This window comes from Camellia sinensis, chromosome 7 (assembly GCF_055761805.1).
Source record: "Camellia sinensis isolate YWXY chromosome 7, ASM5576180v1, whole genome shotgun sequence".
NCBI classification, from domain to species: Eukaryota; Viridiplantae; Streptophyta; class Magnoliopsida; order Ericales; family Theaceae; genus Camellia; species Camellia sinensis.
The window spans coordinates 49,957,152-50,029,240 of NC_138967.1; the positions used below are offsets into that span (position 1 = coordinate 49,957,152).

The 72,089-nt window shown below is 35.4% G+C and overlaps 1 protein-coding gene and 3 long non-coding RNA genes across 7 annotated transcripts; 1 reads left to right on the forward strand and 3 right to left on the reverse strand.

Moving 5' to 3' along the window:
• Positions 1-14,662: 14,662 nt before the first annotated feature.
• Positions 14,663-28,494, forward strand: LOC114283367 (uncharacterized). Of its 2 annotated transcripts, XR_014335310.1 has the most exons (4): positions 14,663-15,544; positions 16,813-17,792; positions 22,311-22,528; positions 28,205-28,494. It is a non-coding gene; the product is annotated as an uncharacterized LOC114283367 (long non-coding RNA). The 2 variants fall into 2 exon arrangements; XR_014335311.1 differs by lacking the exon at positions 22,311-22,528.
• Positions 28,495-30,955: 2,461 nt separating this feature from the next.
• Positions 30,956-36,704, reverse strand: LOC114283365 (uncharacterized). Of its 3 annotated transcripts, none has more exons than XM_082877896.1 (11): positions 36,449-36,704; positions 36,213-36,337; positions 35,230-35,443; positions 34,264-34,507; positions 33,854-34,007; positions 33,477-33,723; positions 32,844-33,011; positions 32,608-32,775; positions 32,371-32,538; positions 32,135-32,302; positions 30,956-32,023 (listed from the first exon to the last, which is right to left on the reverse strand). In XM_082877896.1, the coding sequence occupies exons 1-11, from the start codon at positions 36,501-36,503 to the stop codon at positions 31,779-31,781; spliced, it is 1,956 nt and encodes a 651-aa protein (XP_082734022.1). In that variant the 5' UTR covers positions 36,504-36,704; the 3' UTR covers positions 30,956-31,778. The 3 variants fall into 3 exon arrangements, with proteins under 3 accessions (XP_082734022.1, XP_082734021.1, XP_082734023.1); XM_082877895.1 differs by having other exon boundaries at positions 30,956-32,065; XM_082877897.1 differs by having other exon boundaries at positions 30,956-32,065; positions 35,529-36,337; positions 36,449-36,653.
• A 20,712-nt stretch (positions 36,705-57,416) lies between these two features.
• On the reverse strand, positions 57,417-58,521 carry LOC145795090 (uncharacterized). The gene is made up of 2 exons (XR_014335313.1): positions 57,897-58,521; positions 57,417-57,840 (listed from the first exon to the last, which is right to left on the reverse strand). It is a non-coding gene; the product is annotated as an uncharacterized LOC145795090 (long non-coding RNA).
• Positions 58,522-58,985: 464 nt separating this feature from the next.
• LOC145795089 (uncharacterized) lies at positions 58,986-59,774 on the reverse strand. Its single transcript, XR_014335312.1, has 2 exons — positions 59,223-59,774; positions 58,986-59,129 (listed from the first exon to the last, which is right to left on the reverse strand). It is a non-coding gene; the product is annotated as an uncharacterized LOC145795089 (long non-coding RNA).
• Positions 59,775-72,089: the final 12,315 nt, after the last annotated feature.

The following is a 72,089-nucleotide window of genomic DNA, read 5'->3' on the forward strand; positions in this document are numbered from 1 at the left end:
ATCAAACACCTTATGAATTATGGAAAGGTCGATGACCTACCTACAATTAGCTCAAAGTGTAGGGGTGTTTGGCCAAGGTGGCAGTCCCTAGTCCCGAAGCGACTAAGATAGGACCAAAAACTGTTGATTGTGTGCTCATTGGTTATGTAAATAATAGTAGTGCATATAGATTTTTAGTTCATAGATCTGAAAATCCTGATATGCATGTAAACACTATTATTGAGTCAAGGAATGCATCGTTTTTTTAACACATTTTTCCTTGCAAGGAAACTGAAGAGATAAGTTCAAATAAAAGAACTTTTGATACTACTATAAGTAGCAGTGAAAACCACAATGATAATGAATCAGATGAACCTAGACGTAGCAAGAGGGCTAGGATCTCTAAATCATTTGGTCCAGATTTTCTGACATGCCTGTTCGAAAATGAACCTCAAAACTTCAAAGAAGCAATGTCAAGTCCTGAAGCTTCATTGTGGAGAGAGGCTGTGAATAGTTAAATTGAATCAATACTGTAAAATTATACTTGGAAACTGGTGGATCTTCTACCACGGTGTCAACCTCTTGGATATAAGTGGATATTCAAAAGAAAAATGAAAGCAGATGGTTCAATAGATAAATACAAGGCTAGGCTTGTTATTAAGGGATACAGGCAGAAGGAAGGCCTTAATTATTTTGACACCTATTCACCAGTGACAAGAATAACATCCATTCGCATGTTGATTGCGATTGCAGCTTTGTATAATCTGGAAATACATCAAATGGATGTGAAAACAGTTTTTTTGAATGGCAAGTTAGATGAGGAAATCTATATGGAACAACTAGTAGGGTTTCAAGTTCCCAGCTAAGAGAAAAAGGTTTGTAAACTTGTCAAATCTCTTTATGGATTAAAACAAGCTTCAAAACAATAGCATGAAAAATTTGATCATGCTATGCTTTTGGATGGTTTTAAGATAAACGAATGTGACAAATGCGTCTATGTTAAAAGTACAAACAAAGGCTATATCATAATTCATCTTTATGTAGATGACATGCTCATTATTGGAAGTAATAATGACATGATTAAATCCACAAAGAAAATGTTAAACAAAAAGTTTGACATGAAAGATCTGGGAGTAGCATATATAATTCTAAGAATAAAAATTACTAGAACATCTGAAAGATATGCTTTATCTCAGTTTCACTATGTTGACAAGATTCTGGAGAAATTTGGAAAGCATGACGACCGTCCTGCTAAAACACCTGTTGACATTAGTCTTCATTTGTCAAAAAATACAGGTGCAAGCATATCACAATTAGAGTACTCTCGAATAATCAGAAGCTTGATGTACTTAATGAATTGCACTAGGCCAGATTTAGCCTATGTTGTAAGCAAATTGAGTAGGTACACAAGTAATCCAGGATCCGATCATTAGAAAGCAATAATTATGGTACTTAAGTATCTAAGACATACCCAGAATTATGCCTTGCATTATACCAAATATCCAGCAGTACTCGAGGGGTACAGCGATGCAAATTGGATATCGGATACTAAAGACTCAAAATCCACTAGTGGATATGTCTTTACCTTAGAAGGTGCTGCAATCTCTTAGAAATCTTCCAAGTAGACATGCATAGCAAGGTCAACAATGGAATCTGAGTTTATCGCATTAGATAAAACAGGAGAAAAAGTAGAATGGCTTCGTAATTTCTTAGAAACCATTCCAATGTGGCCTAAACCTGTGCCAATTATATGCATACACTGTGATAGTGAAACAGCAATAGGACGGGCACAAAATCATATGTATAACGGTAAGTCTCGACACATTCGTCGAAGACATAATACCATTAGGCATTTGCTCTCACATTAAATAATTTCCATAGAATATGTAAAGTCAAAGGCGAATATTGTGGATCCATTGACTAAAGGGCTAGCTAGAGAGCAAGTGTACTATTTATCGAAGGGAATGAGATTAAAGCCTATTACTTAAAAGTCGCCATAATGGCAACCCAACCTAGTTGACTGGAGATCCCAAGATCTAGGTTCAAAGAGACAACCGAATTGTGGATGACTTCACGTATCACTAAGAAGGTTTACTCCTACCCATTTTCTGTGATAAGAAGAGTGATACCTGCAATATTAGTAGGATAAGATTTTCTTTTAATGATTTTTATAGCTTAGACATCCAAGTGGGGTATAGTAGGATACTCTTAATAAGAAATCACCTATATGAGTGTGAACTGGGCCAGTTCTGTGAGAATTGAGAAGGCTAAATTCTCTAAAGCACTCATGAATTACCAGGCATTGTTCAAGGCCAAAATGAACACAACCGTAAGAACCAAATTGTGTCTGCGGATACACTATGTGTAGTCTATTGTCTTGGCTTACATAAACAACTGAACAGTTCAAGGCATCGCGTCCACTGGTTAGCCAGTAAGTCCAATAGGCTTTCACTAGAGAAGGTTCAAAGCCAAAAACTACCTATCTCGATGTAGTATATCATCTTAATGTACTCTTTCTTTATCTGCATCTTGTTGCATGTTCGTTATCATGTATTTCATTCATGTGGGGGATTGTTGGAATATGGCTTTTGTATAACCTTATTTTTTGCAAACTTTGAGGATTAATTAAGGTGGGATCCAAGCGTTATTTTTAATGTGTCTAATTGGGTTCATGTTTAATGCTGCGTAGTGAATAAATTCATGTATTTGGTTACTCAAAACTATTTCTGAATGAATGAGAATTCCACGCGCGTTTTCGGATTCGTGGAACTAGTTTTTTGGTGGGTTTCCTACATATTTATGAAATATGCTTGTCCCATATTGGAAAAGCTTGAGGTTTTGAATGGGTTTATATATCTTAGTTTGGGATTCTTGAGATGGGCCCCAAGGGATACCCAAGTTTGTGGAAATGTGAGATTATTGGTGAAGTGGGCTAGACCCATTAGACCCAAAATTAAAACCACACGCGCACCGCCGTTTTTCCGTCCGTCCGGTTAGTCAAATGGGCTGGACTTGGGCGAGGGTACGTGGTATGAGGTTGGGTTGGACTTGTCCGGCCCAATACTTATCTTTTTGGGAAAAAAACTTTTGTAATTTATTTTTTATTTTTAATTTTGGTTTCAAAATTCAAAATAAATTAGTCCAGAATTTTTTCTTCACCCAAACAAGTTCATACCACCGGAACAGGTTCAGAAGGGTCAAAAATAGGTTCACACCTGTTGAATTCAATTGTTTATCTGTTTAAACAAATTGGTACCTGTTCAATCTGTCCAAATAGGTTTTCCACCTGTTCGAACAACCACCTTTCCCTTATAAAAAGCCATCCTCCCAGCAATTCAGAACACACATTTTTCCCTCAAATTTTCGTCTCTCTTCTCCCTTTTCCGCCTTTCAATTTTCTGCATTTATTCTCTATTTAATTTTAGGTAAAGAAAGAGAGTTTCAACAAAGTTTTGGTTTGCCAGACTTGATTTTATAGTGCTGTAAAATCAAGTATTAGTTGTTGCATCCTGGGAAGTAGACGTCGGTAAAACTCAAACCACCGAAGCGAGGGCAAAATCTACTTTAAGGAGATTGTGTCCAACACAAGCCTCAACATTAATTTCTGTAAGTATTTAATTTGAAAAATAATTTATATAATTATTTTTTGAATTATTTTATTTTATTATTTATTTAATTCATACATTTAATTTACACACACCTTTGCAGGTATAACAGATCGGAGCTTGGTTATTTTGTGATTGGCCATGTAATGCTACCCACCTCAAAGATACTACAGTGAGCTCCAAGAATACTAAAATATCACCTTACTCACGTCAATGTCTCTAAATATATGATTAAACTATTCAAATTTTGGAAATTTTTCTTATTAAATTAGGTTTTTACAGTTATTAATCGGTACAATGGTCTACAATTAGATTACATGAACTAAAATTAGAAATTTATAAAAACTAAATAGATAAGATTAATAGTTTAGGAATGAAATATAAAAAATTAGGAGGTGGATAGCCTCTAGTTTAGGGTACTGTTTGAGCCGGTGGGACTCGTTACATGTTTCGTTTTGATGATACAAATCATTTGTTTTGTGGAGAACTTCATGTATATTATTCACACAAAAATTAAGTCAATCCGATAATTGTAACATATTCAATTTATCATATTTGTCACCAAAAAAATGAATGGACTATTTTTGAAAACACAATTATTGTTCATTTTTGTGGTGACAGCTGCGAATAATTGTATATATTACAATTATCGGATTGACTTAATTTTTGTGTGGATAATATACATGAAGTGCTCGACATAATGAACAGTTCAAATTATCAAAACGGAACACACGATAGACCCCACAAGCTTAAACAATGCTCTCTAATTATAGACTAGAGACAATCCAATTTCAAAAAATTATGATAATCATCTATACTATTATAAAGTGAACACCTCTTATGGTGTCCTGAAGCTTTACTCTCCTCATGCCATGTGGCAGTATTTTTTATTTTTTAAAAAAAAATTAAACAAAGAGATGGGCAAGGGTTGAACCCATGACCATGGGTTTAAGTACGAGGACTCATACCACTTAAGCGAAGTACACATTATAATATTAATTTCATTATTATTTTTTTTTATTCCTACTTATTTAAATTGCACACACATCGTGTGTGCCACCCACTAGTATATATATATATATAGTATTAAAAGTAATTTTGAACGCTTTCTCCCTCTCCCTCCAATGTGGTGTCTACTTGATGTTGCGTATCATGTTGTACTTTGATCCTTACCATTCAATACTAGTATGGCACGGGTTAAAATAAATAATTAAAAATTATTTTTAAAATTAAATTATAACAACAACTTAATTTATAATATAGAGTAAAATTTATTTAACATTAATTAGTTCCTATATAATAATTATATTTACGATAAAATATAAATATATTTCGTCTTGATGAATTTCATAATTTTAGTTTTTCAATTTATCAATTATCTCATATCTATTATGTAAAATCAATTATTACCTTATCAATAAATCAGAGTTACCAACAGGGGATTGGTTCAGTGGATAAGACCTTCGAATCCCTCGCTCAAGGCTTGGGTTCGAGTCTCCATAGCCCCTTGTTGGGGTTAAACATACTCTTTAGCGCTTGGAGCACACGGGGGCCTAAACTTCAGCCCCAACATAGGTGCGGTGGGATTCCCTGCAGATATGCTATAGGTGCTAAGGGGCAATATTCCCTGGCGGATATGTTGGAATAGCCTATCTGCATATCCATTTTGATGTACCAAAAAAAAAAAAAAAAAATTCAAAGTTGAAAAATAAATATAAAAAAAAATAAAAATAGAGTATCAGCGACCCTAATCTTCAACCCACTTCTCAAATAAGATTTAGATAATTTCAATCTTACTAAGTTGCTAAGTATAACCTCTAAAACAATCTCATTAAATATTAGTTAATTATATTTACTAGTATTTTAGAGGTTAGACCAATTGAACATTTTGCAAACCTTATAGCCATTTTTCTTAATTTGAACTCCATATAGATCATTTTTGATTTTTGATTTTTTTATATTTTTTAATTGTTTCATATTAAAAAAATTTAGAACTAATATACTAAACAAATAAATTAAACTGAATACGTATATAAAACAATTTAACTCTAGCCTATAGGTGTAAGTTTTTTTATTGTGTATTTGATTGAAAATATGTTAGACCATTTTAATGGTTAGTACCTAAATCTCAATAGTTATTCAGTAGGTAACTTCAGCCAGAATGATTAATTGGCTTATAGTTAGCATAGTTCAAATAAAAGGTAATGCATGTACTATATGTGAATTTATAAATAAATAAATAAATAATTCTCATTTGTTAATAAATTTATGCATAATCCACATTTCAAATAAGAATTTTATAAATTTTTAAGAGTTAATCACAAACATTAAAAATAAAAATAAAAATAGAAATGATACGTTATAAATATGTATGAAATAACTTTATTAATAAACCATTTTTATTAGGGATATTTACCAATAAATCACATCTTACAAATAATTACTCCAATTAATCCCAAATCTTTTCTATTGATCTGTTAAGCCCTATTAGTGGAGAATTTATTTCCGTATGGTCTTATTTTTTATTATGGTAATGTTTTGGTGGACAACTATACATTTTTATTAATGTGACAGATATGATGTGATACTCCAATGTGGTAGGTATTAACGTAACACTCCAAAAAAAATTAAAAACTCCTTACTATACTTTTTCTAAATGTGATAACGTCAAGAGTATGATGTGACACTCCAAAACTTTTACTCAAAAAAAAATTAAAATAAAAATAAAAATTCTTAGTGTACTTTTTCCAAATGTGACAACGTGGCGGGTATGATGTGACACTCTACAAAAAATTAAAAACTCCTTAGTATACTTTTTTCAAACGTGACAATGTGGCGGGTATAATGTGGCACTCTAAAAAAAATTAAAAACTCCTTAGTGTACTTTTCTCAAACATGACATATAGCAGGTATGATGTGACACTCTAAAAAAAATTAAAAACTCCTTAATGTACTTTTTTCAAACGTGACATATGACATTCCAACGTGGCGAGTATGATGTGACACTCTAAAAAAATTAAAAACTCTTTAATGGACTTTTTTCAAATGGGCACTCTAACGTAACGGATATAATGTAACACTAAAAAATTCTTTAGTGTACTTTTTTCATATGTGACACTCTAATGTAGTGGACAAATGAGTCATTACACATTCAAAACGACTAAATGAATCACAAAAAAAAAATATGAGATTATATAGATTACAAGTCCAAAATATGGAGCTTATTGGTCAATCTCCCTGTGTTAAAGGCTTGTTCATTTTAATTATTTATTATTTATTGATTCACTTATTTTTAATACATTGGAATTGTGGTTTCAACCCGAACTACATTGGGTTGGGTTGGGTTGGGTTGGGTTGGATTGAGTTGAGTTGAATTGGGTTGGATATAGTGTGTGATTGGTTTAGTTTTAGATCTAAAAATTTAGAATCAATTATGATTAGGTTGGTTCTAAATTTAATGTCAAACCAAATTAAACCGAACCATGAATACTCCTAATTCATAAATTGGGATTCATTAGTTTAGTTTCAATTTTTTTAATATAGTCTTAAGTTTTAATCTTTTCGAATCAAAAGGATAAAACAATTTGAAAAATTATATTATTTCTACCTATTTTTTCACCTGTGCACTATTCACGTATTTGTTCATATGTTATTTATCTATCAATCTATTTGTCCACCTAATTTTGCTGCAACCCCCGATAACTTTTGCTGCTATTTTTTTGACAATTGACTGGCGGTCGTCTAACAGCAATGGCATAAAAATAAAATAAAATAAATTATTTAAAATAATAATTTATCATTTTTATGCAATAATTTCATTAATCATGTTTTTATTATTCGAAAAAATTAATCCTCCGACTTAATGCCATATTCCCAATAGAAAAGGACTTATTGCCAATAAAACCCTAGTATATAAAAATTGCCAATGAATCATAAATTTAAGATAAATTTATTGAGGGGGGGAAAAAATGATGACCAATGCGTGTGGAAAACATGGATTTTTTTTTATATATTCTATAAAAAAAAAAAAACAATTTAGAGAATTGGCCCACTTTTTAAACTATTTGGAAAATTAACATTCTTTTTAAAATTGCATTTTAAAAATGTAATTTTAAATTAAAATTATATTTTCAACATGCGATTCCATGCAATTTCATCTTAAAATCGCATGTTGAAAATGTAATTTATAATGACATGGATTTCACTTTTTGAAATTACATTTTCAATATGCGATTTCAAGGTGAAATTACATGTTGAAAATGCAATTTCAATTTCAAAATCGCATTTTCAAAATGCGATTTCAAAAAGCATGTTAGTTTCCCAAATAGTTTAAAAAGTGAATCAATTTTCTAATTTTTTTTTTTAGAATATTAAAAAAAAAAACTTGAGAAAACATGACGACCCATGATGTGGATGTTTGGGTTTTGTGCTTTTTTTTTTTAATTATAGATGTTTTGTTGATTTATTTTGGATAAATTACAAATGCACTCTTTGAGGTTTGCTTAAAATATGAATTGCCTCCTTCGGTTTGAAAAATTACAAATACTTCCTTGTAAGAATTTTTTATTTAATAAAATTAATTGAAAAGTTGAAATTTCTAACTATTTACCTATACAATAAAAAAATTATTTAAATTATTAACTGAAATAAAATTTTAACATTATTAAAAATTGTTAATTAACTTGATGATTTACTAATAAAATGACCTATTTGTTATGAAATTAGAAACCTTAAGGATATAATGTAATTTCTAGAATCACAGGGGTAATTTGTAATTTAAATAAACCTCGGGGGTGTGTTAGTAATTTACCCATTTATTTTTGTTTTTGTTGATTTATTTTTTTCCTTTGTTTTATATAAGGGTAAATTACAATTACACCCCTGAGATTTGTTTAAAGTACATATTACCTTTTGTGGTTTGAAATATTACAAATACCCGCTTGTTAGAAATTTTTATTTAATAGAATTAACTAAAAAAATAAAATTCATAATTGCTCTCCTATACAATAATAAAATTACCTAAATTATTAATTGAAACATATTTTCTAAAATCATTAAAAATTGTTAATTGACTTAATGATTTATTAATAAAATGGACAATTTGTTATGAAATTAGAAACCTTAGGGGGTAGAATGTAATTTTCAGAACCACAAGGGATAATTCGTATTTTAAATTAAATCTCAGAAGTGTATTTATAATTTATCCTTTATATAATAGTATAGATAACACGATACATGTGAGATTGACAAAATTCATTTTGGAGGTTGAATTTACAGTAAAAACAGGTTGTTTAGTTTGGTTTTTCAGAATTTATTTTTTAAAAAAATGAATTTTTTTTGCATTGAATTTTTTTTAATATTCTAAACAATTTTTTTAAATTTTTAGATATATCTAACCTAAATACACTTAAAAAGTATAATTTTTGTGAAAAAAATCTTTAGAAAATTCATTAAATACCAAAAATAAAAAATACGAAAATTCAGTAAAATTTTCGTATTTTTGTATATTTATTGATTTTAAATTTTTTTTTACAAATATTTTACTTTGTAGATACATCTAAGTAAGTTGCATTTAAAGAATAATGCTTGGGACCCCCTTTTGGGGGTCACCCCCTCACCCCCCTTTGCCACGTGACAGGTGGTGATTGGAGGAGCAGGAAAAAAAAGAAAAAGAAAAAGAAAATGTAACCAATGAGAGAGAGAGGGGGTCAAAGGGGATGGGGAAAAAGGGGGGATGAATCATTGTTAGCATTTAAAAGGTAAACAAACTATTTAAAATTTTAAAAATATTCACTAACAAAAAATAAAAAATTGAACTTTTAAATAATTGAATATAAAAAATAAAAACCAAACACAATAAAAAATATTATAAATTATCAAATCATTCTTTTTATTTTCTATACCTCTATTTATAAAAAAATTAAAATTAAAAAACTACTAAAATAGCTGATTATCAGAGACAAATCTTTGGGCGTTAGGGACAGGTAGGGAGTTGAACGACGTGACGTGGTATCTACGTGGAAAATACAAAGAAAAATGTTAGAGATTTTAAAAATTTTATAACATTTTTACTAAATATCTCACATAAATGTAGAATTTACATAGAACTATATGAGACATTTAGGGTTCGCTTGGCATTGGCTTTTTTAACTAACTTTTTTGTGTTGAGACTTTTTTAGTATAGCTTTTTTAGCCTCGTTTGGTTTTGTTTTGGGATTTTTTTGACTTTTGTGAGAGAAAAAATGTAATAATTATAGATAAAAAGTAATATTTTATCTTATTGACTTATAACTTATTTTGTCTTTTTATAATTATTTAATTCCAAAATATTAGCCAAACCATGGCTTAATAAAACTTTTGAAAAAAAGACTGAAAAAAATTTCGTACTTTTAAAACCCCCTTATAATTATAAAATTCTATATGAAGGACAAAATTTGTTATTTGAATATTTTATTTGACCATTATACCCTCTCTTTCTTTCATCTCTTTTACAGCGCACACACACACACACACACGCTCTCTCTCTCTCTCTCTCTCTCTCTCTCTCTCTTCACCAACTCGATGGTTATTCATCGTTACCACCATCTTCATCGTCTATCAACATCGCTCATCCTCATCGTCAGCCGACAACCACCATTTTTTATGGTTAAATCCGACCATCTCAGATTTGATACCTACGAATTCATATTTGAGATCAATAACTTCAAATTAGAGATTAAAAAAAAACTTAAATTTGACAGAAAATGAGAAATCGAGATATTGCAATAAAAAATTAAGAGTTTTTTGTTTGTTTGTTTATAGATCTAAAAGTAAAATTTGACTCTGGTTCGTTTATTTAATATGTACTCTATTTTCGTAATAGTAAAATTTTACTCTGGTTAACAACATACTGATCTACTTAATGACAGCAAAAATTTACTTTAAATCATAATAAATTTTACTCTGATTCAGAGTAAAATTTTACTCTCTTTTTTTTTTTAAATTATAGAGTAAAATTTTACTCAGAAACAAGCTGCAATGATGACTTTACAAGAGAGTTTTGTATCATGAACCAGAGTAAAAAAAAAATTTGAAATAATAAAGCATCATGAGAAGAAGAAAGAGAGATAGAGTTCGAAAACAGAGGATCAAGAGAAGAAAAAGAAGAAGAAGAAGAATGAAAGAGAGAAAGAGAGAGAGAGAGCATAAATAGTGAGTCTCACGCGCGCTCGCGCGCACACACAGATATATATAGAGAGAGAGAGAGAGAATGAAGGATCTGAGATTTAAGTTTTGTGAATCGTTGCAAATCGTCATTTTTCGGTGACGACAATTGTGAATGATCTCAAATCTAAAGTTGTTGATGCAACAAATGATGGTGGTAATGAAGACGGTAGAGAAAGAGTTCCATGGTGAGCAGCGGTGGTGCCGATGAAGAGAAGTGATAGCACCGATGAAGAGAATAGTAATTGTATGAATCGATTTCTGACCACACTGCCAAACTAGTATTCAACTGGAGAGCACTGGCAGAATAGATGGTGCCTGAATGTCCTGTAACAGAAAGATAAGACTTTTGCGGTGGTTCGTCCATCCGGGGGCACTCCGACGATCAAGTCAGTTATCTCTCAAAGATAACAAAAGTACTTAACTCACTATTCATAATATAAAAAACGTACCTTAGACCCATGTGGGTGCCTCCTTTTTATAGCTAACACTATCATAGTCCCAATAGAAACCTAGCTTCAATAGACTTTGGATTACTGCTAATCTTGAACTCCTAGTAGGATTGGGATACTCTCTAAGAGTCTTATCTTTATCCAAACTGAAGTCTTCTCTCATTCTAGGACTCTTGTCTCTTATCTGCTTGTCCCGGATTCCGGTATCTTCGCAGATAATTTTGGCCTAGCCGAGATCATCTCGGCATCATGAGCAAGACACGTGGCACCACGGCTAGCACTTCAGTGACACCTCGGCCACGTGTCGTCATTCAAAATTTATGTCCCCACAACTAAGTGCATGACAAAGAGAATAGAGATTGAGACGAGCGAGAGTGATTACAAGTTGATATACACACATACACACACACACACATATATATATATATATATATATATATATATTAGGGTATTATAGTAGAAGAAATAAGTTTTAAAATATTAGAGTCTTTTGAAAGAATTTATATAATTCTTATTTTTTTTGAAGGACAAGTTAGACATTGATGGGTCTATCACCAAATTCTTCTAAAAAGTAATATTTTATTTTATTAATTTATATAATTTATTTTATCTTTTTATAATTATTTAACTTCAAAAATATTAGCCCAACCATGACTTAGGCCTCGTTTGGCAAGAGGCTATTTTAGCTAATTAGCCAAAAAGTTACTAAATTAGCCAAAAAGCCAACAACGCATACCAAAAAGTCAAAGATTCTCTTTTCTCTCTACTTTTTGCACATCTTTTCGTAATTAGCCAAAAATTTATCTCAAACATACAAGTTTTTTTTACCTATATTTTTAGTCAAATAACTAAAAAATTACTAAATTAGCATGTTCCCAAACGAGGCCTTAATAAAACTTTTGAATCTCTGCCATTCCTCAAATACAAAACAAAAGCGCAGGTACTTTCATATGAGCAAACCCACATCAATACCAAAAAAAAAAAAAAAAAAAACATTTTATCAAGTATTTTATTAGATATTTTATGGGAATATGTTATGGGGGGTTTTTAGCAAGAAGAATTTCAACTTATTTTTTAAGTTAAAATTTATAAAAAGATAAAATAAAATAGTTAATAAGGTAAAATGTTATATCAAATTTATAATCATTTTATTTATTTATTTTTATAAATATCACATCTAATTATAAAAAAAAATCTAATTATCTTTCTAAATATAAAAATTTTAACCTACTAAAATAATCAAAAATTAAAATAATCTACTAAAATAATAACTTTTCAAATGCTCGCTATGTAAATCCCACATCATATGAAATATTTAATAAAAAATTTAATAAAATTCTAACTCTCTAGCATTACTCTCTCTCTTATAATGTTCTTGGGCCTATTTTCATACTCCCTACCATTTTAACGTTAGTGTTTTGAAAAATCACCGCAAGCAAACAAATAAACAAACAATCAATAACAAGAAAAGGAAGCTTCTCATGAGGGGCTTCCTTTGACATTGCTTATGGTAATTAATTTTTTTATATTTAGATTTTTTTAGCTTAATTTTTTTAATCTTTTTTGATTTTTATAAAAAAAAATTATATAACTATGATTTGAATGTAATACTTAATCTTATTAACTTATATTACCTATTTTGTTTTGTTTTTTGTTTTTATTTTTTTAACGCCAAAATATTTATCAAACAAGGACTAAGAGGTTGTTTAGAGTGTCCTAAATAAGTGTACTTTTTGTCTTTTTAGACTAAAAAGTTGAGGGGAAAAATATAAGTATTTGGGTTAACTTTTTGACTTTTTATGAAAAAATGTGTATTAAAAAATTGTATAAATAAGTGTATAGAAGAAGTTATAGATGGAATAGCCCGTACGGTCAGAAGCATGAGGGACAGCGCGACAGGGGGTATAGTGTAAGAGATTGAGGGGTTGTTTGGGATGATCTAAATAAGTGTACTTTTTATCTTTTTACGAAAAGATGTGCAGAAAAGTAGAGAGGTGATGTGATGGAAAAAAGATAAAAAGATAGATTATTTAGGGGATGTCAAACCACCCCTGATTCTCTCCTTTTTGGGCATAAATTGAACAGTGGTATTCGGCCCATGGGGGCCACCACGGGTCTCGTTTTACTAATCGGAACCGTTCAATGTGTAGAACTCGTCGAGTACTATATGTTTGTAAAAAATCACGTTGATTGAATATCAATAGCTATCTAATCGTGTTAGTTTTTCATGTCAACTGTTAACTATAACACCATCTATTTTTTATACAAAACTGATTTGATATCTCATGTGTTGTTCTTTTCTTTCTTTTTGGTATCTCTCTCATACCCTTTTTTTTTTTTTTTCTCTCTACTTTTTGAGAGATTGTTTGACATTAGCTAATATAGTCAATTTTTTTTGTTAAAACTTTTTTAATCTGATTTTTTTAGTCTCGTTTGATTTTTGTTTTGAGACTTCTTTAATTTTTATGAAAAAAATATATATAATGATCCCCTAAACCCCCCCTCCACACACACGGGTTGGTGATTGGGGAGAAGAAAAAACCTTCTAGACACGTGGGGGCTAGTGATTGAGAGAAAAAAAAAAATTTTGACCAATCAAAAGCAAAGGGGTCCGAATTTTTTCTTATTAAGGACTGGTTTGGGGTGTCCTAAAAAAGTGCACTTTTTGTCTTTTTGGACTAAAAAAGTTGAAAAAAAAATATGGAGGTTTGGGTTAACTTTTTGACTTTTTATGAAAAAATGTGTATTAAAAAATTGTATAAAAAAAGTGTGTAAGAGAAGATTAGAGAGAAGTGGGCCCAGCCGTACATCCTGCGTGTGTGAATTGGAGTAGGAAATTATTGGCTAATTTTTGGGCATTGTACTAGACGGTTTTGTTTGGCTCGTGGGGGTCATAACGGGTCCCATTTTAATAATCTGAACCGTTCAATGTGTGTAATGCGTCGAACAATATGTACCTATAAAAAATCACGTTAATCGGATATCGATAGCTATCTGTTCAGATTTATTTATTTTTCAATCATAAATTATAACACCATCCATTAGTTGTACATAACTGACTTGATCATATAGTTATCGATATCTGATCAATGTGATTTTTTGCAAATATATAGTACCTGACGATTTCTATACATTGAACGGTTCAGATTGTCAAAATGGGACCCGTGATAGCCTCCATGAAACGAACAACGGTGTGTATAAAAAGCACACCCAATCATTTCTTGTTTTCCCCACTGCCACACAGCAGCTGCACGGGTCATCAATTCCGTGTGTACTTTTGTTGAAAAAAATTGATTTTTTAATTTTTTTTTTTTATAAATAATGATATCTTCTTGAATTTTAGAGTAACTTTTTAACTTTTTGACTTATACAGTATATGCCAAACAAGCCCTAATTTTATGGTCAATTTGTTCTAAAATGAATGGGTTGAATCTCGTCTTTATTATCTTACTGGAGAAGAAAGAAGAGTCAAGTTGTGTATTGATTTTTTATTTTTTCCCCCTCAGTTTTCTCTGGAAACAAACAAGGGTATATGATTGTAGTGTGCTCGTTTTGAATCTCAATTAAGAAATAACAAGGGATTATGCAGATCCCAAATGGCATTGCCAGGCCATTCATTCATGGACATAGTGGGTGTTTTCCTTGATCTAGCTATTGCTCATCTCTTACTCTATGCATCCACTCTTGCATTTTTCACCTCCAAATTTCTGGGTTTGTTGGGGCTTTCCTTACCATGTCCTTCTAATGGCCTATTTGGCAACGCCAATAGCAATTACTGCTTGAAGAGGCTGTTAATTGATTGCCCAATCGAGACGGTCTCTTCTGTTCAACTGCCTGTGAACACAAAGTTCCCCTTTCATTCAATTGGCGCGAAAAACCCAGATTGCCAATTGAATTTGAAGTTGATTAAAGATCAAACCAATTGTGTTAATGGGTTTGTTGAAATGGAAGGCAAAGCGTCGTGTAGCTCAATATCGGGTGCTAGGAAGTTGGAAAATGTGGATGAGAAGGACTTGATTTTGAGGAATGAGTTGGTTAGGGGGCTTGATGTAGTGAATTCATCAGTTCATGTCAAGAAGGGAGGGTTTGATCTCAAGGGTAAGGGGATTGTAAATCAGGAGGCCAAGGAATGGTTTTAGGCGACGTCGAAAAGGTCTTGCTGATTATGCAAAAGTTTCACCTGTTTCTTATGACCCTTCATATGCAAATGATCGTCACATTTTAGCATTGATTGTAAAGGGAATAATGAGATTGAATGCAGTTCACTGCCTGTCGGCTCTGGAGCTGATGCTCATCACTTTAATTGTGAGTGTTGATTTTGATCTATTCTATCCATTTTTTTAATTTTTTTTTCATTTCATCCGAAATTTTGCACCTTAACTGAAGAAGAAGAAGAAGAAGAAGAAGAAGAAGAAGAAGAAGAGAGGCATTAGTGTTTCATTTTGTGAACTCATGTATCTGTGTATTTTGTGTATGCACTTTCACATTTTTAAAATCAACGTAAGTTGTGCTATAATCTTACACAGCTGAAATAAAGAATTGAAGAAGCTTGGTGTTGTAAGTGCACAAACTTATCAGAACGGTTTCTTGTATATGCTATACATGAAAAGTCACAATTTCAACTGACAATGCATATACAATACCCCAGTGAAGATCCTTTCTGGTGAAATTACGTCTTGTATTTTTTTTAACAATCTTGGCCATTCTTGGCAAAGGGATGGGAAGGGATTTTAAACCATAAAGGGATGTCAGATTCCTTGGTTTTGAAATCCTTTAGTTAGTTTTAAAAACAAGGATTCTTAAATTCTCCTGGGGTTTTCGAGGACAGACTTGGAGGTCCCATATGCACATACTAAAAGCTTTTAAAAGAGTTATATTTTAAAATCCTTAAAGCAAAGAACAAAAAGTGGAAAAGTTCAGGAGCCCTTCAGATGATCGAAATTATATATCTATGTGTGTATGTGTAAGACGACTTGTAAGGGAATTTTTTTTTAAAAATTTATTGGTTAAACTCACCCCCTAGGTTAGTGCTTCGTGTTTCTTTGACGATACCTACATTTTTATTCTTAATTGATCAAATCCCAAACAACTAGATTTGTAGAATTTGTAGTTTTTCTTTCTCTCTGAGTCGTAGATACGTAATAGAGTTTTGGCCTCTTTTTTACTTAACATGGATATAATGCAGATAAACATTAACAATAAAGAAGAAAGAACAAATAAAATGCATTTAAAAAAAGAAAAAGAAATGAAGAGGTTGTTCTGGTTTTAAACAAATAATACATATATGGCAAGGGTTAAAGTATAGTTTTTATGTCTCTTTTTCAATTAGCACTATAAGTTGTTAGTGTGAATGTTTAAACCTCAAGGATTATTCCTTGTGCTCTCCTCAGGGCATAAGCTTTGCACCCATTTCAGAACAATGTTTTGGACATGAGTTGTCATGAATTCTTGGTTGATGCATCAAATTTTACATGGAATCTTACACAACATAAATGGAAGCATTCATAGATCCATGCTTAGGTTATTGTTAATACAATGCATGACAATGCTATTGTGTGTGGTATGTGATTTAGATGACGAGGACACTCCAGTTGTTAAGAATTTTGGGGATAGAGCTTCACATGGCTTTCAGTTGGGTGAAACTCTTCGTGAAAAGAAACTAGCTGAGAAAAGTGAATCATCCTATGAAGAGATAAAGAGTAATGTGCAGAAGGAACTGGGTTATGAAGGTAATGAGAAAAATGCAATCAGAATTTTGGAACAGCCACTTGAAGAAGAGCATGTTGCTCGTGCTGTTCTTTACCTTGAGCTTGAGAAGGAGAGAAGTGCTGCTGCTACAGCTGCAGATGAGGCCATGGCTATGATACTGCGTCTACAAGACAAGAAGGCATCCATAGAAATGGAGGCTTGGCAATACCAGAGGATAAGAAAAATTTGCTTATGATGCTGAAGAAATGAACATCCTTAAAGAAATTCTTGGGAGGAGACGGAAAGAGAAGCATTTCTTGGAAAGGGAAGTTGAAGCTTATAGGCAGATGATTCATATTGGAAATTAACAGTTACAAGATGTCATTCAGTAAATGGTGAACACACAGAGAGAACAGGCTGATGCTCCAACAGCTAGTGAATCCATTGACAAGAAGGAAATTGTAAAAGATAAAAGTTCAGTTAATGAGGTATTGTCTATTGATAAGCAAAACTGTACACCCTTGCTCTTGGAGAGGAATTATGAATTTCCGGATGGGATGAAGAAGCTGATTTTCAAGCAAGGATATGTATAGAAATCTGTAGTTTCTGGTCTACAGTAAAATTTGATGTCAGCAGTTGACAATGAAAGATTGAAAATTGACATGGAAGTTGAGTGACTCGGATACAGGTTAAGCATTGTGCAGGTACAAAGACAAAAGCTCAATTCTCTGTGGACTATAGGGAAAGGGAAAATTTTCAACTGCAACATGTAGAAGATATAGCGTAACAACTTCGAGAGATTTGACAGCTGGCAGAACCTAGAAAGGCTTTGCACGAAGCTTCTTTGCCCCTGCCATTCTCTAAGGTTTTTTGTTAGATTTCTCTTTCATCATTATCTTCATCTATACCAAACACAGTAAGGCTGTGTTTGGATTATGCATTTAGGTAGGGATTTGGAAAGGTAAGGAGAAGGTGAGGAAATGAAGAAAAAAATTATCTTGTATTTCATGCAAATTTCCTTCACCTTTTCCTTTCCAAAGACCTATCCAAATCCATTGTCCAAACACAACCTAAGTGCACAAAGTTACAATGCTTACTCTCTTGAAGACCAAAACTTCACCCTCCTCACCATACTAATATTCACTACAAACTTATTCCCACTCCTTTCTAATACCTTTCCAAATATGTCAAAAGAAACAGATACTTCTAGAAGGTCCAATCCCCTAAATCACACCCATACTTCAAAGCTACTATCATTCTTCATCATATATCCCTCTCACCCACAAAACTTTTCCTCTGCTTCCCCAATAAAGCTTGATTAGGCATTTCTAACTTCTTAATACCAAGTCCCTATCCTATAATAGGAGTACAAATTAAGCCCTAGTCTACCAAATGGTTACTTGAATTCCTCCTCCATTCTACCCTACAAAAAATTGCTCCATTGCTTTTCTAATCTCTCGCTCTATTTGGTTCATTGGAAAGAGATGGAATGAAATGGAATGGCCATTCTTTAAGCTCCCCTATGGAATGATCATTTTCTTACAATGGTGATTGACTATTTCAGTTGCAATGCATATTTCATTATGTTTTTCAGTCAACCAAATATGTGAATGGATATATATATTTTTTTTTTTGGTTACATCGGAAAGAAAAAACACAAAGAAAGGGCTAAGCCCATTCAGTGGATAAACCAATCATGTCCCTCACTAGCAAACTTCTAATTTCAGCTGGTGGTACATTCACCGCCAGCATATCTTCAGGTTGTTCTGCTCTGAGTTTGGCTAGCGCATCCGCATAGAGATTGCCTTCTTTCCAAATGTGTTGGATTGTGCATTCGCAGCCTCTTAACAGAATTTTTGCATCATCCACTAAATTTCTGAAAGGGCAATTGGCCACGGTTTCTTCCTCTGGCAGCTTCACGATTTGTGTTGTGTCTGTTTCTATCAGTACATTGGATAATCCTATTTGTAAAATAACTGTGAGGCCTTTATACAATGCCCACAATTCCACTTCAAGGCTGGTTCCCATTTGCAGTTTGCCATAATAACCGCAGATCCAACCTCCTCGTTCATCCCGCAGTAGACCTCCAAAGCCTTCTTCTCCTCCAGCTTTCCTGCATCCATCTGTATTTAATTTGATCCGACCTGCAGGAGGTAAGCACCAATGAATAAGTCTGTAAGAGGGTCTAGGATTAAGGATTGAGTTGATGAAAGCTTGGTGGATCTCTATAGAGTAATCTAAAATGAACTTGACACTCTTTTGGTAATACGTAGATTTGCCATCAAACACAAAAGAATTTCTATTTTTCCAAATTTTCCATAAAGCCACAATAAAAACAGTGTACCAAGAGATGTCTTTACTAAAATGAGTTTTGTTTCCAGCATTACTCATTAGCCAATCCCTCCAAAGTTTCCCAACCATACTCAAATACCACTTTTTGCCGAAAGTAGCAATCCACATTTCCTTAGCTTTATAATAGTCCTTGAACAGGTGGCCAATGTCCTCAGACCCATTGCAATAGGGGCATGTAGGATCATTGGTAAGGCCTCTCTTCATTCTCATATGGTTAGTAAGCAACTTTCCATGGAGTAAAGTCCATAAGAAAGCTTTAGGTAGCGTTTGATAGAATTTTTTAAATATGATTTGAAAGTAGGAGTTGTATTTTGAGTTTGTGAGTTTTGGAATTATGATTTGAATGTAAAAAATTTGTTTGGTGAATGAGTTTTAAAAAAAAATTTAAAAACGGTTTTGAATTGAGTGCAAAATTTTTTATGTGACATATGATATCTGATACAAAAATTTACAACTCATAACCAAACACATAACTCAGAAATCTATTAAAAACTCATAAAAAATTTTAAAATTTTTCAAAAATATTGTTTTATTAAAAATATATATATTAAAAAAAAAAAGTGCCAATTGCAAAAAAAATCACACTGTTCAGGTTGACCGGCCGGACGACCGGTAGGCCAAATTTTAAAATTTAAAAGCCTGCCTGAAATGAGTTTTCAAAAGGAGAAGTAAAATTAATTTTCCAAAACTCAAACTAAACATCATATTAGAATATAGAGGTAGAACTATAATTCCAAAACCCTTCCAAACACAGCCTTAAGTTTTTGGGGGAGCCTAAGCTTCCACACCCATGTCCAATCTTCATCCATGTGAGGATGCCCTTGAATAAGATTGTAGGCAAAGGAAACTGTAAACTCCCCATCAAGGGCCCCTTTCCACATAGGAGAATCCAAAATGGAGCTATCAGGAGGGACAGTGTTCAGAATTAGAGAAGCAATGGGAGATGGGAGTATGCTGTCAACATATTGATCATCCCAATTTCCATCATCTCCCATTAGTTTTCTAATCTTAACACACCTGGGATCATCACTGGATTTGGCAAGATTAGGGCTGGAAACAGATTCTTCAAAGGATCTGTCACCATACCACCAATCTTTCCACACATCAACAGTCTAGCCATCACCCACAGACCATTTAATACCTTTTCTGAGAGTGTTTTTAGTACACGTGATGCCTCTCCAAAGATAAGATGCTTGCCTCCCTTTAGGCCAATCCTGCAAAGAAGTATTTTTAAGATATTTGTTTCTAAGAACCTCACACCACAAGCCTTCCTGTCTTCTGACCATATTCCAGCCCAAATTAGAAAGTAGGGCCAGATTTTGGTCTCTAGCTTTTTTTTATACCAAGACCCCCATTCCTTTTCATTCTGCACACCACATCCCATTTAACAAGGTGAATTTTTTCCCTTCCAGGGTATCACCCCAAAGGAAATTCCGGTTCAACTTTTCAATTTCATTACTCACCTTTTTAGGAGCAAGCATTGTTTGTATAGTGTAAGAAGGAATAGCAAAAGTCACTGACTGAATCAATGTGGCTCTGCCAGCCAAAGATAACACATTAGCCTTCCACCCAGCCAATCTTCTTTGCATTTTGCCAAGTATATCATTAAAGTGTCTAGTGGTAACCCTCCCATGAATTAGGGTAACACCCAAGTATTTCCGTAATTCAGTAGTGAGAGGAATGCCACATTTATTGCTCAAATCTTTGGTTGTCCTGCTCTCAATGTTAGGAGAGACATACAGCTTGGACTTGTGGGAATTAATTTTCAACCCAGAGATTTCACAAAACTCATCCATAACCTGCATTATAGTGTTGCAATTTGACATAGTGGCCTTCCTAAATAGCATGAGGTCATCAACAAAGAATAGGTGTGTGATTGAAGGACCACCTCTAGTGACCTCAATCCCTTTCCAAAGCTTGTTCTCAACTTGGAGGCTAATCATATTGGATAGCCTCTCTATACACAACACAAAGAGGTAAGGAGAGAGAGGATCTCCTTGCCGCAGACTTCTTTGAGGTTTAAATTCTTGAAGAGGTTCACCATCCCAAATAATAGCAATGCCAACATTAGTAACACAACACATGATGAGGTCAATAAGGTTAACATCAAAATCAAATTCAAAAAGGGTTTGTTTGAGGAAATCCCAGGAGATGCTATCATAAGCTTTTTCCAAATCTATTTTAAAAATCATACCCCCCTTCTTACCCTTTTTGTGATTCAAAGTGTGGATGATCTCATGGGAAATTATTATGTTGTCACTAGTACTTCTGCCAGGGATAAAGTTACATTGGTTAGGTCTAACAATGTTATTCAAAAAGAGTCTGATCCTACTCACAATGATTTTGAAAATAATTTGTAAGACACATTGCAAAGGCTAATGGATCTAAATTGTTGAATTCTCTCAGGGTTGTCAATTTTGGGAATCAAAGCAACAAGAGTTTTGTTAATATCAGAGGGAATATGGTTCTTAACAAAACAGTCTTGCACAAAGTCACAAACAGAGGGCACTATGATGGACCAAGAATGATAAAAAGATGATTGAAACCCATCCCTCCCAGGGGCCTTAAAAGCATGAATGCTCTTCACAGCCTACCAAACCTCCTCATTAGTAATTCTTTTAGTAAGTTTGGAGTTGATCTCCTGAGCCACCTTGCAAACCACCAAATTATTCCAGTGATCAAGAGAGGTGGTAGGGGAGTAGCTAAAAAGATTAACAAAATAACTGGTAATCCGATTCTTGAGTTGGTCAGGCTGATCACAACAACCCCCACTATCATTTCTCAACATCTCAATCTTTCTCTTTTTCCTTTTGGTGATAGTGGTAAGTTGGAAAAATTTTGTATTCCTCTCACGTTGGGTAATCTAGTTAGATCTAGATTTTTGAAACCACAGAAGCTCTTCCTATTAAAGCACTTTATTATATTGATCTATGAAGCACCGACACGTTCCCATGGCTTGCATACGAGCGGTGGACACATGTCTGACACTCCCTCTAACGTATCCTCTTTTTTTTTTTTTGAATTTTTGCAGTCGGAGACGCCATGGACACGTTGTGACACTTTCCAGACACGCCTGAGGTGCATTAAAGCCCTAACTGTTGGAGAGAAAGAGAGAGAGATCGAGGGAGGAGAGGAGATAGAGAAAGAGAAATAGAGACAATGAAAGAGATCAAGAGAGGAGAGAAGACAGAGATCGAGGGAGGAGAGAAGAGGAGCCCTAACCTGTTCAGATCAATTGAAGAAGCTGAGGTATTCTTCATCTGCTCTCTTCTTCTTCGTCTCGTCCTCTTCGTCTTCTTCTCCTTTTTCTCCTCCCTTTTCTTCGACTTCTCCTGTTCTCTCTCTCTCTCTCTCTGATTTCACTTTCCTCCCTTCTGCTGATTCACTGTCCCCTCTTTTTTATTTCACCTCTCTCTTTCTCTCTCTCTCCTCTTTTATTTTCTTCCCTCTCTTTTTTTTTACTTTTTTCTTTTTTTATCCTTATTTTTGTTAAACCTAAAATTCATAAAATAAATTATTTTTATTTAAAAACTCATTTTTTATTAATTTTTTTAAAAAAAATATGTTTATTAATTTTATTATTATTGTAATTGTATAAAAATTAATGATTTTCTTTTTATTTTAGACATATAATAAATAAATAAAATTATATATATTAAACGTGTCCCCAGCTTGTCGTATCTCCCATTTTTTTAAAATTTGCGTGTCCCCGTGTCCGTGTCATGTCCCGTGTCCGTGTCCGTGCTTCATAGATATTGATCGATAAAATCTAACTCAAGAATATGAAGATTATGAGAATAGATGTTGGCCTAAGATTTTTGAATGCCTTCTATCCTTCCAAGTAACCATCTGCCAAAGACCTCTTTGTTCCAGACACTAGCTGCTTGAGCTAGTTTTTGAAGGTTATTACTCAGGAAGGCAAGGTTCTTGGTCCAACTATTATAATAACATTTATGAAATCCTCATGAGTTATCCAAGCCGCCATGAATTTAAGGGTTTACAAGTGGGATTAAAGGGAGACTTACCTTGAGTAAACACCATCATAGGGGAGTGGTCTGAGTAGGTGCGAGGGAGATTCCGAACTGCTCCATCTGGGAAACTGGTTCTCCACTTTGTATTGCACAACGCTCTATCCAACCTTATCATAGTATTTGCCCAGCCTTTTCTGTTGCTATACCAAGTCAGCCTAGGACCTGAACACCCTAGATCCATAAGATTGCAATTATCAACCCTTGCATTGAATTTCCTTCTCCTCCTCTGATCTTGACTCAGGGACTGGTTCAGGTTACCTTGTAGACTTTGTTTTTCATTAGGTATGGTGAAGTCATTAAAGTCACCAGCAACTAATAGGGTTTGGTCATATGACGAGCAACTTCCTCCAAATGATCCCATAACTCTTCTCTCAGGCTGCTGTTTGGACTTGCATATACAGCTGAGAGCAGCCAGTTTGGGTAGTCCTGCCTAGAGATTGTAGCAGTGATTTGCTGGGAGCTAGCTTCCACCACTCTAACATTTACTATGTTTGGGTTCCAAATCATCCAAATACCTCCACTACGGCCAATTGGGTCTACATGAGCTGAAGCTGTAAAGCCCATACCATTGAAGAACAAAACCATAGCCTTAAACTCAACTTTAGTTTCCATAAGGACAACCAGGTCTGGTTTATGGATCTACACTAAGTCCTTCATATTCCTTTTAAACTTTTTATTCCCTACTCTTCTGCAATTCCAGATTAGCAAATCCATAGATGGTATAGCTTGTTGTAGTAGAGGTGCTTGGCTATCTAATGCCAAGTAGCCTCTGATGGCTTTGAAATTATCTTCCATCGACTTCAGTGGTGTCATTGATAGGTAATGCATATCCTGGTTTGCAGCCACCTGTCTCCATGGTTGAAGCCTCAACTTTACTGCCTTGTTCCACCATTCTGAGGTGATGAGGCGAAACACTTCTTTCCCTGGGGATAGACACACCAATACTCTGTTCTGATGCAGCATGTGCTTCTCCGTAGGGTAGTTTTCTCCTTCCTCCTCCATTTTTATCTGGGGGAACTCGGAATTTGGTTCTAGAGTTTATTCGAGTAGAAGAATTTGTGAAATGTGAGCTAGGGTTGGTTGGGTGAGTGGGTGGGTGGGTTGTGGTGGTAGAGAAATGGTGTTTACTACTCTGTGGATTTGATGTCTCACACTCCCCCATTGCTGCTACTTGATCTCGTATCTTCATGTCAATGCCTCCTATATTTCCCATTCGAGCTTCCTCACCTTTCTTTTCAGTAACCATACCAAGGCTAATTATCTCAGTTGTTTTTGCTGATGTTCTGGCCTTGTACCGAAAGTCCACATCTACGTGGACTTTTCCTTTTCCTTTTTCCTTGCTTACTTGGGCTTTGGGGCCTAGGTTCCTTCCTTACATAGGATCTCAAATCTATTATTCGGTTGGGTATTAGCACCTCTATGCACAGTTGGGCCTTTTGATTTTCTTCGTTGGCTTGGAACAATCATCCATGGCCCATAATTCCCTGGGCCTACCTCATCTTTATGCTCTTTCCCACTTGGGTTTGGTCTAGAGCTGACTGGGCTTCCATTGCTTTGGCTTCCAACTCCATTCAGTGCCTGGCCTTCTTGCACCGTCGCCAGAATAGGTTTATCACTGCATGCCTGTCTCCGGTGACCAATCTTGCCACAAGAAAAACATACTGAGTGTAAATGTTCATATTCAACTCCATAAGTGTGTTTACCTATAGAAAAGTGAGAGATTAGGGGCTTTCTGAGGTCCATTTCAATGCAAACTCGTGCATATTTGCCTCTCGCTGCCATGGCTGTATTGATGTCGATCTTGAGTGGAACTCCAATAACTTTTGCAATGTGGTAGAGGATTTTCTCATTGTAGTACTCAATGGGGAGATTAGGAAATCTCACCCATATCGCGGTAGTATCCTCTTCCGCTTTGTCCGATTTGAAGTCTTGTTGCCATTTCCGCACTGTGACATAGTGATCCATTACAATCCATGGTCCTCCAGTATATACCTTGGTGTAGTCATCAGTCATGTCAAACTTAACAATGAAGAATCCGTCACCAATGTCTAGGGCTTCAAAGTCTGCTTGGAGCCCCCAAATCTTTGTCATCTTGATCATGAACAGTTTATACCCTATGGTTTTCCCCAATAGCCTCACAATCAAACACTTTTTCCATGGCTCACGCACTTTCTTCAGGAGGCCTGGTGGTATCTTTACTTTGGGTATCCCATCTCTGGCTTCCTCCATAACCTCATCATCTAGCTCCAACCTCTGATCAGTAGTTGCATCCTCCTCGTCTGAGGAGAGCTCCTCCACATCGCAATCAAAAAAAATTTCATTTCGGTTTTCGTTGAATCTCGAACGGGGGAGTGCTTGCTTGAAGGATCTAGTTGATTTGTTGTTTACCTCCTTGATTTCCATTTGGATTGTGGGTGGATCTTCATCTGGTGGGTTAGATGGGTCTTCCTTCGACTGTTGCTCACAGTGAATGGGATTTTGAACATCCTCTGAACCCTTCACCAATTGACTTTCAGCCATGGTATTATCAACTGGTTGCTCTGTTGCACTTTTAATCTTCTTCTTGCTGCGGTTAAGGAGATCAGTCTCCTTCGTTGAGCAGCCATCATTGTGTTCTTCGTCAGGTCAAATGGAATGATTATTCTATTCAACTTCATTCTATTGGACCAAACACTATCTTAGCAGCAGTGATAGTAACAGCATATGAGGACATAAAATGTGTAGGAAAACTCGATAAAGTGATGTTGATTGGATTATGTAGTAAAACTCTACAACGAAGTTTAACGGCTAGCAAGTCAATGTTAGATACCTCCTCTTTGCGCATGAAGGCTCTATTTATATCTCCACCAACTAGTTCTTCCTTTAGTTTTTATTCCTAAAGGTTCTTCTGACACTCTTTATGTTCCCTGATTAATTGTTGTTGACTACTAGAATTTCTGTTATTAGCATAGTTTAAAAAGCCTCCGCAATCGTTGCTGCCACCTATTACGGCCGCTATCGTAATGGCCGCCACGTTGCGTAAAGGTCGTAATGGCTGTTACGGTGCCATTACAATTTCGTTGCCGCCGTTACAATCATTACGCTTTTATTTTTTTTTTATTTATAGATTTTGTATATAAAGCCATTTTTCTCTTTTCTCTTTTTTCTAGTTGTTAAAAATGCACAAAAAGAATATAGAACTTATGTGAAAATCTTGGATCTATGAGTTTTGAATGTCCAATCTTTAAGTTCTACAAGACTTGAGTTGATATTAAAGTTAAATGAGCTTACTTCTCTCTCTCCCCCTCTCTCTCTCTCCAAACTTCTTTACCTTTTTATTGAAAAGCTTTCATTAATCTCATTTGATTCTTTGAAATATTAACTTATCTATTGTATCTATATTTGCTCTTTGGTCAAATTTATTCATTTGACCTTTGCCGCCATTACGATCATATGCTTCTATTTTTATTTTATTTTTTTATAGATTTTGTATATAAGGCCATTTTTTTCTAGTTGTTAAAATCGCACAAAAATGATATAGTACTTATGCGAATATCTTAGAGCTACACATTTTGAATGTCCAATAGTCAAGTTTTACAAGACTTGAGTTGCTATCAAAGTTAAATGAGCTTACTTCTCTCTCTCTCTAAACTTTCATTACTTTTTATTAATGAACTTTCATTAATTTCTCATTTGATTCTTTGAATATTATAATATTATATCTTTTTTTTTTTTTAGGTAATAAATATTATAATATTATATCTATATTTGCTCTTAGGTCAAATTTATTGAACAAAATTTGTATATCATGTCAAGTATTTTTACATTAGTATGTTGATATTTTGTATTATGTATGTACTTACGTTTATGAGATTATCATTTTTAGTATTAAACATGGTTCGTTTTTTTTTTTTTCTTCTTAACAAGTGGGAAGTTATCTACAAGTATAATTAGTAAAGTAAAGAAAATTAAATACATCCAACAATAGGAAAAATCCCTATAGTGACTTAAAGCTAACATTAAAATTAGTACACATATTGGATCATATTTAACAACTAAACAAAACATACAAAAATCATTATAAACCTCACTAAATTTGATTTTGAAATAAAAACATGTTTGTTAGTATGTTTTCCTAAAGTTGTGCGAAGAATCAAAAAATTTATAGCTCCGGTCGATTGCCACCACTGTTATGTTATGGCCGTTATTTTCTGCAGCTGCATCAACGCTACCGTTACCGTTATGGTAGCAGCCACCTTTACTTAAAACCTTGGTTATTAGGTAATGTCAAAGAAAAGGTGCTGTCAAAGTGTGGTGCTGTCAAAGTGTGCCTTTAGGAGTTCACAAACACTCATAAAGTATGAATTTTGTTGCTTCATAAATACATGTAGGCTCTTTTTGGTTCCCTGGAACAGTCAGGTAAAACAAAAAAGAAAGGGAAAGGAAATGAAGAGGGAAAAAGAGGAAGAAAAAGCAAAAACATAAAGAATCCATTTATTAGAAATGTGATTTTGATTTGATTGCGGGTTTCCTGCGTCCCCCTCCTTTGGTGGTTAGTCATGTTTCTCCATTTTCCTCACTGTTTTATAATGAAAACTGGGTTACTTCAAAGCAAGAAAATTCCCTCAAAATACTGTCCTTCACAATTTTCCAATACAGCCAAACAAAGAGAAAGTAAAATTCCATTTGATTTCTTTTTCCTCCTAATTTGTACATCTCAAAAAGTATTTGAATGCTTGAATATTTTCATCTGCTTGGAAATTCTTATTTTAGATAATAATAATAAAAAATAAAAAAAAAATTGGGGTTAATTACCTTGGATTTGTTACTCCTTTAGGGTTAGTCATCTGGGCTCAACGTATTAGTTGTCTTGAGACATTCGCTTCAACCATAGATCTGCTGTATTCATTAACAGGATTGTGGGATCCTCTCTAACAAAGGACATCATCATCGAATGCAGTTTGCTGGATCATTTTCTTGGGGTCCTAGAATTGTTGCAACAAGTGGATAAGAGGTATGTAGTTTCTAGTTTTCTCTCATCAGTGTTGTAAATCCCTTCTAGCCACAGAGTACCAATGTAGGGGTATCACTTGACAAATAGGTCTTCATGGATGGCACTGGTTCAATTTATTGTATGAAGTTCGTAAAAAGGCAGTGTGTTATGACCAGATAGTATTTATTATTTTTTCATTATAATTTCTTAAATTTCATTACACGCACATTGATTAAAATCATATCAATATTATCAAAAGTGTTATACAACAGTAGTTTATGTTTCAATCATTTGGTACTTTCCCTGTCAGTTCTAGTTCTGCCTGTAATCACATATGTGGCATGATTTTTAGAATCATCAAAGTAAAAGATTACTTTGATTTTTGCATTTGGGTGTTGGTTGTATGTTCACGAGTATGTAAAAAACATTATGCATTTTTGGTGTAGCAATGCAAATAAAATCCAACATTTGATGGTTGATATACACGGTTAAAATTAGAAAAACCAAACCAAATCAAACTTTAAGTCCTATTAAATGGGGTCGACTATATGAATCATTCTTCTCCTATTGACTTTATTCAAGGTCATATCATTAGTCAAATTAAAGAGATTAATATTTCTATTTACTACACTAGCTCACATCAATATAGATTTGCCCCTTCCCCTAACACTTCCATCTTCTGCCAGTATATCGCATCCCTTCACTACTGCCTCTATTGGTCTCCATTGTATATGACCAAATTATCTCAATCTATTAGCCCTCAGCTTATCTTCTATCAATACTACTCCTACCCATTCTCAAATATACTCATTCATAACTCTGTCTTTTCTAGTCTTGCCACACATCCACCTAAGTATCCTCATCTCAGCAACACTTATTTTATCTAAATGTTGTTTTTTAGTTGCCCAACATTTCGTCTCATACAATGTCATTGGTCTAATAGCTATTCTATAGAATTTCTCTTTTAGTCTAGTAGGTATTCCTTTATCGCATAGTACTCTAGACGCACTCTTCTACTTAAGTCACCCCGCCTTAATTCTATAGACTACATCCACTTCAACCTCCCCAGAAAATAACAAAAATGTTCACTCTTAGGTAGTGTCGATAATTAAAAGAAAGAAAGACTCCAATATTAGCAATTACTCTTTTTCTTTTCCTCTCAACACCAAATGCATTTGCAATTATGCTTGATAATTTTAGATAAACAGATGCATTTGTCTACAGAGTTAGGTAAACATAGTGGTGTAAAAATGGCTTGGCCTAGCCTAGGTCCGCTTGGCTCTCGCCAAAAATTGGACCGGACTGTGGCAGCCTAATTCCAAAAAATATAGGCCTAGACCCATGGGTAATCGGGTTTCGGGCCTTAGGACTAACTTTATTTTTAAATTTTTTTTTTCACCAAAATAGCTTGCAAGTGATGTTGGGCGTCAAGGTGGGTCTAGACTAGGCTCGTCAGGCTGCGCCTCCAGCAGGCTTTATGTTGGCAGGCCATTTTTACACTCCTAGGTAAACCTAGGTGAATAGTTATAAGTCCTCTTGTTTGAGTCTTGTATTATTGAGTTTTCTTAGTGAATTTTTGTTGGGTGTTGAGACCGTGATTTTTGCCCTTTCGAGTTTTCCACATAAAATCTTGGTGTTTTTATGTGATTCCTTATCTGTGTGTATAATCGTTTAGAGGCTAAAAATTGAGTAATTAATAAGAATTTTTATTAATTGGCTTTTTCACCCTCTCTAGGTAAGTTAATATTTCAAGGAACATGTTGGGAATAGATGTCTGGCTTTTTAGATGAGTCCAACATTTATACTAAGCTCAAAAATAAAAATATTGTTGTTAAGACTTGATAAAAAAAAAAAAAAAAGGGTCCAATCCAGTTTATCCAAGGCCTCGTTTGGAAACAGGCTAATTTAGTAATTTTTTGGCTATTTGACTAAGATAAGAGCTAAAAAAAACTAGTATGTTTGGAATGACTTTTAGACTTTTTACGAAAAAATGTGCAAAAAGTAGAGAGAAAAAAAAATCTTTGACTTTTTAGTATGGATTGTTAACTTTTTGGCTAATTTAATAACTTTTTAACTTTTTGACTAAAAAAGAGAATTTCCAAACGAGGCCAAAAAGCCAATTGTAAATATTTGAAGGTAATAGACTGCTGTTTTACAAATGTATGAACTGTTAATAGAATATTGTTGATTATATTAATTATAATTGTTTTCTGAAAACTTTTATTTTCAACATCAAGTTGATCAAATCTTACTTTCCGCCTATGCCACAAGAAAGATTGAATAAATTAATTATGTTAATGATATGTTAGATAATCTAGATTATACAAATTTAATTAGTAATTTCCTTATTAAAATATTATGAACTAATTTGGTGAGAAAAGTTATAATATGAAACTGTAGCAGGATTTTTCTTAATGTTAAATTAAAACCTCCATTTGGAGAATCCTAGCATCCAAACTAACCCAGATTGCTTGTAGGGCGTTTTTGGATGGATGTGAATTTTTGAATTGCATATATTTGACATTAATTTCTCGTTTGGGAATTTAGCATTTAGTTTTTTTTTTTTTGGGGGGGGGGGGGGGGGCATATATTTGACATTAAAAATAAAAAAAAAGAAAAAAAAAAAAGAAAAAGGTCAAAAAACCAAAAGTTAGACCTTACATGGAACTTAGCTTTTAAGTATTAAACTAGTTATTGTTAAAACCACTAACAAGATTCAGTACACAAGAAATGTGAGACTTACAATTTAGAATTCACAATTTATCCACAATGACAGGATAATTATTGAGTTTGTGATAAATCAAAAAATTGACATGGAACATGCCATATCATTGTGGATAAATTGTGAGAGTATTATTCAAAAAGAAAAATGTGTCGTAGTCTCAGAACATGCATCATTATTAGTGAAGTATTATTCTTATTATATGTGGGATCTAACTAACAGCCTCTTGCTATCCATTGGAGTCAGCGACACTTCCTCCGCCATAGACACTGTCGTCAACAACTTCTTCAGCAGTGGGGGGCTGCTGCTCAACAAGGCCAGGGAGTGGGACTTTGGAGAAGAGAAGAGAGTCCTCTGCCACCCCAACCTTCCTCAAAATACCTTCCCAATTGTTCGTGAAGATGCCATCTTGTGGGTTGGTCAGTTGATCCTTGAATTTCCCCTCCTCACCTTCCTCAAAGAAGCCTTCCTCACACCAGGAGGATTTGTTTCCTTCGTCATTCAAGCTCTTCTCGAAACTGGTTTCTAAGCTTTTCAGCTTGGTAATAGCCTGCCAGAAGTCCTCTTTAGCATATCATCAGCAGCTAGCCTTTCTTTGTCCACCTGAATTTCCAGCATAATCTGTTTCATAGAGAAGATACACAAATATTCACACTAATAGTATGATGAAAAGAAAGGACAAGGTGCAAAGGCCTATCCACAACCACCCTCTCTTCGGGAGTTGAATTTACTTGCCGCTCCTCGGTATCATTTAAGGTGGTGGGGTGTTTTTTATCAACCTCCTCCACCGTCTGTTGCTGTTTGGCTACCTTCTTCGTTGCTTCCTTTGTTTGCTTGGTCATATGAGCAGGTGGGAGAGGAGTCTTCTTCTTCTTCTTTTTCTTCTTCTTCTTCTGGTGTTGCTACTACAGGTTCAATCTGAATGGAGGATATGTAAGATTGCACTTCCTCTGACTGGATTCGTCGAGAATGCGTTAGTCGTCTATATTTGGGTAGGCCCTCATTCTCCAAGTGAATGTCTGCCCCAAATGACGATCCATTGTTAGCGAGCTCAGTTGGGCCTACAAAAAAATAATACATATCATGTTCGTAGTTGATGATGCAAATGGGACATCAGGAGTCATCTATACCATCTATACTACTAGACGAGGAGCTTGGAATGGAGGGTATGTAAGATTGCACATCCTCTGGCTGGATTCGTCGAGCGCGGGTTAGTCGTCTGTGCTTGGGTAGGCCCTCGTTCTCCAAGTGAATGTCTGCCCCAGATGATGATCCATTGTTAGCGAGCTCAGTTGGACCTGCAAAAAAAAATACAGATCATGTTTGTAGTTGTTGATGCAAACGGGATTTTAGGAATTATCTATACCATCTGTACTACTGCATGAGGAGCTTGGAATGGAGGGTATGTAAGATTGCACATCCTCTGGCTGGATTCGTCGAGCACGGGTTAGTCGTCTGTGCTTGGGTAGGCCCTCGTTCTCCAAGTGAATGTCTGCCCCAGATGATGATCCATTGTTAGCGAGCTCAGTTGGACCTGCAAAAAAAAAATTCAGATCATGTTTGTAGTTGATGATGAAAACGGGATTTTAGGAATTATCTATACCATCTGTACTACTGCATGAGGAGCTTGGAATGGAGGGTATGTAAGATTGCACATCCTCTGGCTGGATTCGTCGAGCACGGGTTAGTCGTCTGTGCTTGGGTAGGCCCTCGTTCTCCAAGTGAATGTCTGCCCCAGATGATGATCCATTGTTAGCGAGCTCAGTTGGACCTGCAAAAAAAAATACAAATCATGTTTGTAGTTGATGATGCAAACAGGATTTTAGGAATTATCTATACCATCTGTACTACTGCATGAGGAGCTTGGAATGGAGGGTATGTAAGATTGCACATCCTCTGGCTGGATTCGTCGAGCACGGGTTAGTTGTCTCTGTTTGGGTAGGCCCTCGTTCTCCAAGTAAATGTTTGCCCCAGATGATGATCCATTGTTAGCAACCTCAGTTGGGCCTACAAAAAAATAATACAGCTCATATTTGTAGTTGATGATACAAACGGGACTTTAGGAATTATCTATACTAATTTATAACATCAATTCTAAAAATGCTAAGCTCGTCACAAATTGACGTATCAAAAAATGTTGTAACTAAACTATAAACTATATTTTGTGTAGGGTACATTATAGGAGAAGAATAACCAAATAATAAATTATATAGGAATATTTTGATTTAGTATAAGATAGCTTACAAATATTTTGATTTGCGGTTCAGATGGCGAAAATTTTGCTATGCAATGGGTTCCACAAACACTCGTGCAAAAAAACACCAATTGAACTAGATAAAACTAGGAAGTCCCGATTTTGTCAACTGGAAAGAAATTCTTAAGAGGAAAATCATTGAACATAAAAGGGCCCTTGGAAATAGCAGTAGCACTGTGATCAGTTTTAAACAGAATAGATATGGGAATTGGACTCACCCAAATTTCGAGTTGTGGATAATGATGATCCATCTCTCACTGGTTCTTCAACTAGGCTGCTGCTGCTGCCATGGTTCTCTGACAGCAGTGAGTAAACGCGACCCATGCTGGGCCGTAGTTCTGGATCATATTCAGTGCACATTATCCCAATTTGTATGCACAATTCTACTTGATCACGGACAAACGATGGTATCAATTTCCGGTCCATAAAATCAGACACCCTTCCTTCCTTGTAAAGCTCATTTGCCTTCGTCAACAACAAATAATCATGTCACAACTCAGCAACAAGCGCAGTCAGAGACACCTCCCTTGTATGATAATGGCTAATTGCAAATAAAACTCAGTTCAAATTAAAAATGTGAATCAAGTGTGCTTACCCTATCCCGTAGACCTTGACCACTGGAAGACCGATCATGAGAAAGCCAATTCTTCTGACCACTTATCAACTCCAAAACCACTACCCCAAAGCCGTATATGTCTACCTTCGGAGAGACGTGTCCACTACACTTGTACTCGGGAGCCGAATACCCACTGATTCCATGTACAAGCATACATTAACAACAAATCAAGTTTCAAAAAGTTTGGTTTGGTTTAAAAATAAAAATAAAAAGAGGTTTTTGAGAACTCAACAAAACGCTGATCGGATGGATTTGAAATTTTTTTTTTCCTTTGAAAAAAGAGTAGGATTCAGTGACAACATATAGAGAATTTAAATTATAACATAAATCAAATTGCTAAAAAAAAAGATACTAGGAAAAATAAGACAAATTATATACTTAACACATACAGGGTACCGGCAGCTTCACTGATATTAACTTGCGTTTGATCTTGAGGTAAGAGTCTGGCTGTGCCAAAATCAGCAATTTTGGGGACCCAATTTTCATCTATTAGGATGTTGGCGGGTTTGATGTCACAGTGGATAATTACACTGTGTGATCGTTCATGAAGGTAAAGCAAGGCCCGGGCAACACCTACAATTATGTCATATGTTCGCTTCCATTCAAGCACATCTGCCCTGCCAGTCTCTGAATCTAGAGCATCAAAAATAGTACAAAACTTTGAGATTAGTTGCCACGTTGAAAATGGTGACTTAATTCAAAGATTGTAGTATTATTATACAATTATTGTTTTTCGAATGAAGTATTATTATACAATTAATTTATATTATGTTTGATGCAAATTAGAAGAGAACAGATGTATAGATCCATGAGTATATCCTTCCCAGAACGAAAGGTGTCTTCACTTCATGTGTAATTTTTTTCTTTGCTCAAATGAATGATTGTTCCTCATGTTTTTTCAAAATTTTTTTTTTAATCAGTAAGAAAGAGAACTTTATTGATGATATGTTAGACACAAAGAACATAACATACATCAAAAAAGCAAGCAAAAGCTACAAGTATCATATCTAAACGATCTCAACTAGGTTAACACCGCAAAGATAGTGCAATCACATGCTAGCAAAATCCCAAATTGATGAGAGGCCAACCAACAGAGCAAAGTAGGAAACAAAAAAAAACATCAACACCAGTCACACCCAATGATCAATGGCAACCAAATAACCCCAAATCCCTTATCATTTTAGATTCAAACAAATATTTATTTATTTATTATTTTAATAATTTTAGATTATTTAAAATTGCAAGTCTATGGGAGAGTCTTTTACTGGTTCTCATTAATTGCAATCTTAGCAAGATAATATAAAATGGTGATATTACTTAAAATTAAAAATACAGTAGGTGATATTAGTACTTACTAAAAAGAAGGTAATCAAGGCTTCCATTACTTGCAAACTCAAATACAAGCAGCATCTCTTCACGGTGTGAACAAAAACCCAGAAACTTGACAATATTTCGGTGGTGTGCAGACCCCAGCAGCAGTTTCAACTCGTTCAGGACAAGTTCCTTTCCCTCGTCTGAGATTTGCAAAGGTCTCTTCACCGCGATCTCTCTCCCATCATTCAACTTTCCCTACAAAAACATTTTCAGTCAAGGATATGGATCCAAAATTCAAATTTCGGGGGAGGGCAAAAACACATATTTTGAAATTATTTACTCATATATTCAGATCCAACCTTCCTTTTTGTTGACGTATGTGTTCATTCTACGTTCATCTTTATTTTTTCCTGACCAAAACAAAAAATTTTGGGCTTGTTTGTTTGATTTTAGGAGAGATTTTTTGAAAAAAAAAATTCTAAAATTTTGTTCGGTTTGTGGTTTTTCTTAAAAATCTTCAAAATCACTTTGGCCTTGGTTTGTGTTTCTCAAAAAATTTTGGAAAAAATTATCTACAAATAAGTTTTCAAAAGTAATCAAACCAAACAAATTTTTCCAAAAAAATTTCCCAAAACTTGTTTGATTTACAAGTTTTTCAAACAAATCTCTCTCGCATCAAATCAATCACTTTTTTCAAAACTCTCTCAAAATAATTTTTCAAAACATCTTTTGAAAAAATCAAACCAAACAACTTTTCGTACTTTTTATCTCTAAAACTCATCTTTCAAACTCAAACCAAACATACCCTTTATCTCTCTTACACATCAATCAATCACATTTTTTTCTCTCATACAAATCTACTCACTTACAACAAAATATCAAATCATCTTAAACTCCCAAACTATTTTCAAAATATACAATCAAACAAACTAAAAAAATTTCTAAACTCTCACCCCAAATTTTTTTTTTTAAATCACTGCCTTAAAAGCAAACCAGTACACACTAAGGTTGTGTTTGGATTAACCTTGTACACTTGAGCAAAGCCACCTTTGCCAAGCTTGCTTTCGGCATGGAAACTTTCTGTCGCAGAAGAAAGGGTTTTGAACCTGAACTCCTGCGGTCCTTGTTCTGCCACGATCTCCTGTGCATCTTCAATCACAACACAGCCACAAGTTGAGCACAAGAAGATGAAAATAACTATAAATACATATTTGGTGACTCAGATGTAAATCCGATTGAGAAAAAAAAAAAAACATTTACCTTTCTTAGATTTTGTGGGTTTGAAGAAATTTCGTAATTTGCTTGATTTCGGCATGGTTTAAGAGAGAAATGAATAAAGGTTTAATCGCAATTTCAGATGGAGAGATCGACAGAGAGAGAACATTTGGATAAAGTAAAAGATGAATGTGTCTGCTTTTTCAACTGTTTAGATGAAGTAAAAGAAGAAAGGAAAGAGTAATGTGGTTGTTTTTTTTTTTTTGCCTGCTTTTTTATATCGTTTGAAAATGTGTTCTTTAATAATTTTTTTAACTTTTTATATAAAAATATATAAAAAAAATTAAAGAGAGTGATATAATAATTTATAATAATTTTTTAACTAAAATATTTAATCCTCAAATCAGATCATAAACTATCTCTAATGATTTATCAAATTTAAATTTAATAAAAAAAAATTTATGCCTTGTTTGGTTTGTTTTTGAGAAATAAATTTTAGAGAAATTTTTTTAAAATTTTGTTTGATTTAGTGATTTTGAAAAAAAATTTCCAAAATCACTTTTTCTCTTCTACATATCAATCAATTACTTTTTCTCTCATTTCTCCTTTTTAATTATTTTTTCTCTCACATACATCTATTCGACTACAACAAAATATCAAATCATTTCAGGCTCTCATACTCTAAAACTATTTTTAAAATATATAACCAAAAAAACTATAAAAAAATTTAAACTCTTTCTCTAAATTTTTTTTTTTTTTTAAATTTATCTCCTAAAACTAAACCAAATACATCTTTATTTTTTGCTCCTTCAACGATTTATCAAATTTAATATTTTTTAAATCTTTTATCAAATTAAGAATCGATGTGTCGGATGACTTCAAAGTAAAAATTTATAAAAAAATTACGTTGATCAATCACGTCTCCGATCAACTAATGATTTAATAAAATATCAAAAATTTTCATTAAAACACCTTATATCAAAAAAAAAAAAAATTCAAATTTTTATTCAAATTTAATATTAAAAAAATCATCGTTAAAGATGCCCTTAGATAAAGTGAAAGAAGAATGGGTGAAAAATTAGAGTCCAGATCCCCTCGTTGAGCCCCTCCTTCATTCCCTGCTTGCAGGGGCTTTCGGGTCCACTTTGAGGTCTAGTTTTGATAATCCGAACCATTCATATTTTTAGATTTATTCAATATATTATACCTATAAAAAATCAAGTTGATCGGATATCAGAAAGTATGCGTTCAGAAAATTGGGATTACAAACTATTTTTTAATAAACAGTTTTCCGAACACATACTTTATGATATTTGATCAACTTGATTTTTTACAAGTATGATATAATGAATAAATCTAAAAATATGACAGTTCGGATTATCAAAATTGGGCTTCACAGTGAGCCCGAAGGCCCTATAAAGAGGAAATGAAGGACCGAAATGAAGGAGAGGATCCAATTGTGAAAATTATTCAGTATTTCATAAACAACGCTGATTGAGGGCCCGAGACTTCGGGGCTCGAATGCCCCGAAAGTCCATTTTAGGTAAAAAAAAAAAAAAAAAAAAAAAGGAAAAAAGAAAGAAAAAAAAAACAGTTTCCAAAATTGGAAATTAGGGGTATTAGGGGCAATTTTTTTAGGGCCACCAATCATTTTCCTTTCATAAATTCATCTCATCTATCCCATGTGGTTTCAGAGTGCTCTTTTTTGACTCAGTGGGCCCACCATGATGGCAACTCCGCTTAACCCTTAAGCAAATGTTAACGTCTGTTAACTTAGGGAGAAGAAAATTTGTTAGCTTTTAGAGCGAAGAAAAATATTATTTTATTTTCAAGATGATAACTCCAGCTCAAGATGGTATTTTCATTTTCTTGCTTTTTTTTTTTGTTAATTATACAGGTTTTGTTTGGCAATTTTTAATTTTAGTTAAAAAGTTAAAAAATTATTATAAGTTGTAATATCATTTTTTTAATTTTTTTATACATAATTTTGTAAAAAACTAAAAATTTATTAAAATAACTTGTTTTCAAACGAGGCTCAGGATCCGATCTTGTAAGAATCCAACTATATATATATAAAGATTTTCATATTTGGTGCATAAAAAAATATAAATCATTAGATTTAGATAAAATAAAAGTGATACTATTAATATTTCATAAATTATTTTAAACCATGCATTTCTTTAGATCTCCACTTATAAATTTTGAAACTCTTAAAATTTCTTTCCCCCAAATAATACCAAAATCATTTTTATAAAAACATTTTACCCATTGAATGTACACCCCCCACTCCTCAAAAAAACTTCACTTCCAAAAAACCCTCACAAAGCCCACGAAGAAGAAAAAGAAGAGACAATGTGATTATTGTCTTTGTTGTCTCATCCACCATTGTCACAGTTAGTACGCTCTCTCTCTCTCTCTATATATATATATATATGCACACACATAATTTCTTAATTTTCTCATAATAATTTCTTTTCTTGTAAAACAAATTATAATAATTGGTTTAGTTTTCTCAATAAAACATATCCAAACCTATGAATAAGGTTCGGTTACATGTTTGCAAACAAATAATAAATATTCAGTTATCGGTTCCCAAACAAATAAACAATGTTTAAGCCTCTATTCCCGAATTTCGATTATCTGTTCGAGAGTTCAGTCTAGAAAAAATGACGAACATATTTTATTATTTTTTTTCATTTTTTTTAAGAAACTTAGGTAGCGTTTGGTAGAACTTTCTAAATATGATTTGAGAATAGGAATTGTATTTTGAGTTTGTGTGTGTTTATAATTATGATTTGAGTATGAAAAATTTGCTTGGTGAATGAGTTTTGAAAAGAGTTTTGAATTGAGTGGGAAATTTTTGATGTGGCATATGATATTTGATACAAAAACTTATAACTTATAACTAAACACACAACTCAAAATTCTATTAAAACTCATAAATTTTTTTAAAAAATTCAGAAAATATTTTTTGTTAAATATATAAAAATTAATATGTCAATTGCCCAAAAAAAATAAAATAAAATTTGCACTGTTCTTGTCAATCGGCTGGTCAACCGATGGGACGACCGGTTAGCCTAAATTTTTCCGCCTTCGACCGTGTTTTTAAAAGTGAACGTGGCATTAATTTTTGAAAGATACAAACAAACATCATATGCAAACTAAAGGGTGGAACTAAAGTTCCAAAACCCTTCCAAACACAACCTTACCCTTACAAGGTCAATCTCCTCTAAGTTAAGAGTAACATCAAAGGTATGAACATCCTCCAAGATTTTGTTATTGTACTCCTCTCGTATTGTGGAATTGTGGTTACCAGAAAAACTTTCACTCATTGTCATTGCCGGAGAAGTGTAGGTAATCAAATGGTTGCCACCATTACCGCCGGAATATTACCGCCAAAGGGTCTTCAAGGTTTTGAGAGTGGATAGGTTTTGAAGGTGGGATTTGAGAAAGATGGATGTGTGGTGATGAAGGTGAGTACTCTCATAAACCCTAGTTAATAATGTAATAGGTGTGTAGGTTTAATTGTGAGATGGGGTGACCCAAAATGAATAATGTCATTTTTAGTAATTTTATTTGAGGTTATTATTGTAATAAAAATAATAAAATTAAAATTAAAAAAAAAACTAAAAATTGGAGGTCCAAAATAATTTATGGGGTGCTAATAGAAGCACTCTAAGATAAATGCTAGTTATTGGATGAATTAAAAGTAAAACTAGGTAGAAAAAGTAAGGTGATTTTCCAAAAAGTAAAGTGATTTTGGTTAATTTTGAAATAAATAAAAAAATAATGCTCACTTGCCATTTACTACAAACATACTTTATTATTTGGTATTCACTTACTTACTATTTGTTATGAACAAACTTACTATTTAAAATATTACTAGCTAAACAAGCCACCTTCAATTCTTGAAAATTGTGTCATCTTTTATATTTTGAATTAATTTTAAATACATAAAACTAATGACATATCATATTTAACTATTTTCCCTCCATATTTTGTCTTATTACGATTTGTAAAAGTAAAATATGATATGTAAATACTAATTTGTTGAGATTTACTAATTTTGTAAAATAGTCATTGTTGTGAAAAATTAATTTTCAATATAATATTAAAAAAATTGTAAATAAAACATTTTTAAATTGCAAGTTATTTAAACTTAATTTTCAAAACATTAATTTAAAAGAGTTATTATTATTATTTTTACCTACAACATCTCAAAATAGTAATTACTGTTTAAGGGCCTGTTTGGTAACGTTTATATTTACTATTTTCTATTTCAGTATAATTTCATTGACTATTAACTTAAGTCTATTAAAGTGGTGTCTTATTGATTGATAAGTCATGTTTAATTAAGTAAGAAGTATAGTTTGATTGAGTAGTAAGTGAAAAACTCAATAAATAATAACTAAAATCTAATAGAGTAGTAAGTGGAAATTGGAATATCTCATTGAAAAATTTCTTTTTGTATAGTAGAACAAGCAGGTGGCTATGAGAATATTGGGTTCATACAAAATGACCTATACAACCATTTGGAACTGAGCGTAGAGCGCAAATTGTTGATGGTGACGCAAAAGGTGGTTTGCCTATTGTTTGCTTTGAAATGACATATTACTTTAGTATGACACTCTCTAAATGTGATTTTATTTAATAATAAGTCAAGTTTGATGAAGTAAAAAGTCGAGTATCAAACGTTTGATTGAGTAGTAGTCTTATGGAGTAGTAAGTAGAGTAAATGGAGTATCATTGACTAGTAAGCGATATTTGATTGAATAGTAAGTCAAGTTTAATGGAATAGTAATTAAGTGGAGTCGCATTGAGTGCTAAATGAAGTTTCATTAAGTAATATGTCGAGTCTAATAGAGTAGCAAATGGAGTTTCATTGAGTGGTAAATAAAATTTCTTTGAATAATAAGTTGAGTCTAATGGAGTAGCAAGTGGAGTCTCATTAAATAGTAAGTGAAATTTTATTGAATAATAAATGAAGTCTAATGGAATAGTAAGTGTGGTTTAATATGAGGAGTAATTCAAGTTTAATGGGATAGTAAATCAAGTATCATTGAGTATGATAAATCAAATGAAATGGCATCTTATTGAGTAAGTCATGTTCGATTGAGTAATGAATGAATTTAATTGAGTAATTAGTAGAGTAAGTTAAGGTTTAGTGAGTAGTAAGTAAGGTTTAATTGAATAGTAAGTGAAGTCTTATTGAGTAATAAATAGAGTTTAATTAAGTAGTAAGCAAAATCTAATACAATAGTAAGTATAATTTCATTGAGTAGTAAGTGAGATTTAATTAAGTAGTAAGTCAAGTCCAATTAAGTAGTGTCTTATTGAGTAGTAAGTCATATTTAATTGACTAGTAAGTGAAATTTGATTGATTAGTAAGTGGAGTCTCTCATTGAATAGTAAGTGGAGTTTAATATGATACAACTAAATGGGATTTAAATAAGTAGTAAGTGGGATTTAAATGAGTAGTAAATCAAATCCAATTGAGTGGTATCTTTTTAACTAGTAGTAAGTGGAGTTTGATTGTGTAGTAAGTATTGAGTAATAAGTAGTGTTTAATTGGATAGTAAGTCATGTTTGATGAAGTAGTAAGTAAACAATTAAAGAGTAGTAAGTGGAGTCTCATAAAGTAGTAAGTGGAGTTTCATAAAATAGTAAGTGGGGTTTAATTTAGTAGTAAGTAGAGTCTCATTGAGTAAAAAGTGAACTATAATGAAATAATAAATGGAAGCTCATTGAGTAGTAAGTGAAACTAAAATTGAGTAAATAATAGAGTCTATTGAAGTAGTGAGTGAAAGCTCATTAAGTAGTAAGTGAAACCAAAATTGAATAGTAAGTGAAATGTAAAGAAATAGTAAGTGGAAACTCATTGAATAGTAAGTAAAATCTAGTAAAATAGTAAGTGGAAGCTCGTTGAGTAGTAGGTTGAGTATAGTGAAATAGCAAGTGGAAGTTCATTGAGTAAGTGAAGCCAAAATTGAGTAATAAGTGGAGTCTAGTGAAGTAGTAAGTGAAAACATAAAATACTAAGTGAAAGCTCAATGAGTGTTTTTCAACTTTTTTGGGACAATGATAAATCTAATGAAATAGTAAATAGAATCTAATTGAGTAGTAAATGAGATTTAATTTGGTAGTAAGTCAAGTCCAATTAAGTGGTATCCTTTTGACTAATAAGCCATGTTTGATTGAGTAATAAATAGAGTTTGATTACGTAGTAGTGGTGATATGATGGTGATGGTAGTGGTAGTGGTAGTGGTAGTTGTAGTGGTGGTGGTGGTAGTGGTGGTGATGTGTCACGACTCAAACCCGCTCCTATAGGTTTAGCATCGTAACCGGCCAGTAATCTTGAGATTACAGAAAGCCTCTAAAATAGATTAACATAATATTAGGGGCTAGTGGAAGCAACTAACAAATATACAATGTCCATTGAGTTGTGCAGACTTATATATGACAGAAAAATTTTAAAACTTTTATGTACATATCTACACATCATCATTGAGTTATCATATATATACAAACTAGACAAAAAGGAACTTGGCCCTATTTACAAAATAAACAAAGACTTGTTTAACAAAACAAGAAAACAAAACTTAAACTTTAATCACATAGCCAAAACCACTTGACATATCCGGAACCTCCATAGGAGGCACATATGTTGGCTGACAAAAACAGATTCCAAGAAGACACCTCTAAACCTGGTCATGCGCTTGATCGCCTACATACATAAATAATACAGTGAGGTAGAGCCCAGTGAATAATAATAGAGTAAAGGGTTTTAATGAATGATATCCATACCAAATTCAGAAATCATAATTCAAATTCATATTCTTGTACAAATCATATAAAGAAATTAGAGTTCATGCTTAATCATACGTAGTACATCAATTAGCGCTAACAGAAAGGATATAAAGTAACAGACTTCTTACGTGCTCCATCGCCACCTCCAGACCCTACCCTTCCTGGCGTCCCCTTAATCCGGTTGACAGACGAACAAGAAATGGCCAAAAGAAGCTGAATCAAAAACCTTCTCACTGTAACCTCGACCGAGATACTGAGCATCGTCGCCCGCTCCCCGGCTACTGGTCAATCAAGTGCCGCCGTGGTCGCCTTAGTTTCTCCAACTGCTGGGCAGTCTAGCAAAGAAACACGCCAAGCTGGCAAAAGAACACGGGCATATCCCTCTGCCGAGCTTGTCGCCGAACTAACAACCGAGCAACCTGCTGACAGCGTCAGCCCCATCCCAGCATGGCGGCCGCAGCTGAAGCACTGGGGCAAAGAGATCCCGGCAAATGCTTCGGTCAAAGGCGACAAGGAGCACTTGCTTGCCTTCGACCTCACAAAGGCTCTGCTGCTGCCCAGCGACGTGGTTGGCAACGACCACGTTCCTGACACCCAGCTGGTCAAATCTGCCGTGAAGTCCATGACCAGGGTAAGAATTTCAATCTTCTGCTTCAATTTTCACAAGTGCTTGCACGGTTTCTTCTCTGATCAAATTCTCATTTTGCAGGCCATCCAAAAGCAGCACTTGGCCGTGGAGCGCATCCACAGACTTCGGCAGAAGGCAAGTGATACCACCAGCCAAGTCGAAAGCCTCCAAGCCGAGCTTGGCCGAACAAAGTCATCGCTCGAAGCCGCCAATTCCGACAACAACAGGCTGCTCGGCCAACTTGAAGCAGCCGAGAAAGAGAAAGACGGGCTCCAGGCCGAGCTTGACGCGCTTAAGAAGTCCAGGAAAAAAGACTGCGAGGATGCCAATAACGCCGGCTTCAACGAAGCCAAGGAAAACTACAAGAAACAAGTCTTTGCCACCCAGGACATTTACTTCAAGGCTGGATGGAAAGCTGCCTGTCAACAGCTCGGTCAGGGTCCTGACACTGACGTGTTTGCCTCTCCACCGGCTGTCTTCTTACCGACCTACCTCATTCCATATGCCAATGACACCTTCAGCGCGCTGCAAGCTGAGGCCGAGGAAGGACTTGAAGAAGAGGGCGAGGCAGACGCTGAAGGAGAGGGCCAAACCGAACAGGAGCAGGCCGGCCAGACTGGGACCGGTCTCCAGGGCCCAACTGCCACGGTCAACCTTGAGGCTGATGAAGAATTCCCTGATCTCTCCTCCCTAGCTTAGGTTTCTTTTTTCTGTTTCTGTAAATGTAACCAGGCTAAGTTCCCCTCCTTTTGTATTAACTTTTTATCAATGAAAAGCTTTGATTTCATCAAGTGTTTGGACGGTCGTCATCAACTCCTTTTTCAGCAAAACATCTCGGTATAAATTGTAAAATTGAACATAACACCCAAGTTGAACTCACCAACTTTTTCAATCAGAATACCCATCTCGACTGAAAATAACTATGTTGGACAAAACATCGACGTCTTCAGCCGGGGTAAAGTATCTCGGCTGGAAATAATCAGTTGAACAGATCACCAACTTCTTCAGTCGAAATAAATCAACTCGGTTGGGGATCCTAAGTTGGGCAAAACACCAACTCTTCCAACCGGAGTAAATCATCTCGGTTGGGAATCCGAAGTTAGACAAAACACCAACTCTTCCAACCGGAGTAAATCATCTCGGTTGGGAATCCGAAGTTGGACAAAACACCAACTCTTCCAACCGGAGTAAATCATCTCGGTTGGGAATCCTAAGTTGGGCAAAACACCAACTCTTCCAACTGGAGTAAATCATCTCGGTTGGGTTAACTACGTCGAACAAAACAGCAACGCCTTTCAGCCGGAGTAGATCATCTCGGCTAGAAATAATTAACAAAACACCAACTTCTTCCAACCAGAGTAAATCATCTCGGTTGGGAATCCGAAGTTGGACAAAACACCAACTCTTCTAACCAGAGTAAGTCATCTCGGTTTTTACATTAAAACAACAGTCCAAGTGCTAAAGCAAAATTACTTCTATATATTGACAAAAAGAATTACATTCTGAAGTGCAAGCCAAAAAATTCCTTTGCACAAGAAAAGAAAGCGAAAGCTTAGAAATAATAAAGTTTCAGGTTGGCCGCATTCCATGGCCGGGGTATTGCTCTTCCCTCTAGATCCTCCAAGTGGTAAGCCCCCTTGCCCGCCAGACCGGTGATCTTGTAGGGTCCTTCCCAATTTGCTCCTAGTTTGCCTTCACCTGGCACCAGGGTGTTGCCCATAATTTTCCTCAAAACCCAATCACTAACTTTGAACGGTCTGGGGTGCACCGTCTTGTTGTACTTCTTTGAGAGCTCTTGTTGGTAGGCGGCCACATGGATGAGGGCCTTCTCCCGACGCTCTTCCACTAGGTCCAGCTCCAAGGCAATATCCTCGGCATTCAGTTCGAGCTCAAAACTCTCGCTTCTTAGGGTGGGCATGCCAACTTCCAAAGGTATGACCGCCTCCATGCCATAAGCCAAAGCAAATGGAGTTTTCCCGGTAGATCGCCGCGGGGTTGTTCGGTGTGCCCAAAGGACGCTGGGTAATTCCTCAGCCCATTTTCCCTTTGCCTTCTCCAGCCGTTTCTTCAATCCATCCAGTATAGTCTTGTTCGATGCCTCGGCTTGACCATTCGACTGCGGGTAAGCCGGAGTGGAGTTGTAGAATTCAATCTTCAAATCTTCACAAAATCCTCTGAATAGGCGACCGTCAAACTGGGTGCCGTTGTCAGAGATCAAGATCTTGGGGACGCCAAACCGCGTGACCACGTTCTGCCAGACAAACCGCTTCACGTCTTTCTCTTTGATTGTTGCCAAGGGCTCAGCTTCAACCCATTTCGTGAAGTAATCTGTGGCCGCAATGAAGAATTTCCGGTTGCCCGGTGCTGTTGGCAGTGGCCCCATTATATCTAGCCCCCACATGGCGAAGGGCCAAGGATTGGTAAGGGGAAGAAGTGCCCTAGCAGGCTGATGGATTTGATGGGCGAATTTCTGGCATTTTTCGCACTTTCGGACGTACTTTTGTGCGTCGGCCTGCATGCACGGCCACCAGTATCCCTGCGAAATAGCTCGGTAGGCCAAGGACCTGCCCCCTATGTGGCTGCCACAAATGCCATCGTGAATTTTGTACAAGAAGGCCTCCACACTACTCGGGTGCACGCACTTTAGATAAGGACTAGTGAAGGACTTTTTATACAACGCACCAGATGGAGAGAGCCAAAACCGCGCTGACTTCACCCGGACTTTGTGTGCTTCTTTCTTGTCAGTTGGTAGAGTCCGGTCTCTGAGGAACAAGATTAAGGGGTCCATCCAGGAAGGACCTAGCGCGGCGCAGAGTATATTCGTCTGCCCAGCGTCTTCAATACTTGGCCGTGGAAGAAAGTCAATTAACAGGGGGTTTGGAGACGTACTATCTACCATCGAAGCAAGGCCGGCCAGCTCATCAGCTCGGTTGTTTTCTTCACGGCCAATCTGTTGGACTCTGATTGCCTGAAACTGCTTGATGTGTTTCCTGACCAGAGCTTGGTACTTCGCCATTCTGTCATCCTTTGCTTCGTAAATCCCAGAGACTTGGTTAACCACAAGCTGGGAATCACTGTACACCAGTAGCTCGGCAGCCTTCATTTGAATAGCGCTCTTGAGCCCGGCGAGAAGGGCCTCGTACTCAGCCTCGTTGTTAGATGCTGGGAAACCAAGCGTAATCGAATGTTCAATGGTTAGGCCATCCAGGGAGATAAGAACGATACCTAGGCCGGCACCATGACGATTGGACGCTCCATCAACAAAAAGCTTCCACATTTCCCCCACAAAAAGCTTCCAGCAGTCTGATGGGTCCTGAGAGTTGCGAAGGGCAATGGGATCACGGTTTCTGGGCTGTCTGGTTTCAAGTTCCGTGTTGATTGGTTCCACTCCAGCCCCCCTTGGCGATTCGGCACCAGACTCAGCAAGTCGGTCTACAATGCTTAAGTCAGTAGGCGAATCACCAGGTTGCGGTATCATGTCGGCCGCAGGCTCTGTGCTGAGTAGTTCCATTACTTCACCCTCTGACGACGCGATACCGAACAGAGTGAGTGGGATAACAATACCCGACTCCGTCATCGCATCACCGATTGGTTGAATTGTACAAGTTGAGGGTACTATGGTGGGGCGCGCAAATTCCACGTCAACAACTCCACCCAGTTATGGTATCTCGGTCAGGCTTGCAGTCCCTTCTTCTTCGGCCGCGGCAATATTGACCGGGCATACCGGATGAGTTCCTGGCAAGAATTCAGTAATGAAATCGGCCAAAGTTTGGGCCTTTATGGCTGTGCACGGTTGGAACTTTACATCAAATTGTCCCAATTCGACCGCCCACTTGAGAATTCGGCCTGAAAAGTCCGCCCGTTGAAACAAGGCCTTAAGGGGAAACTCGGTCAGTACGATGATGGTATGGGCGTAAAAATAATGTGCCAACTTCCTTGAATCCATCATCAATGCCAACGCAAGCTTTTCCAGCGGCAAGTATCTCGTCTCAGCCGGCAGCAAGGTCTTACTGACATAGAAAATTGGGAGGTCCTTGATTCCTTCAGCGCGGACTAGCACCGCACTGACTGCGTACTGTGAGACGGCAAGGTAAAGGTAGAGTTCCTCACCCGGCTTTGGTGTAACCAACAGTGGCGGAGAAGACAGATATTTCTTGAGCTCGGTCACACTCTTCATCCCACGAGAACTTTGACTTCAAAGCTTGAAAGAAAGGGCGGCAGCGATCTAATGACCGGCTTATAAACCGATTAAGCGCGGCGGCCATCCCGGCCAGATGCTGCACGTCCTTAGCCGAGCTGGGCTGCTTCAACTTTTGCACGGCTCTGATCTGAGTAGGGTCTGCTTCGATGCCTCGGTTCGTGACTAGGAACCCCAAAAATTTTTCGGATCCCACGCCAAAGGCACACTTTGACGCATTCAAGCGCAGCTTGTGCTTCTTTAGAATGGCAAACATCTCGGCTAAGTCGGACAAATGGTTTGCCTCATGTTGGCTCTTTACCACCATATCATCGATGTAAGCCTCCATTGTCCGGCCAAGCAAAGGAGCAAACATTTTGGTCACCATCCTCTGAAAGGTTGCCCCGGCGTTCTTCAAACCAAAAGGCATGACTCGGTAGCAGAAGAGTCCCCTTGGAGTCGTGAAAAATGTGATCTCTCAGTCAGGCCCATGCATAGCGATCTGATGGTAGCCGCGGCAGGCATCCAAGAAACTGAGCCTATTATGTCCAGCCGTCAAGTCCACAAGCTGGTCAATTCGCGGCAAAAGGAAGCTATCTTTGGGACAAGCTCGGTTGACTGTCTTATAGTCGACACAAACTCGCCACTTTCCATTCTTCTTGGGCACCACTACTGTGTTGGAAATCCACCGAGGGTAGTGCACTTCCTGAATTGCTCGTGCCTCAAGCAGGTTCTTCACCTCCTCTGCAACTACCTCGGCGTGATGCAGTGCCGATCTCCTTGTTCGCTGGATGACTGGCTTTGCTCGGTGATGGTAGATAAAACTTGGATCGAGGCCCGGCATGTCGTAAGGCGACCATGCGAAGACTTCGATGTTGGCCATCAAAAATTCAACCATCTCGGTCCTCTCTTGGGCAGTAAGGCTGGAACCGAGCAGGAAGAACTTATCCGGCCGCTCTATATCGAGTCGCACCTCAACCAGGTCCTCCACAACTTTGTCCTCTACCTTAGTGCCCACATCCTCTAAAACTCCTCGGTCTTCCGGTCCTTCTATCATTTGCACGAACCCTTTGGCAGCTCGGCTGCCGTTCACCGTCACGAAGCACTGTTTGGACATGACTTGATACCCACAGATCTCCTCGATTGCCCCCATAGCCGAGGGGAATCTCATCACCTGGTGGTAGGTCGACGCTACAGCTTGCATAGCATGAAACCATCCCCTTCTAAGGATAAGGTTGTACGTCGAAGGCACTTGTAGCACCTAAAACTCCACTTGCTTGACCACGGATCCCGCTTTGACCGGCAGGATAATCTTTCCCAAGGGCCACTCCGGTTGCGAGTTGAAACCAACCAGTGGCGAAGTTGTCGGAGCCAAGTCTGTCTTCCGGAGTTTGAGCTGCTTGAACGCATCAAAATACATGATCTCGACCGAGCTTCCCTAATCAATCAAGATCCGTTTAACATCAAATTCCTTAACGCATAGTGTTACTACTAGGGCATCGTTGTACAGCGTCTGGATACGCTCTAGATCCCTTGAGGTGAAACTAATCGCGTCTTTTTATTCAGTCTTCCCCCTTTTGATGGCAGGCTGTACCGACAAAACTTCCCTCATATGCTCTGCCCTTTTTATCATGCCCCGGAGTTCGCAAACACGCTCCGGTTCCACGATGCCGTGGATGACATTAATAACTCCTTGTGGTGGTGCATCTCGGTCATCCTGTCCCCTGGGATCGACCGGAGCCTGATTCAGCTTTACGCCGCCATCAATGTAAAGGTCTAGGTGCCCGGCTGCGACCAGCTCTTCTAAGTGTTGCCTCAAAGGCAAACAATCCTCAGTCCGGTGGCCTCTCTCCCAGTGGAATGTGCAACGATACCGCGGATTGTAGCCCTTCTATCCATCGCCCAACTTAGCAGGAAACCGGACATACTCCTCGTCTCGGATTTCACTAAGTATGCAATAAATTAGAATCTTGAAGACCGTGGTGATGCCAGTCCTTGCCTTCAATCTTCTGTTGGCATCCACAACATCATCTCGGGTGTAGTCATCCCGGTCGTTTCGACGTCCTCTACCCCGGTTCTTACGATTCGAGCCACAGTCTGATTCCTCTACTCTGTCACTTGAGCGGCTGGACTCGCGCCCAACTGCGTGCACTTTGCCTGCCGTCTTCTTGTCTGTTGCTACCGAAGTTGACTTCACGGTAGATGCTGACGCATCATCCTCGACCCGGATGTGCTCATTGATGCGCTGCATGAGCTGGCCCATGGACATCGGTTGGTGCATGGTGAGCGAGTCCCGCAGTCTATGTCCGACCGGGAGACCACGCTTGTATTGAGTGATTGCAAGGTTGACCAGGCAATCCAAGATCTCGTTGAAGGTCTCCCAATACCTGGAGTTATATGCCTTCAGTGTGTCGCTCGGTTCCATCTTGACACTTAGTAAGTGATCGACTTCCTTTGGTGTTTTTGTGTTGGTTTTGAAGTGCGTCACAAAGGCTTCGGCCAACTGGTGCCACCTTTGTATGCTCGCTTCCGGTAACCTCTCGAACCACTTCAAGCCCAGCTCGCCTAAACTTGACGGGAAAATAAGGCACATAAGCCCGTCATTTCGCCGATGTCCGGCCATAACCTGTCGGAAGTGGCTTACGTGCATGTAAGGGTCAGTTTTTCCGTCGTAGAGCGTGAACTTAGACTGGTGGAAGCCTGCCGGAAGCGGTGTTGTTTCTATTTCTAGGGAAAAAGGGGTGGCGCTCAGCCTGGCTAGGTCCGTATCTACAAAGAGTGGCGCTGCATGGCGGGGTGGAGGCATTCCGACATCCTCGTTGGCGTGAACCCCATAGGATAGCCGTTGAAACGCCGGCACCCTTTGAGCCTCCCGACGGTGAGCTCATTCCTTCAAGACTGCCCGCAAATCCTCTGAGTGAGCAGAATACGAGTACCTCGACGTCGTCACCGGACGCGAGGGCTGGTATGTGCTATCCTGCGTGCTGGAATTTTCTGCGCGAACGCCTGAATCATCAACTTTGTAGCTTCTGGTAATAGAAATGGATGGAGTGTGTCGTTGACTCCGACTGCCTGAACGGCGGGATGGGGTGCGCTCACTGTGGTCTATCACTTCATCTACACCCTTCCCCTTGACATGCCGCTTCAGTTCCTCCATCTCCGCCGCCATTCGCCGGATGACGGCGTCCTGGTCCTTCAGCCTATTTTCCAGACGTCTGGCGTGTGAGTCTCTTCTCCGCTGGTGACCGTCTGGACTGTGTGAATGACCATGACTTCTTCCGCGCTTATCCCGCGCATCTCCCGACTATCCTCTAGTGGGTGTCTCCAAGTCCGCCATTAGATGGATGACTGGAGGTCCTTCTCTCCTTCGGGTGAACTCTGGCGTGGCTCCGTCTATGGCAGACAATGGAAACTCCTCGTTGTTCGCCATGGACGGCGATCAGACGAGCCTGGAAGACAAGGTTTGTCTATCAAGATTCCCACAGATGGCGCCAATTGTATGGGGAGCAAATATTCAGGCAAGCCCGTATTCCTTTCTTCCGAGTTCTTGTCTGTCCGATCGACCTGCGAGCACAACGGGGGTGAGCTACCCGGCGGTATGTGGCTGGAAAACCCCTCCGACGGTCAAGTTAGCACACACCTTAGGATAAAGAGAAAGAGAGAGGAGTGTTAGAGTGTAGGAGTTCCTTACAAAGTGTCCGTCTCCTCCGTATGGGGGGCGCAGACATGCTCATATACCTTTCTGCGTCCCAAACCTGCTCCCAATGGTCCCTCGACACGTGGCTCTGCTATCCCATCTGTCAGCACAAATCTTGCTGAGCGTCACCTAATCTCAACTGCCCGCTCACTTTATTGGGAGCTCGGCAGCCGAGCTGCACCATCTTGTCCGCCAATGGTCGTGCTGTGCTTCATGTCCAAGCACTCCACTAGCTAAGCTTAATAAGGACCGGGCTAGGCAATATCTCGACAAAGCCGAGCAAACAGGTACCTCGGCTGACCACGCCTTTCCGGGCGCCGGTCACTTAAATTGACTTGCTTTGCCTCCGTCAAACATGTAGCTCAGTCCAACCAAGCGTTGCCTTAACCGAGCAACTTCTTTCCAAACTGGGCCACACATCCTCGGCCCAACACTTGCACGACCCAAATCTGCCCGGCACAACTCTGTCCGGCCCAAATCTGTCCGGCATAACTCTATATCATTAATCTCCCTCTCAGTAACAAATGACAGACAGAATAAGTCCCATAATGGGACCTCCAATACCGGGTAACAGCTAACAAATATCACATAATGCTAAAGATGACACGAATACATGTCAGAAATTGAACAATCATTCATTGTATAGAATATAGCATTTCAGAAAATAGATCTTTTTCTATCATACAGAAAATAAATAAAGTTGAACATAAATGTACTAAGTCATTATTCACAGATAGCTGCAGAAGCAGATCAGACAGATTAGACAAATCAGGCAGACAATAGCGCGTGACCTACACAAGCACATAACATATACACATTGAAATACAACATTAATTCCTTGATCAAACTTGACTTTTCTTGTCTTTTTGTGTCTGAGTAGTCAGGAGTTCTACTATGCTTATTTTTTCTTATTTAAATGAATTGGGTTTTTATTTCACATATTATTTCATTACTAAATCATTCTTTTCTGAATAAACCAATTTCTTACTTGGTTTTTTAATCAAGTACTACAAAGTTAATAACTTATTCTTTTAATCAGCTAATTAATGTTGATTGTTAGCTTATTAATCTTTATTGAGCCATAAATTATGTCTAGAATGCTTTGGAAAGAAATGAGAATAAAAATGTGAATCAAATACAATTTTTCAAAATATGCTGAAAATAAGGTTTTCGCTCGAGCAAACCTTTGGTCTCTCAAGCAGTTTACAAAGCTTTGTAAAAATACTGGTTGGCCTTAATGTTCGCTCGAACAGTGACTTTCCTGCTCGAGCGACCAGCAAATTTCATGTGCTTTCAAAATCAACAAATAATTTCCAAACACATTTTCAAAACTTAAACTCTTGCATGGACCAATTTAAATATGTAATTTTATTAATAAAGATGAACCCATGACTAATTTTCCAATTTCTAATATAAAAATCAATTTGATCATTAAGATTAAAACCAATAATTTCATAAATATAATAATTCCAACATTCTTCTTCTTTGTTTTATAAAACATAAATTAAAGCTATAAAGCCCTTTCAAAATATTTACATGTAAGAAATTTAAATCAAAATCAAACTAATTTTTGATTCTCAAATGTAAATTATAATTTATTTCCATATTGATTAACCTTAACCATGTTCATGAATTAATTCTTTAATTTCTCCAAATTACATGCATGTAACAATAAGATTCAAATTCATATAAGACATTCAAAATCAAACCCAAAATTATTAATTTCTAAATTAATTTCCACAATCATGAACCTAACTCATCTTCTTGCTAATTTATTTTTGTTTACATAGAATTGACTTCAAACTCTTTTCTATCTCCCTTCAAGACATGAAATTAAAATTATAAACTTCTTAGATAACTGTTTGCATGTATGGAATTGACATAAAAAATTATTAATTTTATATTCTTATAAATTTTCCTCATTCTTCTCTTCAAAACATGAATTGATCATCTTAAATTCTTCAAAATCCATGATGCATGTATAAAACACTTATCAAAATCCAACCAATTCTATTTCTTCTTGATTTTCAAAACATGAAATTAAACATGTGAGCCATAATTTTGTTTTTGAAAACATGCAAGATATATACACTCTTACGTTATGCAAGATCTTTGAAACCAAGTTCAAAATGATGAAACATGAGACATGCAACCACGGATGTGAACTTAGTTTACTATTCATCATCTTCTTGGCATTTCTTAACAAATTTCATGTATTTAATCCCAATTACTACTTGATTTTAGTTGCTAGATGATTAATCTACAAAAATTTAAGCTTAAACTTTCTTACCAAAAAGTCTTATAATTTGTTGAAATTCCTTGGTTCCTTCTTTGCTCCATTTTTCTTATTCTTCTTAGACTCTTGAATCCAATTTCCAGCACAACTCTCTCTCTCTCCCTCTTGTTTCCTTAGTCTATTGCTCCGGCACAATACAAACATATTGAGCTCACTTCTCTCATTTACATGTAACACATATACACCACCAGATTTCTCAGTGCACCCACATGGATTTCTCAGCACACCCACACTTCACATACACCCATAATTTTTCTTCCATAATGCAATTTATGGTTAAGATTAATTTAATTAAATAACACTTATTCTTAATAAGTCTTTATTAATATATAATTAAATTAACCATAACTAATCATAAATCTCTCATAATTTAATTAATCTAATTTGACTTCCATTAGAACCTAATTAATTATATTTAAATTTACCATTCTGAATCAGATTTTTAATCGAACTCCCAAAAGGCGCCAAATATTAAATTAAACTTATTTTCATCCTCAATTTTGGTTTCTTAAATCATTAAGGCTTCCAATTTCAGATTAAACCTTAAAGTCTTTGTCAATAAATTATATATTCAATTGAACACTTCATAAATAAATTTAATTCATAATAATCTGAATTTTCATAACTTAATTAACTCCAATTCGGACCCAATTAATCAAGTCTTAATTTCACAAATCTGAATTGAATATTTAATTAAACTCCCATATGGTCTGATACTCGAAATTAAAATAATTCAATTCACCAATTATACTTTCTTGTGCCATTTAGGCTTTCAATTTCAAATTTCAAAATAAATCCTCAATAGAATCATATATGAATCAATCTCCATAATTTTCGTAAATCCCAGATTAATTTAGAATAATTAGAAATTAAATTTCAAATCTCCTTAATTAATTAAGTGCTAATCATTATATGTGGTGGGGTCGTGACATGATGGTAGTGGTAACAGTGGTGGTGGTGACAGTAGTGGCATGGTAGCGTTGATGTGGCGGTGTTGGCAGTGGTAGTGGTAGATGTAGCGATGACAGTGGTAATAAAATTTTAGTGATGTTTATTGAAACAATGACAATGTTTATGAAGGTGGGTGGCGACATGGTGGTGATGGTGGCGGTAGCGGTAGCGGTAGCGATGGTGGTGGTGGTGGTGGTGGTAGCGGTGGTTGAGTAGAAAGTCAAGTTTGATTGAGTAGTTGTGAAGTCTTATTGACTAGTAAGTTTGATTGAGTAGTAAGTGAAATCTTAATAAGTAGGATAAATAAAATTATTTAGTAATTTTTATAAATTCAAATATTTTTAAAAAATACCAAACATGTCCAAATAATTTATTTAATAATTTAATGTAGTAGTAAGAGGATCTTTATTAAATAGTAAATTATGTTTAATTGAATTGTAGTAGAATTAGGCTTTAAATAATCATGTAAATTATTTTTATTTGTAAAACGATAGCACATTGCTTAATGTTTGAGTAAGTTATGAGTAATTTTTGCGATTATGTTATAAAATTACTTCTTTAGTTTGATTTGATTTTAAGATTTTTATAGTTTAATTCTAAATTTTAAAAATCTATAAGTCATCATTTGGTCATTAGTTTTACTACTAAATACAATTAATCTTATAAGTTTGATATAATTATACTCATAATCAATAACACGAGTTATAATCAAAGATTACAAGCTTCATAACTATACACATATCAAAAAATAATGTGTATTATAAATTTTTCCTATAAACACAAGAATACGAACGCACAATATATATTCCAATATTAAATAAATAACATTATTTTTTTTATTCATGTAACTAACAAAATATTATTGAGAAATTAGCTAAATTTTATTTAAATTAATAAATTTTGAAGAAAATTTAATATAATTATGTTAAATTTTATGGTACTTAATATATTTTTTAAATTTTAAAAAAGATTGGTCGGATTTTTTTATATAAATAATTTTATGTAAAACATTGTATAAATATCATACTATTGAAAAATTATTTCTTAATCTAAGGACGCCACGTGGTTGTACCCTTTGTCAATTAAAAATTACCATGTCCCTATTATTTCTCAATTATTTAATACAAAATTATAAATCCTGCTTTATCTACTAATCACAACACATTTAGGACCTCACGTAACCATGCTCCACCACCAAACAACTTCTCCATACCACCGGTTAGTTCCCAATAAATAAATAAATTACATCACATCACTGATAAAACCAGTGATTCCCAGTGACACACACCTTTTTTTATTAGAATACCACTTTTTTGTATAGTACACAAAATCCTCGTTCATGTATTATAGTTGGACCCACAAAATGTATATACGTATGATGAACCCGCTTTATCGTATTTGGTTTTATTTTAGGAGAAGGATTCCCTCCAGTTAACTGGAGGGGGTTGCTTTGGCTGAGATTTATTATGTGTTTTATTTTAATAATTTGAATTGTTTATTTTGTTTGACATTTCGTATATTTTATTTTTTTAAAAAAATTAAATCAATCTAATAATTGTAATTTGTTCAATTTATTATATTTTTCACTAAAAACAGGACGACAATTGTATTTTTAAAAAATGAATCATACATTTTTTATGACAAAAATAATAAATTGAATAAGTTACAATTATCATATCAATTTAATTTATTTATTTTGGATGAAATACACAAAATACTCGACAAAATAAACAATTCAAATTGTCAAAATGAGATCTATAATGAACCCCATGGACTGAAATAGTCCCCCTTAAATCTAAAATCTTGACTTGAGGAAATCCTCATTCTTTATTTTAATAGTTAGATAGCACCATTTTATATGATGTGGGATTATTATCAGTGTAAAACTTAATGTGCTTTGCTTCTTGTTGTTCCTTTTTATATATTGGAGGATTTCCTCCGGTTCAGATTTTGGATTAGAAGGCGTTGCTTGAGCCCATGAGGCTCACCACGGCCCTGTTTTGATAATTCAATCCGTTCATTTTATTGAGAACTTCGTGTATTTCATCCACACAAAAAAATTAGGTTGATTCTGTAGAAATTTAATGTATAAAGAGAAATGATTGTATTATTGATTGATGTAATGTTGATGTATTACAAGATTGATTAATTACAATTCCTATACAATCTATATATAGAAGAAAATGTGGTAGTAGGTGTAGTGGATGTGATAGTGGGTTAGGTGAAGTGGAGTGTGTGGTGAAGTGGAGATAGGTGAAGTGGAGTGTGTAGTGGAGTAGGTGAAGGTAAAGATAAAATGTGGTAGTAGGTGTAGTGGAGGTGATAGTGGGTTAGGTGAAGTGGAGTGTGTGGTGAAGTGGAGATAGGTGAAGTGGAGTGTGTAGTGGAGTAGGTGAAGGTAAAGATGGGAAATTCTAACAGCCCCCCGCAAACTCAAGGAGGAGAGAAACTAACCAACTTGAGTTTGGAGAGAGTAACAAAACAAGAAAATACATAAAAATAAAAAAGGATAGGAGACACTGTATGGTCGTGTCAGACCGTTGGTGAAGACACTGTATGGGGTGTCATAACGTTGTAGAGGACACTGTATGGTGGTGTCAGACCGATGTAGAAGACAGTTTATGGGGTCATGTCGGACCGTTGTAGAAGACAGTTTATGGGGTCATGTCGGACCGTTGTAGAAGACAGTTTATGGGGTCATGTCGGACCGTTGTAGAAGACAGTTTATGGGGTCATGTCGGACCGTTTGTAGAAGACAGTTTATGGGGTCATGTCGGACCGTTGTAGAAGACAATGTTGTGACAGTTTACGGAGTCTTGCTGGACCCTTGTAGAAACTAACCGGAATCAATGTCGGGACAGTTTACAGAGTCTTGTCGGACCTTTGTAGAAACTAACCGGAATCTATGTCGGGACAGTTTACAGAGTCTTGTCGGACCCATAAAGGAGCTAACCGGAATCAATGTCGGGACAGTTTACAGAGTCTTGTCGAACCCATAAAAAAATACACTGTATGATGGTGTATATAGGCTGCCCAAATATATAGATATATGGATATATATAGTGAGCCCTCAAAAGTCGAGCCCTCAAAAGGCGCGCCCACTTTATCAAAAGATGTGCCATCAAAAGGCGTGCCCAATTCATCAAAAGGTGTGCCGGACATGATGGCGAGGCACGTGGGCGCCTTGGCTTGCGTGCCCGTTTGTCGGCTGGTGATAAGAGGCGCGCGATGCGCGTGGCTGCCTCGGCTATAAGACAGAGGCTGAGGCTGAGGCAGAGAAAAGCTGCGAAAAACCTCAGAAAAAACAAAAACTCTTCTTCGTTTTGCTGAGAGAGATAGTCCGTAACACTCTGTTGTCTGAGAGAGATTTCTGAGAGAGATACTCTGTAATATTCTGTGGCCCAGAAAATGGCTTCATCTTCCCGGAGTCTGCTCACTCTCTTTCCCGACCTCAATGAGTCAACAAGAGAGACAACTGGTGCGGTGGCACTGGAACCTCAACCAAGCGCACCAGGGTTTGCTCCGTTGAACTTTCCGATGCGGTCGGTGGAGCAAAAAATGGCAGTGCTGTGGAGGCCAATCAGTATACTTTGAAGGCATGTGTGGAAAGCATGACGGCGGTCACAAACTTGTCGAACCGGCTGCAGAGTAGGACAAATGAGGTGCAGCATTTAAACTCCCAGCTGGCTCTGCTCCAACGCATGTATAAGGATACGCGAGCAGAGATAAGCGTGCTAAGGGCAGAAAACAAAGAGCTGAAGCGGAAGGCCACCGTGATGTTCCGTTTTGGAGGTCCTCCATATGCTGTAGTGGAGGAGCAGGGAGGAGGCAACTTGCTTGGTGGTTTAGAAAGCACGGAGGCAACACCGTCAAGGGCCGCCCAGGACGGAGGCAAGAAGAAGAGACCGGCGGCAGAGTAGAGAAAAATCCCACTGTGGGTGTTGTTTGTTTGTGTTTGTGTTTTTTTTTTTTTTTTTTTTTTTTTGTGTGTGTGTGTAAATTTGTGATCGGGGTGGATCCCTGAGATGAATAAAATATGATGTACTTTTTTCTTCACTCAAATTCATCAATGTGAAACACGTCAAAGTTCAGCCAGAAAAATCGCGTCATGGAGAAAATGCAGCTCACCGATTCAGCCCAAAATGCGTCTTGATGCCCATGCATTGGTTCCTGAGTTATTTGGCATTTGGAACTTGCAGTGAACTCTTGAAGGTCTTCAGATGATAATTTTAAATCACCACTAATAAAAAAGAAATGTATTACCTTCGACTCCCGTAAGCTGTAGATGAAGGGTTTGATGCCAAACAACCTACCAGACAGCAGGCCACTGCACCTTGTGAGAAATTATAGCAATCTGTTAAACCAAAGTCAGTGATCTGCAAAAGCAACCAACATCGTTCTCAAGTTGACTGCCCTCTCTTCAAATCCCACCCTTTTTCCAGATCTTTTTGAATCCACTGCAAGTATTGTCCATGATCTGAGTACGAACTTGTTCCGAATTCATTGTGTTCTGCTGAAGTAATCGAGATAAGAAGCTAAAGTTCTCCTCTCCTCTTGTTTCTCTTTGGTTTTGGAGGCTGTAGAACCACCTTGATTGCAATATCAAAGACAGCCTTCACATTCTGCTGCGTCTTGGAGCTGCACTCTACATATGCCACGGCTCCTATTTGCTTCTTTAGTTCTTCACCCTGTGCTGTAGCAATTGTACATGCACCGGGATAATCAATCTGGAATTGCTCGTCTTCTCTCAAATCAAGTTTGGTCCCCACTAGAACAATGGGCACTGATGGAGCATAATGTCTTAGCTCAGGGACCCATTTCTTTGAAATATTCTCAAAGCTAGGCCTACTTATTAGAGAAAAGGCAAGGAGGAAAACATCAGCTCCTCTATAACTAAGAGGCCTCAGTCTGTTATAGTCTTCTTGACCAGCAGTATCCCAGAGATGCCTGGCAATATGGAATTCAAAAGAGGCCAATTCCAGCAGCAGCAGGGGTCACAGGGAAGAGAGACTTGTAGCAACTGGTGGGCTGTGATGTTGTGGGCATTTGTGGTGGTGGTGAAGATGGATGAAGGTATGTGTAGAAAATTCTAGCGGACTAGGTTGAGGTCCGGCGGGCGGCCAAGGCGAGGTTGCCGCCCGCCGGTGAAGCGAAAAATACTAAGTTTTTAACCTAGCTCTGATACCAATTTAATTTATTTATTTTGGATGAAATACACAAAATACTCGACAAAATAAACAATTCAAATTGTCAAAATGAGATCTATAATGAACCCCATGGACTGAAATAGTCCCCCTTAAATCTAAAATCTTGACTTGAGGAAATCCTCATTCTTTATTTTAATAGTTAGATAGCACCATTTTATATGATGTGGGATTATTATCAGTGTAAAACTTAATGTGCTTTGCTTCTTGTTGTTCCTTTTTATATATTGGAGGATTTCCTCCGGTTCAGATTTTGGATTAGAAGGCGTTGCTTGAGCCCATGAGGCTCACCACGGCCCTGTTTTGATAATTCAATCCGTTCATTTTATTGAGAACTTCGTGTATTTCATCCACACAAAAAAATTAGGTTGATTCTGTAGAAATTTAATGTATAAAGAGAAATGATTGTATTATTGATTGATGTAATGTTGATGTATTACAAGATTGATTAATTACAATTCCTATACAATCTATATATAGAAGAAAATGTGGTAGTAGGTGTAGTGGAGGTGATAGTGGGTTAGGTGAAGTGGAGTGTGTGGTGAAGTGGAGATAGGTGAAGTGGAGTGTGTAGTGGAGTAGGTGAAGGTAAAGATAAAATGTGGTAGTAGGTGTAGTGGAGGTGATAGTGGGTTAGGTGAAGTGGAGTGTGTGGTGAAGTGGAGATAGGTGAAGTGGAGTGTGTAGTGGAGTAGGTGAAGGTAAAGATGGGAAATTCTAACAGATTCAATAATTGTAAATTGTTCACTTTTTTACTAAAAAAATAGACAATAATTATATTTTTTAAAATAAACCATATATTTTTTTAGTGACAAATGTAATAAATTGAACAAGTTATAATTATCGGATTGACTTAATTTCTTGTAAGGATGAAATGAACGTAGTGCCTGACAAAATAAACTGTTCAAGTTATCAAAATGAGACTCGTAATGAGTCTTACGGATCAAAACACGGCTGTTCAATTCAAAATTTGGACCAAGGGGATCATAATCCATATATATTATACAATTAATTAATATTGATCTTATCCTTATAATATATTTATATTTTATATAAAAGGACATCAAGTTAGTTATATACCCTAAAAAATAAAAAAAATAAAAAAAAAGCGCATATAGAAATAGTAGAAGCCTGGAATACCATCCCATATGCTCAAATAATAAGTGGAAAAATGTTTTTTCCCCCGAATTTTGTCCCCTGAATTCCCCGACTTTTTTTTTTATCTTTTTTTTCTCCTTACGCAGTCTGAAAGTCTGAAACAGAGGGAGAAAAAGAGAAAGAGGGAGAGAAGAGAGAAGAAGAGAGGAGAAGAGAAAGAGGAGGGAAAGAAGGAATGGAGAGAGAGAGAGGGCCCCTCCGCTTCCGCCGATCGATCGCAGATCGCCCGGCCAATCGTCGTAGCTCGTCGTCTCAGCTCGTCGCAGCCTCGCCTCCGCCCGCCGTCACCTCCGCCTCTGCCTCTTTCTTCTTCTTTCTTTCTTCTTTTCTGATTGAAAAAAAAAAAAAAATCAAAACGACGAAACAACGTCGTTTTGAGTTCGGGGGATTCGGGAGAAGAAAGGATTCGAGCTACGTAGCATAGTTGTAATAAGTGGCTCCATGTTAATAACTCAATCGACTCTTAAAAAATATATCATATTAAAAAGTGTACATATAGAAATTATGACCATTTGGCCATCTCTCCAACATAATAACTTATAATCAAAGATCACCAAACTCATAAAATATAAAAGGAATGTGTATGATGTATGAAAAACATCATAGAATACAACACATAATATATATATATATAGATAGATATAGATTATATATATTAAAATTAGACGAACCATATATTATACATATATTATCACCACAACACTGGTCTAGGGCGATGCATGTGTGAGAGAGTGACTGGTCCCATTAATGTTAAACATTAATATTAATTGTTTTTTTGTATGGATGATATAGGCAGCACATCATATGAAAGATGCTCATCATGTGAAAGATGTCAAACATTAATGTTAATTGTTCCATGAAGTTGGTGAACACCTGAAGAATGAATGATCCACTTATGGCTGTTCAGAGCTTCTTGATTTTGTGATTGGCAATATAATGCTGCCCACCTCAAAGATACTACAGTGAGCTCGAACAATACTAAAATATTACCCTAACCCACGTCAATGTCTCTAATCAAATTATTCAAATTTTAAAAGTTTTTCTTATTATATTAGGTTTTTACAGTTATTAATTGATACAATGGTCTCTAATTAGATTACATGGAAACCTATAAAAACTAAATAGATAAGATTAATAGTTTAGGAATGAAATATAAAAAATTAGGAGGTGGATAGTCTCTAGTTCAGGGCATTGTTTGAGCCGATAGGACTAGTTACAGGTAGTGCGCCAAGGGAGGCGACTTGAGTGGTGTGCTAAGGGGGCGACTTTATATTATCTCCTCAAACTCCAATAGATTTTAAGATAGAAACTTATTTGAAGTTAAAAGAGAGAACTAAGAAGGAGTGAAAGCACCCAAAAAAAAAAAATACAAATAAAAATAATAAAATATGATAGAGTTAAAAGATAGGAATAAACCATGAGATTACAGAAAGAAATTTATTGGAGGCAGTGAAGTGGGTGAATTGAAAATTTGTTGGTTCTAGAGGGATGGCATGGCAGTTGGGAACAAGGCTGAAAGGGGAAGAGGATTAAAATAATAATAAAATAAAAGATAGATTCTATTTACACATTATTAATATTTTCAATACATACAGTTAATAGATTAAATTTATATTTCAATAATATCATTTAATGAAATGACCATTAATAACAACATGGAGTGTATTCTTCTATCCATTCAAAAATTTCATATTTAAAAACACAAAATATTCTTCACACATAATTATCCCTATAGGATTTAAGGTTTTAACATATAAACATTGTATTTCTCCATTATCATCACCATTAACACACACATGATATTATTCGTTATCAATTACCTTGTTTCATTCTCTTCTCTATTATACTTATCTATCGAACTCAAAACATTATTTTGCCTTTGAAGATTTAGGGTTTAAGAACACTGAAATCAATTAGTTTTAAAGATTTGCACATCATAGATGACGCTGAAATGGTTGGTTTCGATATAAACATTGAAAACGTTGATTTGAACATGAAAAGTTAGTTTATGAACATGTTCAAATAATTAGAGTTGAACTTTTACACAATGTTCGATTATTTATATTTGAACAAAACAATTTTGTTCAAATTATTAAGATTGACCACATATTTAATATTTATACACAAAAAAACTGAATATTTTAAGTTAGTTCAGTAAAAATAAATTAAACTATTATTCGTTATTCATATATAAATTTGAACACATTAAATTTGTTCAACTCTATATTTTTAAACATGATTAATTTGATGAATTTATTAAATTTTTTTATAGAATACTATACCTACCTCATGAATTTGTTACTAAAGATGTACGCTCATGTTTTATCATCTTCACCATTAACATACACTCGTGAATTAAGGGTAAGAATGGCAATTCGAAATAATGACGAGAGACGAGAGTTCAACACCAACAATGAAGATCAACATCGGTGAAGATAGAGGCCAAATGAAACACTCCGCATGCAATTTGAAACGACGAGATAAGACATGATGAGAGTTCCACACTAACTATGATGGAGATCAACATTGGCGAAGATGGAAGCCGAATGAAACCTCCGTGGGCGATGAAGATCAAGACTGACAAAAATGGTGCCGGGGGGGTTTGTTGGGTGTAATGGTGAAGATGAAGAGTTTTTGGTGTGTGTAATAATGTATATTCAAATAGTTAGTGGTGTGTTAATATAAGGTTAATAATGGAAAGTTAAGGTTTGAAATAAGATATTTTTAAATTCTAAAATGAAAAATGTTTGGGAGCTCTAAACTATGAGCTCTGAAGGAGCTAGAGGTGGTGAGCTCCACCCATTGATGTGATATTTGTGTGTGCGCTAAGTAAATGATGTATATTAAGAGTATTAATGATGTGTAAATAGAATCACTCTAAAATAAAAGAAAATAAAAATTGGATTTTTTAATTTTTTTTTATTATGGAGTAGAAGATGACTTGTAAGTGAGAGAAGAATTGGGTTTGAAATGAGGGAGAAGTAGACAAAAAGGAAAACAAATCTCTGTTGATTGAAAGGAAAAAAAGAAAAAGAAAAAAGGAACTAGCCCATGTGATTGAACGAAAGCAAAGTGGCAGCAAAGTCGATGAGAAAGATGGTATGATATAAAAGAAGGGCCAGGAATTTGAAAGGGGGAGAGGATTAAAATAATTAACAATAAAATAATAAACAAACAAAATTTGGATAATTTTTTTTTATTATTATGAAGTTGAAGATGGCTTGTAGGAGAGAGACTAATTGGATTTGAAAAATAGAGAAGTAGACAAAAGGGAAACAAATCCCTTGTGATTGAAAAAAAAATGGGACTAGCTCATGTGATTGAATAAAAGTGGAGTGGCAGCAAAGCCGAAGAGAAAGATAATATGATGTAAAAGAAGGTCCACTGAAAACATATGGCAAAGTGGCCGAAGTTGTAGGCGGTCACAGAGCAGTAGACCACCGGAGTAGGTGGCGGAGGCTGAAGAAATAGATAAACTCTATATTGAATTCCTGTGAAGAGTACATACTGTTATATGTACACTTTGTGTATTTGAATTGGTTGTAACCAACTCTCTAATAATTCTCCAACAATCTTGGTGTATTTCTATCTTTACAATTTTGTGACTTATTATCCATTTGGTCTGTTAAAATATATTTTATTAGTTCATTAATTTTTATTATTTTACAATTCGATCCAAATTGTTCGCCAACTCTATAAAGGAGTGTGTATTGATTTGTACTTCTTTCGTCATAATTGAATTAAACACTTTCATATATTATTTAAAAGAGAAAACCATTGTAGAAAGAGTGAAAGAAAGCAAAAAATTAAAAAGAAAAACGATAAAAATAAGTTATTGGAAAAGAAAAGAAATTATTGTAGAGCAGTAGTTGTTTGCAAAATGTGGTTGAGTGGAAAGTTATCTTAGAATAGTTATTGTAGAGTAGTTTTTTTTGTTTATTTTTGTTTATTTATTATCTAAACGTCACATGTTAAAAGTTTTAAGACACTGAAATTGGAGCTCACTTAGTATAGATAGTATAGATATGTGATGGACTCTCATATAGTTTTGGATTAAACTACAAATCATAACTCTGTTAACTGTAGCATGAAAAAGACAATTATACCTTCATTTAAATATTTAACTTTTAGTAACTATTTTCTTCCAATTATTTTCTCCGCTTGGTGTTCTACATAGCGAAATTTGGAAAAAAATATAAGGGTTCCAAAAGTGAATGGATTTCGAGTAATAGAGCCAAGATCACTACATAGGTTTGGTAATAATGAAATCTCATTAGTGGTAATTACAATCTCTAAAATATTGTTGAAAAAAAGTTAAAAATTGTATATTTATTTTTTATCTAAGTTTTGCATGTGTTGTGTACAATTTTCAAGTTATATGTGTGGTATTTTAGAAAGTTGGTAAAAAATTAACTTCTTAGTTTTTGGATTTTTTTTTGACAAAAAATTAGATTCTTTTGAGTAACAAAACTGATTTTTTTAGTTAAAAAAAGTTAAAAAAAGTTAAAAAATCAAAAAATTAACTTTTTAACCTTTTTCCAAACTGCCCCTATATATGCTTTTGCTTGCATCTAGGTAATCTTTGGGACAAATTACATATACCTCCCTCGAGACTTAGCTAAATTACAGATACCCTTGAGGTTTCGGAAATTACAGATACCTTCGAAATTTATATTTTCATAACAAATTATCCCCTAAAGTTTATATTTTCATAATAATTTGCTCCTTAATTTGTTATGCAAATAGTACCTTCACAGAAAGTATCTGTAATTTCTCAAACTTCAAAAAAATATCTGTAATGTTACTAAATCTCAAAGAGTATATGTAATTTGCCCTAATCTTTTTGTCATTCATTATCACTTGTAATTAGATTGTGGTCCCTAGATTGTGGTTTTCTATGAATATCAGCATATTTTATGAATGTGGTAGTGGAATTGTGGTCCCAAGTTTGAATTTTGTTTCCTGTGGATTGTTGCCTCGATTGTGTTTGTTAATGAGAACATTATTTTATTTTTGTTTTAGGATAATGGGACCCATCTGGTTGGAAATCTTTGTGAAAGTAATGATTACTGTTAAAATGTTTTGCGCAGTGATTGAGGGCCCGACGTTTCGGGGCCCCGAAATTCCGTTTAAGGTAAAAAAAAAAAAAAAAAAAAAGGAAAAAAGAAAGAAAAAAAAAAACAGTTTCCAAAATTAGAAATTAGGGGCATTAGGGGCAAATTTTTTAGGGTCACCAATCATTTTTGAAATGTTTTTTAGATTGCGTTTGGTGTATGAATTTATATATAAATTTAAAAAATAAAAATTTAGTCAAAACTTTTTTATTAATTTTGGTTTGGTGAAAAAGACAATTAATTTATTTTATTTTATGAATTTTTTAAGGAGGAAACACATAATTGAATGAGGACAAAATAAATTATATATATATTTTTGAATAATATTACCCGAGTAATATGTTAATGTGAAACAGAGTAACATATTATTATCAAATAGAGTAGCATGTTATTATTTATATTAATTTCGACAGTAATAAAGTTTTTTCTTTAAGAATTTCATAATCAATATGTATCTTTTTTAATAAATCTTGATGAGATGATTCTAAAAATATTAATTTTATTAAAAATCGACATCTACATTAAAAGTTATATTATTTTAAAATTTAATATTTTGATAATAGTGGTATGTATTGGGATTTTCAAAAAAAACTTTTTTAATTTGTCCTTAATGCATTAAAGTTTTATTATGAACAGGTTTTGATCAAATTCGCCTTTTAAAAAAAATAAAAAAAGTTTATGAAATGTAAGCAAAATATAATTATGGCCCCGTTTGGTAGAACTGCGCAAAAGTGATTATAGATTATACCTTAACAGATTATAGTTTATTGCTGTGAATATAAGTTGTTAACCTGTTTGGTGTAACTGTGGGATTATGAATTTAAGCAGTAGAGTAGTGTTTGGTTGATAAGCTATTAAATAACTTTGTACTGTGTAATTGTCCGTTTTACCTTTATATGATATAAAAATGATTATTTTGTCATTTTTTTCAGTTTTAATTTTAAAAAAATTATTTCATTAATAAAAGTTAATATAATTAGGGGTTGTTTGGAATGTTCTAAATAAGTATACTTTTTTACTTTTTATAAAAAGATGTGTAAAAAAGTAGAGAGAAGATGTTGATTGATATGACCTAAAAAAGATAAAAAAGTATAGACTTATTTAGTTTTCCCAAACAAGGCCTTAGTATTACAAAAATCGTTATTTTCATTAATAGTATCAATTAGTATAAAATTATTTAATTTTTTCATTATAAATTAATTAGTGTCAATTAATGACTTAATTAGCATCAATTCTTTTTTCTTTTTTTTTCTTTTTCTCCTTATTTTCTTTTCTCTTCTTGCTTTCTTTTTTTTTTTTCTTCTCTTCTTTCTTTTTGTTAATTTTGTATAATTTATTAATTCATTACAATTAATATCAATTAATATCCATGTATTTATATTAATGTTGTGATGTCATTACATGTTATTTCATTTAATAGAAGTTATTTCATTTTTTTATTATTTTGTTTTGTTTTCATTAATATCAATTAGAACAATTGTTTTTTTTTTTATATATTATTATTACAATACCAAAGAAGTTATTTAATTGAAATAAATTTATATTGATGTTAATTGAAATAAAATTGTGCAATTTATTTAATTTTGTTTAATTTATTAATTCATTACAATTAATTATTATTATTGTTTTTATTATTTAATTATTATTTTTGTTTTTAATTATTATTTTTATTATTTTGTTTTTAATTGTTATTTTTGTTTAATTTATTTAATTTTTATTTTTATTTTTTTCTTCTCTTCCTTCCTAACCATTTGTACGCCGCCGCTGGTCTCCAACCCTGGCCACCACCGCAATCTGGAACGGTAGAGAGGGAGTGCCGTCACTCGTCACCATTCACCCACTTGAACAACGCTGGAGATGGGAACTGGTTCGTGAGAGAGAGAGAGAGAGAGAGAGAGAGAGAGAGAGAGAAAGACGACAGCAGGACGACGATGATCTGGTTCAGATCGCAATGCGTAGGGTTTTGCCTTAAGATCGCGATGACGGCGACTCTGGAAACATAGATCTTTATCTTCGTCGACGATCAATCCAGATCTTCATCTCCATCAACGAGCTTCCAAACCCTATCGACCCAAACACAGATCGTCATCTTCATCAACGATCTTCATCTCGTCGTGTCGATTGCAGATCTTCATATTCATCGACGACAAACCCAGATCTTCATCTTCATTGAGATCTTCATGTTCATCGAGAGAGATAGAAAGAGCACCGTTGGAAATTGCCTCTACACATCGAAAATCGCCAATCACTCTCTGAGATGAGTGAACAGTGTTTTTCATTGTAGTTTATATAGTAGCCATTTGGTAATATTTGAGATTGATGAGGGGCATTTAAGTCATTTTGCCCCTCAATTTTAACTTCCCGCTTAAGCTGTTTCAGAAAAGCATCTCTTCCTCTACTCAAAGAATAATAACTTTTTTGACTTAATTTAAGCTAAAAGTTTATCACTTAAGCTAGACCAAACACTTAAAAACTACTTACTTTAAGCTAAAAGCTGAAATAAGCTGATTTTCAGCTCTACCAAACAGGGCCTATATTTCATTCATATTTTACCAACTTTTTAGTTTTACCTTTCTAAATCCGTACCCAAATTCACACTCTAAACATAACTTTAGAGTGAATGTGTGGTTGGAATTTTGTATTTTACTATTAATTTATTTTGCTTTGATTAAAATTCATTAAGGATGGTTAATTATTTTAGTATAGAATTGCATATGAGGTCAATTCAAGTAGGAACCACATGTTATTTATGAAAGGATTGGCTTCCCTTCAGTCCGTGATCGGATTACAGGGTATTTGTTGGGTCCGTGGGAGTCCATCATGGATCTCATTTCGACAATTCAAACCGTTCAAAGTGTAGAACTCATCGAGTACTATATGTCTATAAAAAATCATGTTGATTGAATATCGATAACTATTTCATTGGATTAGATTTTTGTCAACCGTTTATTTTTTCACGTCTATTTTTTTTATTATACAAAACTGATTTGATCACGTAGCTATCGATATCCAATCAACATGATTTTTTACAAGTATATAGTACTCGACGAGTTCTACACATTTGTAACAACCCTGACCTGTAATTAACTGATTAACCATGATTAATTATGCCTAAAAAGTAATCGAGAAGAAATCCTGAATTAATTGTATGTGTTATGTGCTATACGAGTTTCTATCTATTTATCGTAGGAATATCTGTTTCTCTTTCTGTTTTGTACTGTGACTTAAAAGTCTTATCAACATCCGATCGCGAAATTGACTTGAATTACATGTTAGTTAAAATTTTTGGAACTTTATGGTAGGTTTAATTAAAATTCGGTTCGAAACAATTAAATTAGAATAAATTAATGCTCATTAGATTAGTGGTAAGCTAATTAATTAATTTCTTTGACCAAGACTATTTAAGGGGACCTCAATATCTTTTATAGACTTTTGCACTCTTATTTCCTCTTGCTTGAGCCCAAAAATGTGTAAAGAGAGAGAGAGACTAGGGAAAAGTGACTTCAAACAAAGGAATTGCTTGAGAATTTGGAGATTAGACTAAGAACTTCAACCAATTAACTCTAGAGAGAGCTTAGTTGAGCATCTAAGGCAAGAAATCCAACCCTTAGTTGTGTAAGTGAATTAGTTTTGTAAGGATTCTTTAGAAATCTCCCGCAGTTTCACGTTTTTACAGACTGCTTAAGCGAAAGTTGCACTTGAGAGAGGCCCTGAGTATCACGCTCGAGCAACCATTGAGCGTGAAAATCACACAATTAGTACTTTTTCAAAGTTTGCAGACCGCTCAGGCGAAGGAAGTTGCTCTCGAGTGGCACCTCACATGTTTGCAGGTCCGCTTGAGCGACGGAAGTTGCGCTTGAGTGGGACCCATGTTTTCAGCAAGTTTTCTTAAGGGTTCCAAAGTGCATTTTGGCATCCACATTGCATCCTAAGCCATGATTAAGACTCAATAAGAGGTTAAAACGTAGAAACACGTTAAGAATGAAACGAAAGAAGTTAAGTACCAACTGAGTGTGTGTTTCATTATGTGTTTCTGCTATGTGTGTAGATTACGTGCCATAAATTATCTGATTTGTCTGTTCTGCAAGTAGAGCCATCTGTGAGTAATAACTTAGTAAAGTTATGTTCAACTTTATTTATTTTCTGTAAGATGGAATATGATCTGTTTTATGAAATGTTATATTCAGTACAATGAATGATTGTCCAATTCTTGACAAGTATTCGTGGCATTCTTAGCACTAGGCCCTTGCCCGGGGGTAACAATATTGTGGTTTATGAGCAAGGGCCTTGCCCAGGGATAATAATACCGTGGTCTCATGGCCCTTACCCAGGGGTAACAATACCGTGGCTCAAGTATATTACAACTTCCCGGTACCGGAGGTTCCTTATGGAACTGACAAGCATGATAACGTTATTGGATGTACCATGTATGATGAAGCATGAACTTTAATTTTGTATGAAGTTGAATAAGAAACTAAATATAAATCTGTTTCTAATATGAACTCTGGTTTTCGATTCTGCTATGGATATCATTCATTTAAACTTTTTACTCTGTTATTATTCACTAGGCTTCCGCTCATTATTTATATTCTGTATGTAGGTGAGCAGGCACGTAACCAGGCCTAAATTGCTGCCTGGAGTTTTGGGTCAGCCAGCCACTGTGTCTCCCGGGGAGGTTCCCTTTTGAAATGTTTAGTTTTGTAACTTTGCTACAAATTTTTTGCTTTGTTTTCCTTATCTATACATTGGGCTTAGTTCCCTTTTGGTATTATCTGTGTATTTGGGTAACGTAAGACTAATGCATTTATGACATCACACATACACACACACACATATATATAAGTTGTTTTGAAGTTTTCTGTCTCATATACGTTAACACAGCTCTATAAACATTGTATATTTTTTATATTTACTTCCGCAGCCCCTTAATATATGTCATTCCATTAAGAGGTCTTTGGTAATTTAAGGATTACTGGCTGGTTATGACGCTAAACTTATAAGGGCAGATTTGGGTTGTGACAACATTGAACGGTTTAGATTATCAAAACGGGACCCGTGGTAGGCCCCTATAGGCCCAACAGTAACCTCCAATCTGACCACGGATTTGAGGGAAACCAAACCAAAACGACTCCCGTGATAGACCCCTACGGGTCCAACAACACCCTCCAATTCGATCATGAATTAAAGGGAAGCCAAACCCTTTATGAATGTGGTGTGGTCAGCTACATTGACAATTGACATAAATAAGATATCATTTTTTGATATTAGAGATATATATATATGTAAAAGTGGGGGGAAGTGGGACCAATATTGAAATGTTTTACAGGTCGCTGGATATCCTTTGGACATTAGGAAATTATAGAATATTTTCGGAATATCACGTATTTGTACTGTTTAACCATTTATTATTTAATATATTTTTTTATATTTCTCAATCACTTAATACAATATTTCACATACCTATCTTCTCTATCAATCACAATACTATGAAATAAAACGTGTTTATATTTTGCGATTACTGAATAATTACTCTTAAACATTGGTGGGGTCAAAATGACATCATATCAAGATGTTATAAAAATGCTCAAGTTATATGCGAATTTGCCGGTACTAGTCATTTATGTAGTAAAGGGTGATAATCCAATGATGGTTGT

Bases quoted from the DNA above. Each gene is read 5' to 3' on its own strand.
- LOC114283365 (XM_082877895.1), bottom strand. From the start codon at position 36,503: ATGCCGAAATCAAGCAAATTACGAAATTTCTTCAAACCCACAAAATCT. The intron at 32,303-32,370 runs GTATAGATAATT...TTTTTTTTGCAG, and splicing joins CTCATGCAGTAGTACAGATG to GTCCAACTGAGCTCGCTAAC. The intron at 32,066-32,134 runs GTATAGATGACT...ATTTTTTTGTAG, and splicing joins CTCGTCTAGTAGTATAGATG to GCCCAACTGAGCTCGCTAAC.